This window comes from Telopea speciosissima, chromosome 5 (genome assembly GCF_018873765.1).
Source record: "Telopea speciosissima isolate NSW1024214 ecotype Mountain lineage chromosome 5, Tspe_v1, whole genome shotgun sequence".
In the NCBI taxonomy this organism is placed as follows: Eukaryota; Viridiplantae; Streptophyta; class Magnoliopsida; order Proteales; family Proteaceae; genus Telopea; species Telopea speciosissima.
In genome coordinates, this window is record NC_057920.1 from 42,654,641 (window position 1) to 42,726,729 (window position 72,089).

Below are 72,089 nucleotides of genomic sequence, written 5' to 3' on the forward strand. Positions count from 1 at the left end.
TATGGGTTGAACACGAGGAGATATACGCCACTCTATTTAACTAACTTAAAAGTGATGCAAAGTGAACCAAAATTAATTAAAGCACTAAATTAAACTGATGATGATTAAACTAACACGTCCTAACTCACAAGCATCTAACCTATCAACTAACGCAAATTGGAAGGAATAAAGGAATAAAAGAAACCTATCAAACTAATGCAAATTGGAAGTAATAAAAACGCAGCCATACATCCACATCCACATAAACAAAATAACCACATAAAAGAAAAATAAAAGAAATAGAGGGAGAAGAAGAAGAAGAGAGAGAGAATGAGATAGAAGAGAGGGAGAATTAGATTGAGAGTTTAGAGAATGCAAACCTAGATGTGCTTGAACCGGATTAATTGAAGAAGCTTGAATGAATACTAGCATGAACTTACCATGGCTTCCTCTTCTAAATCTCCAAGTCTTGTCATCAACATAGGGGTTTAGATTAGGAGGCTTTAAACTACAACTATTACAACTATATTGAAGACATTAAAACATGAATTAAACCTATTACAACCATTAAACTAGACTTATGAAATCAAAACTAAGAACTAGAAAGAACTAATCTTATGAAATCAAAACTAAGAACTAGAAAGAACTAATCTTATAACATCAAAACTAAAAACTAGAAAGTCAAAAATCACAATTTAGAAGAAAAAGAAGATAAGAAATTTCACTAAAAATTTTAACACCTTTACAAGAGAGGGGCTAGGGGTATTTATAGGGGGAAGAGAGGAGATGAGAGAAGAGGGAAGTGGTAGGAGAAATATTTCCTAAGAAAAGAGAATATTCTCTTCTCATTCCTCCTTTACATAACTTGGTCTCCAAGAAAAATAAAAGAAATAGAAACTAAGATAAATAAAAAATCCTAATTACATAGACCTTTTATTTCTAGAAAAGTAAATTTCCAATTATAACTTGTGCTTCCTTTTCTTTGTAGATATCTTCTCCAAGCAATGAGATCAAAGCATCTTTGACTTTTCAACCTTCCATAGATGAGAAAATATATTTCAAAATAAATCTATCCCAAGTAGACTTCCAAAAGTGCCCTTGAAAAATTGGAGGAGATAGAGAGAGTGATGACTAGGATTCCACTCAACCAAATAAAAAATCCCCAATGTGTCCTCTAACAATCGTGGGGCATTAAATGCAGCCCAGAAAAATCGTGGACACCTTGTGGGCCTTCAAAACTATGGAATCTAGTGGCAGTGTGGGTCCCTCCATGTGGATAGCAGTCCTTCTCTCTCTGCAAGAATGCAAAATTATCAAAACGGCCCTGTACTTGTAGTAGATCTCCATCATTGCTTAGAAATATCTTCTATAATGTAAAAAATGTCCTTGGGCAGTGGTAGAATGACTATGGGCTTGCACTACAGCTCCTTTCTGACCCATTATTTTTTCTTGGGTTGAAAAGAATAATCAACTGCATGGAGGCCTAAATTGATGCGTACTTGCGTTCCGTCACGTCCATCTTGCTCCAAATTTGATCATCTTTACAGCCATATAAAGAAAAATGATAACTTTATGTGTAAATTGGGACATGCAGCTCCTGATAGTCCAGAATAGCCCAAAACCTGAAAAAGCACAAGAAAGCACCAGAGTAACTCTGTCCAATATGGTAAAATATATGCTATATGCCCTAAGATTTCACACATAAATGTGCTTATCACTAGGCTATGAGGTTTCCCTCTTTACAACATTGAAACTAGTAATGGAAAACAAAGAACTCTCTTGAAACTATCTTGATTTCTTAATTGATCGATCTCCCTACTTGGGGCTCAATGACCTCTATTTATACATGTTTCACCCCAATCCCCTTTACAAAGATCTTCCCCGTAGGTTTCCTTCCTCGTCCAGAGAGTGAGTTGTTCTCGGTTAGGAATATTTTCATGCGTGGATTACGGTTACCATTCAGAACGCCTTTAGGACTTTCCTTAACCGCCTATGCTGATGTGGCTATACTGGTTTAACCTCCCTTCACGTGATACACAAATCTTGGATGGAACGTGTTTCTTGGGCTTCAAACTTCTAGGTGTCACCCTGGGATTGGGTGGACAAAATATGATGTATCAATACCCAACAGCTCGATTATGAGTTTATGCTTTGGGAAGGAAGATGGGCAAGGTGGCACCTCTCCACCCACCCACTTCAAAAAACTGTTATGCACCTAGGTACCAAACATATTTCTTTGCATACAATCTATTCTATGTAGTGGTTACCAAATGATTTTTATGTTTTGACCAAAAATGATTTTCACAAATGATTTTTGTTAAATAGATAAAAATAAAAAATAAAAAACATACCAAGGAGAGCATTAATTTTTAAAGAGCGTGTTTTATGTATCCCGTTGATTGGTATTGCCACTTCACAATTAGGGTCGGGTTACACCGGATTCTGTTAACCGCACGCGTTGACCAATTAAAAGATGAACTGCTTGATTAGAGCTACAGAGTGAGAGAGAATAATGGAGAAGCGGGTGGGATATGCTCCAGTGGCCCACACAAAACCCTACTTCTTGGTCTGTCCAACTCTTCTTCCTTCTTTAATTACAGTCTCATCTTCCATGGAAATGCTTTAGCATGCAGGGAAGAAATATTTGGCACCATTTGATGCCAAACTCTCGTATGCTCTCTCGTCTTCGGGTACCCGCTCTGAGCTTTTCATCAGCGGGAGTCTCGTCTTTTTCCCCTCGTTATCTTCTCGAAACACCGCCGTTAGCCAACAAGGGATTTACAGAGGATCGGCGGTTCACGTTTGGCACGTCTTCTTGTTTGAGAGGACGAGGGTTTGGGACCCCTTCAAATGCATTGCGTGATTTTTTGCCTGTAAATTGTTTGAGTGGAGTCAGTTCGTGTGGTTCCTTTTCGTACGATTCTTACTATCGGCATTCATTCTCTCATTGTAAGCTTTAAAATTCTTCTGCATTGCTCTTGGTTGTTATCTTGGATGGATTAACATTGGTAGCTGAAATTTCTTTAATTCTGTTTGTATTGTAGTTTTTTTTACTCGAGCTTCGGAAATTAAGAAGACGGAGATTGATGAGGTTAAGAAGACAGAAATTGATGATCCGAGGTAAGTGTTTTTGGGTCTCATTCTTCAATCTTTTGTTCAGTGATTCTTATATTCTCCTTTTGTTTCTCCTCTTTTGGTCCCCAACTGCTGGTTAAACTGTTCTGCTAATTATCACTGCTATAGACGATAGAGTCATTATGCCTAGAAACAAATCCTACACTTAGATATTTGTTTTTTTGTTTCATCTTCTTGATAAATTTCTGTATACTTCTAACTAGTAATTTGACGGAACTTCCAAACCATGTGAATAGGACTACTTCAGTACATTCAATTGATTTGAATATGAACAAGTAGATCTTATACTGACGTTTTCTGGGGGACTTTTGGTTATGTGCTTGTGCATTCCTTTTCAGCTTGATGTATCGCACAATATTTTGCCATTATTGCAATGCCAAAGGAACAACAGTAAGAGAATTGGACTCATAGACACCTAATGTTCTAAATTTCGATCAAAATGGTCAAAATTTGGTGAAGTATTTTGGTTTCGATGGACTTCAAAATGAAATCTCATCTGAAATACAAAGAATACAATATTTATTGAAATAAGTGAAAATAAATGATTGAAATGTTTGAAATCTTGGTCGAAATTATCGAAATTGCACATTCCTCATATCGAATAACAAATTTCGAGTCGAAATGAGCTTAAATTGTCGAAATTAGGAAATGAGTTGTAATTGCTGGAACACTAAAAATTTGTTAAAAACTTACAAATCTTTGGGGATTCAAACTTCTACCACACTCATCTAACTTCCCATGACAAGATTGCAAAGAGATATTTGGGTTAAAACTTCAAGAAAGAGGTATGTCCCTAAATATCATCATTTTGTTTCAATTTTTTTCCTAGATTTGAGTAATGTTTTAATGCTTATATTAGCAAAATAGGATGCAAAACCAAACTATCACTTTTAGTGTCTTTTTTTTCTTACATCTAATCATCATACATGTGCATGTATGCTTAAATAAAATCCCCTAAAGTTTCATTTCAAAATTTTAGTATTTCCTTTATTTCCCCTCATTTCCCTTCATTTCCCAAAGATTTACCAAATTTTGACATTTTTGACAGATTTCTCCCATTTCGATGAATATTTTGATTTCATCAGGGGTTGAAATAACCTACCCTGTTGAATTCTCAAACTTTGTTGATACCACTGCGTGTTCGAATTACCCCAATGCTATGTATTTGACTAGGTAACAGAGACACCGACAGTTTTCACCATTTGGCATGGGTTCAGATGTCCAAAATGGCACCCACTTTGCAAATTATATAGGTCTATTATAAAATTGAAGTGTCAGTATTGGTGCCTGACCAAGTCAAATTTTGAAAAATGATTTTTTTTTGGCTGTCGTGTCATTGTTTTTACTTTTTCCAATGTAGTGATCCAAGAGAAAGGGTACCAGAGGTAATAGCTAACGTACTGGCAAAAGACTGGTTGGGGGAAATTCAAAATATGGGTAGCGTTGGTGGATATTTGTAATAAACCCAATGACCTATGGAATATAGCCTTCATGGGTGATGCACAAATATGAACAGCCTCATGGGGGCTTGTGAATTTAAGATCTTCAAACAAGCTATGTTCTAGGTACTGGGAAGAAAAAAAAGAGCAACCCAGTGCATGAGGCTCCCACTACTACAAGGCTTGTTGGGCAAATAATGCAGCCGTACCCCCTGCTTCACAAGAGAGGCTGTTTCCAAGTTTTGAACCCGCAACCAATAGGTTGCAATAGCATAACTTAACCGTTGTGCCAAGGATTGCCCTCTGAACCCATCATTGTCTAGGACTGTTTTTGCATGCTTGATCTGATTAATAAATTTCCGGTTCCAAACCCGATGCTTATCTTTTATTGACAGTCAACCAGAGTAACCTTTTCCTTAGGTTTTGCCTAGGAATTTTCAACCTGAATGGTAAGTGCAGTTGGTATAGGTTGGGTTTTTATCATAGTTGTCAAGGCGGCAAGGCGACCCAAGACGCTAGAGGGGTGTCTAAGCGCTTAGGCGACAAGGTGCCCGTCTAGGTGACGCCTAGACGACCAAGGTTCCCCCAAGTGTTATTTTCCCACCCCTTTTCTAATATTATTTAGTATGCTACAATATTTTAGGGCCTCTTTGGTATCACTTTTCATTTTCATTTTCATTTTCTGACACATAAATGTTTTTACAAGTGTTTGGTGCAATTTATGGACCCTATTTCTATTTACAAAACATCAAAATAATAGAAAACATCCCCAAAATGATAATTATGGATTATGGCCAAAATCTGTTTTTCCTTCATTTTTTCGCTCTTTAATGAGCATGTGCTCATATCACCCAAATATGAGGGGTAAAATAGACATTTGGTTTTAATTTTAGAAAGACAAGGCCCCTCCTTCCCTTCTTCTTTTTCTTCTTCTCCGTCGTTCAACCCACGGTGAAGATGCCCGTGTTGAGACAGCCAGCCAGCCAGCCAGGGTTTTCAAGCCCTAAATGTCCTATTTCCCCTCACCCACACCCACATATACCTTCCTCCCTTAATCTCTTTCATTCTCTCTAACTCTCTCTGGTCCTCTCTGTGCTTCGCTGGTATTTGAGCTTAAACAAATCGATCTGGGTCTATCTCTATCTTTTAGTTCTGTTTTTAAATTGAAGAGACACAGTGAACGTTCTTTTCTTTGTCTGGATGCCTCAACTAAACCCCATGCTTGAAGAGGACATGATTGGTTTTCTGGATTTTTTTAATCCATTAAACACCAGAAACAAAAGAAACCAAAGAGAAAGGAAGAACAGCCACCGTCTGTTATTTTTCTCTGAGATTTGAAAATATAAGCTTTGATTTTTGGTTTATATTTCCATGCTTGAAGTACACAAAACAATTCTTCAAGGTATAGTATAGGCTCAGGTTAGTAATACTCCTTTAGTTTTCTTTCTCTCGCAGGAGGAAAAATTAAATAGGCTTTTCCGATACTGCAGCACTCCTGGAGAAAGCTTTTGGTTTTTCTTTTCTGTTTTGAGTTGGACTGTTTGGGGGTTTTTAGGCTCTTTTAGTTGAGAGATGAAGTGGGGAGGAGAAAACAAGGAAGAAGAAGTACAGCAAGCAGAAGCAAAAGTAGTGGATTTTGTTTGTTAATGGGTCACAAAGATGAGAGCCACCCCATGGTGGCAGTCAAGTTGAAAGAGCAGAAGCCAAAGGACTGGATTCAGGCTCACAGAACGTGGCACCCGAAGCTCCTCTTTTTATGGGTGTGTTTGCTAGGTATTATCTGCTATAACATTATTTACAACTATTTGGACCTTAATGCTCTGGCGAGAAGGGAGGAAGTTTTGGTAACAATGGGTGATCAGCGGGCCAGGATGCTTCAGGATCAATTAAATGTTAGTATCAATTGAATCGGCACTGATTGATGTTATATTACAGGAGATTTTTGGTTTAGAGTTGATTTGGGAAAGAAGATGGGTGATGGGAGAATTTCTTCACCTACCACTTAAATATATATGGGCTTTGGGCCAATTTCTCTAAAAAAAAGTCTGATTTGGGCCCATTTGTTCAAAAGTGTTATAAAAATTAGGGCAAATTTCACGGACACCCCCTGTAACTATTCGAAAAGGCAAGTACACCCTAAATTTTGTCAAAATGTCTCAGATTACCCTTTTTTTGATATTTTTCTTTCAACTTAGTCCACTCCGTTGGGTCTGTGCAGTTAAGTGGCTGTTAACTCTTTTATAATGGCGAAATTACCCTTACCATAGGGTGAACTTCCTATTATACCCTTAAGGTTAAATCCCCAATATCCCACTTTTTAAATGACGAAATTACCCTTACTTGTGAAACCCATTTTCTTCCCTTCTTCTTCTCCTTCTTCTCCTTCTGCTGTTTCTTCTGCCGCCGCCACCCCCTCCAGCCCTCCTTCTCTTGCTCCCCTGCAACCCCTCCACCCCCTCCGACCGTCCTTCTCCTTCTTCTCCTTCTGTTGTTCAAGCTTTGTTCTATTCAAAGCTTGAACAGATCGATTTTTCCAAACCCCAACCTCCGCAATAATCCACCGCTGCAATCGCCGCCCAGACGGTTCAGTAAGAGAGAACCCATCAAGTACAACTACTTTAGAGTCACTGGAAGAGCTAAACGGAGAAGGGATTTTGGGATTGGCTTGTTCTGCTCCTCCTCGTGCGCTTCTGTATTGCCCATTTCATTTCAGGACGAGAAAAAATGGTTGGAAAATCTGTGAAATCGGCATTAATCAGGGAGCGCGAGAGATATTGTATAAAACCAGAATAAAATTCTCTTTCTGGCCAAATTAAATTCCAAAGATTTGACAAAAGAAAAAAGCCAACCAGACAGCGCCCAATATGATCGGTAACTGAAGGATTTTGAAGCGCTCTCTTCTGATTTCTGAATACTCGCAGAGAGGCATTTAAATCTTTTTTTTTTTCTCTCTTTCTCTCTCTCTCTCCTTCTGGATAGCTTTCTCTCTCTCTCTCTCTCTCTCTCTCTCTCGCAGCTCTGCAACCCTCGCTCGCCACCACTGCTATCCAATTCCTTGGGTTGCCCCCCAATTCTGACTCCGCACTAGTTGAAACCAACACTGAACCGAGAGGAGGTTCTAGCCTAACCCAAATCAACCCGACCCCAGACCCTATCGCTGTAACCCTATGCCTGCAGTGGCATTCGTGGCAATGACGTTCGTTAAATATCGTCGAAGAAATGGAAGCTCATCGCAATCAGGGTTTTCGAAAGACAAGAAAAACCTTTCTTCTCGTTGACTTGATCGGCCGGAATCGCTTAACCACCATAGTCATCGTTCTTTTTCCCGTCTGAAAACAACCAAGATGCTTCGAGCTTCCTCTCGGCGACAGATACAGAGAGATATGTTCGTCGATGCCTTGACATTTAAAAATTCGTAATTGGATTCAAATAGAAGAAGGTGGCCGGTGATGAGGAAGTTCGATTTGGGAAGATGATGGAATCTTAGTAATTTTTATTTAAATTACTAAGAGGGTAAAATTGACATTTTATCTTTAGGGGGTAACCTTGCTTAACGTTAGGGGGAAGGTTGACATTTTGACAAAATTTAGGGTGTACTTGCCTTTTCGAATAATTACAGGGGGTGTCTGTGAAATTTGCCCTAAAAATTATTTGCACATAGGTAGTTACCAAATTTATTTTTCATTATACAATCTATTATGTTATGTAGTTACCAAACAGTTTTTCATTTTTGATCAAAATCGATTTTAGTAATGATTTTTTTTTTAAATAGGCAAAATGAAAATGAAAAGTGATATCAAAGAGGCCCTTAGTATTTTACAATATATACCTTATATCATAAAAAATCAACATTAAGCCTCCTCCAATCATCAAAAATCACATTAAGCCACATCAAGTCATAAAAATCAATATTAAGTCACATCAAGTCATCAAAAATCAATATTAAGCCACATCAAGTCATCAAAAATCAACATAGAATTAGAAGACAAGAGAATTGAAGAAGCAAGCTATTGGAAGTTTGAAACAATCAAACATACATTTGGTTTATACTTTTCTTAGAAAATATGATCTTATCTATAAGTAATTAAATTGCTCTCGATTTAGAGAATTGTTTTTGTTCTCTAAGAAGTTTGACTAGTCAGATGATTTTTTTTTACATGAGACTTTTAGTATTCGGTAGAGCACAAAATCAGCTTTCCAATAAACCCAAAATTACTTACATCTGATTTATATTGAAGAAGTTATGTTCCGGTGAAATGCTGTCAAAATTGCTCTGAATGAAAATATTTTTTTAGATATCAATACAAATGAATATTTTACTGCACTTTTGGTTGTTAGCAATGTTTTACCATATTAAGATTTATAGAATTTTTAGATTTGAGAAAACCCCTGCATTAGAAAGTTGAACGCCTACCCTTGAATTTGGGGGTTGACTTTTTATCCTTTTGGAAATTGATTTTTTAACTATTTTTACAACAAGAACAACATTCAAGCTTTATCCCAACTTAATGGGGTTGGCTACATGGATCCAATAAGAGTTAAATGATTAAAACTTTAACATAGTAAAAAAAAGGGGGGGGGGAAACAACATGGATACAACTACATGGGTGTCGATAGATAAATTAAAGAAGTAAAGGGGGGGGGGGGGAGACATTCCACATCGACACAAACTCTAGGGCAATGACCCTTAGCTATGTACCGCTTCTTAACTGCCCAACATTTTGCTCTAGATCCCGAAGAGGTGTGAATACAAAACAACATCACAACAACAAAGCAGCTAAATGGGGTCAACCGCATGGATCTTTGATCTCCAATCAGCTTTATTTGGGATCTTACTAGGAGTAAGGCCTAAGCTAAGCATGTCTTTCTTTACCACTTCTTCTAAGGTTATCTTAGGCCTGCCCTTGGTTCTTTTGGTTCCCTCAATTGGTATCATGTCGCTCTTTCGGACTGGGGCCTCTGAAGGCCTCCGTTGAATATGACCATACTACCTCAATTGATTCTCTCTAAGTTTTTGTATAGGAGCTACTCCCAACCCAGCTCTAATATGATCATTTCTTACTTTATCCTTCCTAGTTTTCCCACTCATCCATCTCAACATCCTCATCTCTGTAACACCAAGTTTATTTATATGACACTTCTTCACAGCCCAACATTCCGACCCGTACATCATGGCTGGTCTAATGACAGTCCTATAAAATTTTCCTTTCAACTTTAAAGGGATACGCCGATCACACAGAACTCCGGTTGCGCCTCTCTACTTCATCCACCCTATTTTAATCCTTTGGGCAACATCGTCATCTATGTTGCCTTTCTTGTTCACGAATGATCCCAGATATCTAAAGTGATCACGTTGTGGGATCTCCTCCTCAATATTCACCACTTCATTTTCCGACTCAGAGTTGCTAAAGTTACACATCATATATTCGGTCTTAGTTCTACTTATCTTCAGACCTTTTGATTCCGAGATTGTTCTACATAGTTCCACTTTGGTGTTAATCCCTGCTTTTGTCTCATCTACCAAAACAATACCATCTGCAAAGATCATACACCATGGGACCTCCCCTTATATGCTTCTGGTTAGTCTTCTATGATAAGCGCAAACAAATAAGGGTTTAAGGCTGATCTTTGGTGTAGCCCAATTGAGATTGGGAATTCACTACCTTGGTCCCCTGCTGTTCTAATGCTAGTCACCACATTAACATAAATATCTTTAATTATGTCTATGTGAGTATATGACACCCTTTTCTTTTCTAAAATATTCCGGATTAGCTCTCTAGGAACTCTATTATAGGCTCTTACCAGATCTATAAAGATCATATGAAGATCTTTCTTGCCCTCTCTCTATATCTTTCCATGAGTCATCTTAATAAGAAAATTGCCTCCACTGATGATCTTCCTGGCATAAATCCAAATTGGTTTTCCGATATAGTAGTCTCCTTTCTCAAGTGAGCTTCAATAACCCTCTCCCAGAACTTCATCGTATGGCTCATTAACTTTATGCCCCTGTAGTTATTACAATTCTAAATATGTCCTTTGTTTTTATAAACTAGGACCACAAAGCTTCTCCTCCATTCATCTGGCATTCTCCTAGTGGTCATAATCTTGTTAAACAACTTGGTTAACTAGGATACTCTACAAAGTCCTACGTTCTGCCAAACCTCAATTGGGATCTCGTTTGGACTTGGAGCTTTGCCTTCTTTCATCCTTCTTATTGCTTCTTTTACTTCATGCATCCTAATTTTATGTACATATCTATGTGAAGAGGAATCCCTATGATTGACGCTTTCTGCGGCCTTGTCACTCGTGGGGTCTTCATTGAGGAGTCTGTGGAAGTACACTTTCCATCTATCTTCAATGTCCTCATCCTTAATCAAGGTACTAAACCTCGGAACTCGGTACCAACTTGGTCCCTTGAAAAACCGAGTCGAGTCGAGTCGAGATCTCGGCGAGATCTCGCTGAGTTGGTGCATTTTTTTTCCCCTGACTCGAAGCCTCAACTCGGTGGGCTTTAGACCTAGTTTGGGTCTGAAACTTGGTATTCAGCCTATTTTAGGCCATTTAAACACAATGGCACTATTAGATTTTGCTAAAACAAAGTCCAAATAGGAGTTATGTACCGGTCAAACTTAATTTGGTGTACACGAATGCTGTCAAAATTGCTCTGAATGAAAATATTTTATTGGACATCAAAACAAATGAATATTTTACCACACTTTTGGTTTTTAGCAATGTTTTACCATATGATGAAATTTTTAGATTTGAGAAAAACCCCATCATTAGAAAGTTGAAAATTGCACCTACTGCCGAAAATCCAGTTTTGTTCTTGAACTGGGGGGTTGACTTTTTTTCCTTTTGGAATTTTATTTTTTAACTATTTTTATTGGATTCAAATAGGGGGTATTTGCTTATTTATGTATAATATCTTAACTCTTAAGTAAATGAAATACAAATGCAAAAACATTTACTTAAATGGTATCAGGCATAAATAAGTGTCTGTCTTAGTTCCTGGCCTAAATAAGTGTCTGTATACCAAGGTTTGCATAGATAGGTGTTTGTATACCAAGATTTTCCACCAAGATCTCGAGATAAAGGAGTTTGGGTCGAGATTCTCGAGATCTCGTTCAAGTTGTTGCACTTTTGCAACTCGTATGCCAATTCGTCTTGGTTTCTCAAAAAACCAAGAAGTTTGCCGAGATCTCGCGAGTTCTCGAACTATGTCCTTAATAAGAACTCTGCCATCCTCGCTTTTAATACATCGAACATGGCCAAAATCTCTTGACATCCGTTCTCTCAGCAATAATATAAGGATACTAATCTGAAACAGAAAATTAAATCTGATCTTAAAATAGAGTAGAACTAAGAACCCAACTTGTGGTAGGACTCTTAGAAAATGGTTACAAGATCAAATTTTGGAACCGTGGTTGCATTTAGAATATGATCCGATTTCCAAATTTGAAGTCTGATTTGAAATCTCAGATGTAAACATATGGAGAAATTGAAATTCCAGCAAGTAGGATATGCACAATAACAGAACAGAAACCTGAAAATACTGACCTGTTTTGATGATGAACAAGATAAAGAAGGAATGTAAGAGAAATAGAATGATATGGCCAAAGCTTCTCTCCTGGAACTTGATTGGAATCCCACCAACCTAACCTTACCATCTCACCAAGGGTTGTTGCATCACACAACAGAATTCTGCATCTCACAAAACATTGGAGCAAAAACCAAGCTTTATTCCCATGAAAATCATGGGGTAAGGTTTAATCCTTTCATCAATATATAGAGTTGATTGTTAAATCTCAAATTCTAACTAGGAAACTTAACAAAGCTAGAAAACCAAAACTACACCTAATCATGGGTTACTTGGAGTGTTCATCTTGAAATGGAAAACCTTAAGACAAGAAACTTAAAGATAAGACAAGGAAATTAAAAAGGGAAGGACTTATAAATCCTAATCCAATCCAACTATCTTGAATTAAGTATAGAAAATAAATTTTAAAAGGATTTTCATATTGACATCCCTCAAGGTGTCTAATAATTTGTAACCTTACTTTTTCCCCTTTTGGTATGACAATTTTTTTTTTCAATGAAGGTAATAGTGTCATTTTATATGCATACTCGAAAAATGTGCATAACAATGACAACTTTTCATAATGACTTAATGATATGTCACTTTGAAGTTATTTTTGAAAACCCTTTATACCCCTAGTTTAAATACTTTAAAGAATAAGATTAGGGGCAATTAAAAGAAGGTTCAAGTTCAAAATGCACCTATAGAGGTATCATTCAGACACTCCCAATTTTAAAACTCTAATAGACCCCCACGATTCTGGTTTTGGATGAATCAGGAAACATCCAAACTATAAAGTTTATATGAACCAGAACTTGTTAAAAAATGAACAGGTGGACCTTGTTTGGCCTTGGGCTGGTTCCTACACTGGTACTTATGTAACTAGCTCCTCTGATCTGCTGTTAGCCTGACTGGTCAGTCATAAGTTAAAAGATATCTCCATATTCTGGTGTACTTGTTTTCTGCAATCTTGTTGAACTAGTCCACTGCTAGATTATTTTGGTATGGGGATTAGTTTACATTAGTTTATGTGGGTAACAGGTTACTCAAACCAAGTTCCTTTTCCAGTAGCTGATACCACCGGTAGTTGCCATTATTTTTATGTAAAGCCTGTAAAGGTTAATTCCATATAAGACTTATTAAATCTTAACTCCAACTATGAGACTATGAGTCTAACATCCTACCATGTACTTGGACTGTTGAGAGCCTAATTCCCTAAAAAATCAGGGGCCTTAACTTATTGGACTCACTTGACCTTAACAATAATTTTAGGGGCCTTAACTAATTGGACTCACATGACCTTAACAATAATTTTACAAGAAAATACAAATCACGCCAAAATTCTTAGAAATGAATTTGAAGTTTTCAGATGTGGTCCCATTTGAAAGGTAACTTGGTGCCCTTCTTAAGGTGCCAAAGTTAAATGAAAGAAGTTATGGCCCTCGAACAACCTTTTGGACGCCCTTTGTTTTGTTTTGTTTTGCTTTTTTTTTTTTTTGTTTTCGAAAACCAATTTTTAATTATAAAACATGTCATTTTTCTTGCCATCTCCCCCCCCCCCCCCCTCCCCCCTCCCCCCTCCCCCTTGATTTTATGATAAGAAAGGTCATTTTGGTAGGGCAGATTGGGGGAAAGAAGCCAGCCATATGATTTCCTTTATGGGTAGCAATTGTATCATTAACTCAGGTACTACCACTTTTTTTTATTTCCAATATGAAGAAATAAAATTGGAACTTGTTTTATAAATATCTTTGTTACACTTCTGTAAAATAATTTCTTCCCTTTGTATACTTATAAATTTTCTTATCTTTTAAGATCATTCCTTTAAAATATTTCCCATCAAAACAAAATGAGCCCTTTGGCAAAAGTTAAGTTGGGATCTGCAGCTGCAAAATGTATAGAATGTGCTCTTAAACCATCGATCAACAGTTTATCAGCCAAAAAGCCCATAACTATCATTATTTATTTCTAAACCTCTAATTTAATATGCATCTAGCCTTGAATCTACAACTGCCAACCTAGTCTGACCAGCTGATAGAATAAGTTTGAAGTTCATCTGCTGTATTCTCTTTGGTTATTCCTTTCAGTTGAGCGTGTCTTAGATTATTAATGCCTGTTCTGTTATGGTGCTGGAACTTTGTAATGGAAAGAGATGACTTTTCTATTTTAATTGCAAGCCAAACTCGATAGTACATATGTAGTTCAATTTGAAATATTTTTTATCCTTTATGTAGGTTTTAGCTTGCCTCTAGTTTTCTATCGTTGCACGAAAGTTTTAGCTCCCTTCTTCCTAATCTGATCCTTTGTCTTGTTTGTCTCTTAACAATGAATGAAATGCATACTCCAGCCAACGAGCAGTTACCACTGCATTATGGTGCAACTTCCTTGTTTTCTCTCTGAAATTTTCGGTATGGTTGGCAACTTCCAGCCACGTCATGTTAGCTGAAGTTGTGCACTCTCTTGCAGATTTTGCAAACCAGGTACTTGATTATCTTGCACTGAGGGCATCACCATGTTGTCCAAATCTGTCAGCCAACTTTTGTTATTTAATCTCTGTATTTTTGTTCTTTTTAGCATGAACTTTGCTTTTCCATCTGCTTTCATTTCCAACTTCTAAGGATTTGTCATGCTGATTTTGTAGGCCCTTCTTGCTTATGGTCTGAGTAGCTCAAGGCGTGGTCCAGATGCTCTGCACCCGTGAGTTCTATATATGCCATTTGATATCTTATAACACTAGGGTCAATATTCTTTTCTTATTCTCTCTTACTTGAACTGCTAATAACTGTTATTTTGATTTTCTTTTATTGTATTTCTGCCATCTGTTTGCTTGCCATTGTCAGATATAAAATTTTGTAATCCAATGAAGTCTTAAATTTTCAAAACTGAACTTACATAAATCTTTGACCCAAGCTAATTCACTGCATAGCATCTTTTGCTAAGCTGTAAGACTAGGTTTTCTAAACTGAAAACTAGGAAGGGCACAGAAGAAAAACATAACGGGCTTAAATGGGATTAGATGGGATCTGTTAGACCATGACTGATGCTACCAGCTCTGCTTTGAGTATATTTTATAGACATGATTTTTTCAAGCTCCAATAGTATAAGTTAAGTCAAAAGAAGCTCACTGGACTTTAAAAAACTTTCTAAACAACAGAACAAATAATCCTAAATCAACTAAGAATTAAAAAAGGAACTGAAACCAAAAAATGAATCTAGTTTTCAGAAGTTGCCGGAGCTCATAGTTAGACATGGAGTTGATCAAAATCTCTTTGACTTGAATTTTTGAGCTTTGATTCTGATCTGGTATAGTAGAGAAGGAAAAACTGAGCCAAATTCTATTCTCAGAAAACAAAGAAGGGTTCAGAAAGCAAGAAAATGGGATAGGTGCAGAGACTCAATGGAGGCTGTTCTAAAATGACCATGGTTGTGCAGGATTCAGATTAAATAACCATCATTGATGATGAACTAAGTCTGCTATTGTTTGGCTACCTCTATGATGTCTGTAACTAACGACGCTTTCTAACTGCATTGGTTAGATCCCTTGAGTCCAAATAGACTGTTGCTAGTGATGCTACAGCTGAGGGTGTGATTGATTGAGATGGCAAAATGCCCAACTTGAACCTAGCCAGTTTATCGTTCTGTTGAGAAATGAGAAAGTGACTGAAACCTGGCTGGGGCCATCTGATTGTTCAATTTGAGACCAGGTGGTTCAGACTTTGTTAACCTTTCTGCTTTCTGTGGAACACTTGACCTGAAACCATTTATTGATCGGATAGGTTATGGTACTGTGCTCCAAAAGAAAGAACTCATCTGGTTTTGGTGGGTTATGCAGAATGGGCTACTTACTTTGTGCTTGTTACAGTGTAGAACGTGTTTCACTTATTTGTATTTTAATAACATGTATTTAGTTTTCCTTTTGTATTTCTGATTTTTCTTTTTGACAAGTAAAATATTTCTGATGTTTAGTTGGTTTTACTCTCTTTTCTTACAGCTATGGCTACTCAAAGGAGAGATTTGTCTGGTCTTTGATATCTGCAGTTGGTATATTTTGCCTTGGTTCTGGTGCAACAATTGTTCATGGATTTCAGAACTTGTGGACCTCACAGGTAATCGATTATCCAAATTATTAGTTTAATGAATGGTTTAACAAGCTCAATACTATCCTAAAATTTGAAAATTTTTTTCCCACCCTGGTTCTGAATGCGTGCCTTGATGCTTGCAAGTGTTGTCTACTGATTTATAAGCATGTGTTGCTCAGCCCCCTGGAAATATCCACTATGCAGCTTTGGTGATCGGTGGTTCTTTCATTATTGAAGGTATGATGATGTGAATTATGGTTTCTTCTCCGTCCTCCCTCTTTTGGTTTGTTTTTGAATCATGTGCACTGGTTCAATTATTAGTTTAACACTCTCTTGGTTTCCGTAGGTGCTTCTCTCGTTGTTGCTATACATGCTGTTAGGAAAGGTGCAGCTGCTGAGGGGATGAAAGTGTGGGACTATGTATGGCGTGGTCATGATCCCACATCTGTTGCCGTTATGACAGAGGTATTCCTTCTTGCGGCATATTCAGCTCAAGTTTCTGTGGTTAATTGTAATGCTGTTTTGCTGGTTTAATTTATTTACTATTAAGGAGTAGAAAAAGAAGAAGAAGAATCTAACAGGAAATTGATTTTCTTGAGAAAACCTACTGTTTGTACTTCCATCCGCGAACGATAATTACTTACGGTGCATATCATTCCTAATGTTGTGCATATAACAGATTTCACTGAATTTCTTCAATTCTTCTTTTTAAATTGGTAGCAGGCTAAGTGTAATATGTTTATTTTATAGAATGGCAAGAAAAAATAAAGGTATTATTTACAAGACAAGAGGATCCATTTCTTGTTGTAGACAATGAGTAATTATCAGAATCCATTCTGGTTAGCCCTGTTTGCTTTTCTAACTTGATATGAAAAATTCATGGCCATTCAAACCAAAAGCTCATTGAATGTATTCTGAAAAGGTTAGGTTTCGGTCTGAAGTGTTGTAGTAGTATAGTACGATCCCTATCAAAAGAATTAAAAACAGGGGTTGTTGTAGTCTGATAGCTTGCTACTTGTCATTGTCCTTCTCATTGTATGCCACTGGAATTCCAATTTTTCTCTGAATTTCTCTTGGTCTGGCCAAGGTGGGCCATGGTTGGCTGAGCATCTACAGTTTTTGGGTGATATTCTCATCTTTTGCAAAGCTCTCAGCCCCCAACACTATCCTCGGTGAGGCGGTGATATTCAGATATGTTTGGAGTTGGTTTATGGTCATCTCATCTATTTTCAGAAGGTGAGGATTATGGGGTTCTTGATGTTTTCTATGCTGGGGACTTGGCTTGATGTCCTGATTGCCTTTCAGAAGTTCTATGTTTATTTCTGGCTACTTTTAGGAGCAGGTCAGAAAGAATTTTCTACTTTGAATCTAGTGTCAGAGTGTGTTGAGAAACTTCTGGCCTTGTGAAAAAGTGGCTGCCTTTGCCCCCATCCTACTTCTTCCTTTCTGTTGTTCTGTGATTCTGGTGGTTATATCTGAAAGAATGGATGTGGGGTTGGAACTTGGAAGGAGCCTAGATGTTCCTCCTGTTGGAATGGGTTGTGGTGTGTAAGATCAAGTTGGAGGAATTGGACTCAGGACTCACACTTTAATGAATAAGGCATTCTTTTGCAAGTGGTTATGGTTCTGTCCTGTAGAGGAGTGCAGCTTGGGCTAAGTATCCTCTACTTGTATGTATATCTGTATGGGACCTAAAATACATATTATAGAGCACCCAGGTAACTTTTAGCTGGGGAAGGGACTGATGAAAGGGATTGTGAAACAACATGACACTTTGAAGTCAAGATATTTCCCTTGAACTGGGTGATGTTGGCATTTTCATTTTTGATGACAAACAGCATCTCAAGGACCCTAAAATGAAGTGTTCCTAGATATATTCAGTGTGACCCACTCATTGTCATGTTGTTTTATTAGAATCATTGTGTTTTATATAAATATTTTCTGCAGATTATTATTTTTTGGATGAACACAGGTAATAACAGATATGTTTTGATGGATTTAGAATTACGGTGTGACTGCTGGTTCTTAAAAGTCCATCGGGATTGAAACATAGCTCTTTTGTTAATAAGATGGTTCTGGTAGAGGGGTCTGTAAATTTTGGAACAGCAGAACTTTATGGCAAAATCTCTAAACAGCTCTGTTGTTTTTTTTTTTGGCCTCTGAGGTGATTGGTTGTCATTTTGTTGAATGTAAGATCAATATTTCTTGTGGACTGTTTACTGAACAATGACTGACAGTGGAACAACTCAGAATCATGGTCAATTTGATCATCTGCCATCTTCCTTGTATCAGTGTATGTGAAATGTCAAACTGCTTGATCATCTGTTAGTTTGTTACCTTGATGCGGTTGAGGTATGATATGAGCTTATGCGAAGCTTTGACATTAGTTTTATGATGCCCAATAGGGCGTGGTATGTGGTGGCTTCCTGGATAAGTAGAACCTGGAGCAAATGTGGTCATATCCTATGGACAAATCTATAGGGTGCAGTATGCTGGTTTCTTTTGCTGGAGCATTACAATGAAACCGTTATTAATGCTTCTAATTACATAACCATATGGGCTTTTGTTTAGATGCTGGCTTCCTGGATAAGCAGAACCTAGATGTGGTTGTATCCGTTGGAGGATACTGTAGGGAGTGCGGTATGTTTGTTCCATCTGCTGGAGTATAAAAGTAGAACCTTCATAACCTCTGAGCAAGATTATCAAGTGGCTTCTGTGTTTGAGGAACTCCTCTGCTTCTGAGCCAGTGTACAAAAGAGTTGAGGGACATATCTCTTGTAGGTCGTAGGATCATGTTGTTATGTAGTTTGCATTGATTCAGTGCCTTGATTCTTTTGGTTTTGCTGTCTTTTCTTATGGTCCAGCCTTGTGAAATACAAAATGGATGTTCTTTTTTGCTTCAGCCTTGTATCACATGGACAGGCTTATTGTGGGATTTTGCACCACTTTTTAATATGATCTTTAGGCATCAAAGTATAGGGCTTCTCCTTGGTTGTCATTAATATAGGTCTATGATCAGCCCTTCCAAGTAGTGGTAGGAATGGATTCAAGTAAGATAGATTCGTTCTCCATGATACCTTCCCGGTCCTTTCCCGGATTCTACTCCCTCTTGTTGATCAGGTCTCTGAATCTCCGTAATTCAAGTTAGATTATGCTGAGCAGTTCTCTGAATGTAGACATGAGACGATCAGCAGATCTTTGACCGCCCTTTTAACCTTATCTAAGGGAAGAAAAGCTGATGCACGAGGTTCCTAGTTTTGCAACATCAAAGTATGAAATCAGGGGCTAGGATGATATAGGTGAGGAGATTCTCAGTCTTATGAATGGAGAATGATGGTTTTATACTTAATCAAACCAGGGTTGAGAGGGAGGAGGAGGAAGCTCTTGAAAATGCCAGGGTTGAGGGAGGAAACCCGTTGGATTGTGGAGACAGGTGACTAGAAAGTTGGGGGTGTTATTTGAGGGATTTGAAAGGCAAACGAGGGAGCTATTTCTGCAATTGAAGCATGTAGTGGGGCTGGAAGCCCAAGAACTGCAGGAGGGGGATTGGATTGTAGGATGGGTTTGCAGCAAAGAAGGTTATAATGGGGGGGGGGGGGTTTGAAATGAGTCAAGAAGAGTGGAAAATGAAGGGGTTGTTCAGTAGAAGGGGGAGGGGATCTATACTTGTGTGATTTGGAAATTAAAATTTATTTGTGGAATGTAATAGGTTTGAGGGAAGGGGAGGGGAGGAAGGAAGTGGTTAAGATGTTTGAGGTGGTGGAGAGCCAATGTTGTCCTTCAGGAAACTAATTTGGAGATTATTGATGAGGGAGTAATGGCAAGGATTTGGGGGGTGGGACCGTGGGAGATGTTGAGTGGGATTTCTTACTGGCTGCGGGTACAGCTTTTATTTATTTATTTTTTTTGGGGGGGGGGGTGTTGTGGTGATGTGGAGGAGGTTGAGTAAAAAAGCAGTAAGTTCTGTTCGGGAATTATTCAGTGGCAATCTGGTAACTGAATGGTGGAGGATGGGTTTGTGTGGGGGCTGGCTGGAGTATATGGTATTAATGATCCACATTGCCAAGGGGAGTCACGGGGGATACATGAAGAATGGGGATTTTCCTTGGGTATTTCAGGAGATTTCATAATCTAGATCGAAGGAGGTGGAAGAGAAGAAAGAGTCAGCCAGATTTAGGCCCATTACTACACTCTTTCTTTTATTTATTTTTGTTTTTAGATTCTCTTATATGTAGTAATAGTTTCTAATTTCATGACTGTTTCTATTTTGAGATGTATCTAGAATTAGATCTTATACTAGGACTACTTTCTACTTTATATGGTTACTATTGGTGCGGTTTGGGAGGACTAGCACACCAGGATCTGTCATTCAATGAGCATTTGATATAAATCTGATTATTGAGGGCTGAAAGAGGATGGAGAATAGGGGTTATGTTGGCTGAAATGCAGATTAACCAAAGGTATAGTTCAGGTTCTGGTTTAGGAGTAGCAAAGGGAAGATGAAGGGTCAAATGAGGAAAGAGCTGGAGTCCCACCTAGGCCAATCCGCAGGAGTCTCACCTGGGTTGCTGAGTCTCACAGCTCTTGTTTCTCACAAGTGTTCTAGAAAGAAGATTTCACAAAATTCTGGAGGTTATGAGAACCCTCCCTACGTTTTGCATTTATAGAGAAAATGTGGAGGCTAAAGCCTCTAGTTACATTAGAGTACAAAAGGACTTTTGAGCTTCCCCACACCTAGAAAATAAACCCAATAAAACATTAAATAAATGAACTACAACTTTCATACTTCTAACTAGGAAATTTAAAAGGCACCCAGGAAGTTAAAACAATCTCATTAACTCTACCTAGGAATATAAAAAGTCAACTGACTACCTAGATAATTGAAACAAACAAGAAACTAAATAAAAAACTGGGCCACACATTGGCCATTACAAAAGCTGCATGAAGGCTAGGCCTGGCCAGCCCACGCTAGATCTGGGCTTGGCTGGTTGGGCTGGGCTGCAGGCTTAGCCAGGGGGCTGATAAGGCCTGGGCCTAGGCCTAAGCTAGTACCTCGTGGGGTGCTTGACTGGGTCTGGCCTGGGCCTGCCGATGGCCCTGCATCAGAGTTGCTCACACAACTATTCTTGAAAAATTCCAAAGTAATCACTCCAATTTCTAATTCAATGATAGATCAAATTCATGCCTTACATTATTGGGTTACATGGTATTTAAAGAGAAAAAAGGACCCTTGAAGTTGTAACTTCCTTATTAAATAACATAAATACTTAGAACTTCTAAAACTCCAAAACAATAAATGACATAGATATTAACTCCTAGAAACATAAATGCTAAGACTTAACTCTTAGACTATAAAAGGTAGAGAACTCCAGAGACCACATTAAAGACACCTTGGAATATGAAAAGACAAAAGAAGAAAAAGGAAAAGACTATCCAATTTAATATTCTAACGAATTTTAAGGGCCACGTGGGTCCCGCTTCATTCCACTACGCAGGGGGGGTGAACCTGGCAAGCATAGAGGCCATAGAGGGGCTGGGCTGGGGCTCTCTTGGCTTGCCCATGGTTTCTAGTCTTGGGCCGAAAATGCCCTGCATCAATTCTCCCTTTCTTAAAAAAAACTCGACCACGTGTTTTGGTCAAGCGAGAAATCAGCTTGATATGATGGATATCCGTCTTCAGCCCATATTAATGCTCTGGCAACTCTCTAAAGTCGGATATATAGTCGTGCAAGCTTGGTTCACGATCTTCGAAATATTTGGGTGGAAAGATAAAATCAATATGTTCCACCTGATGTAGAATCTGGCCAGCATAAGAGACAAAGGACCAGGCCCCTCTTTGGGCCAATGGACCAACTTGAGCCAGCCCAGCTGGGCCAACCTGAGCCAGCAAAGAAGGAATCTGAGAGGCCCTACTATCTGGATAGAGATTCACCTTGACCAGTCAAAGATGCTCCACGATTCTGGTAGGATACTCTTTGACCAGTCAGCTGGGCCTGAGTGCAATTTAGAAGTTTCTATAATTACTAGTTTCTAATTTGTGGCTGAAGTATAAAGCCAAACAATTTTATTTTAGTCAACTTCTTTTTAGATAGGATTTAGTAGTTTCTATCTTATTAAGTTTCTATTTTAGTTTAGTTTTATTTTTGGAAGTTCTATTGTAAGTTTGCCTATTAAAAGGCATCAGATTTTAATGAAAGTCTGATTATTAAAGAAAAGAATATTTTGGCCACTTTAGCCATCTTGTATGGGAGCTCCTCCTATGCTGCAACAGCTGAGATAGCTGTGGGTGAGAGGCCCATTCCCCCTACCCCCTACCTTCTATTTTCCTATCTTCTCTACCTCCTCTGCCTTTCCATCGATTCTTGAGAGCTGCTGTGTATTGTGATTGCTCCAACCATTGAGAAGACCATCCGAGTGCTACTGCTGTTTCTCCAGATCTGCTGCTGCAGCTGTTCTTCAGTTAAGGATCGAGTCACCTTGTTGCTGCCCAGTTTTCTTCCAGGTTTAGTGCTGGGATTTGTGGAGTCTTATCTCTGCAAACAACCATCAGTTTTAGTCGATCTTTGGAGCACACAACTTCCCTACCATCACCTCCACTCGATCTCGATTTCCATCCTCTTCCACTGCCTGCAACCTCCATAGCCTCCATACTTTCTATTTTCATTCCCAGCCATCCGTCTCTATATCCCACCCTGAGAATTGATCCAAACCTGCAGATCAAGCTCCCTACACCAAGTCCTACACTTGGTCACTGCAGAGAGCACCATCTGCCTATTTTGGAAGGTTTTCCTCTAACCTTCTATTTTGGTGAAACCTTGATAACTTCACATCAAGCCATCAGAAGTGACCCGAATTTTGAAGACATTCTCTCCATATCATTATCTTCCTTAATCCAAAGTAGGTGTCCATCAGTTGGTTGGTTTGACAAAAATCCTAACCTTCTAATTTCTTGTTCTGTTCCTATTTTGAGTTTGTGACTGCTGAGTATTCCTGGGTTATTTGGGGCTAAATCTAAGTATCTAACCTAGATTAGCTCTACATTACCACCTCTGGTTCACGGTCTTCGAAAGATTTGGGTGGAAAGATAAAATCAATATGTTCCGCCTCTGGTTCACTTTCAGTAATGGAGGGAGTAACTGGAGGAGTATCTATAGTGACATCATCAACAATTACAGGCTTTGGGTTGGTTTCAATGGTGGCTTCCACAGTAGAACTCCAAGAGTCTTTTTTTTTTCCTCTTTAAATACCATGTAACCCAATCATAGTTGTCAAGGCGTTGCCTAGGTGCCCAAGCGGGAATCCTTGTGATAAGTGATGGTATGCTTTATGAGAGTCACGAAAGGCGGGAGCCTTGACCAACTAGGCATCGCCAAGGCGGTTAAAGCGACGCCTTGGTGTTCCATGTGGTCAAGTCGGCCGCCTCTCTTTTGTGGTTTTTTTTTTTTTTTTTTCATGCATTGTTCCTTTATTCTGTTTCTTTACTTTCTATTTGTTGATGTACAAGTATTTCGTATAATGCTGCTACATGGGATCATACAAAATTGAAAACTCTAAAAAGCTAAAAACCTAAAACTTCTCAAAAAGTAAAAAACCCTCGACCAATTTTTCTCTATGCGAAGTCTAAGACTCTAAGCAAACGAAGGCGGGAAAGCTTCTTCCTAGTTCCTTTTTTCCGGCACTGCTATTCTGGCAACTAGACTCAGATGAAGTCACAAAGGCCGCAAAGCTTCTTCCTAGTCCTATCTTTCCGTCTCGGGCAAGATAAGTAGTTAGTAGCCCCTACTCCATAGTCGTCGTCTTCTTCTACTCTGTTTTTTTTTCTTTTTTTTGGTATCACCTGCTGCTGCTTCTCTTTTTTCTTTTTTGCTTGGATAGCTGCTTTGCTTCTTCTGCTTCTTCTTCTCTTTAACATACTAACCTGCTGCTGCTTCTCTGGTTTTTTTTTTGCTTGAATGATTGGTTAACTGCTCTACTTCTTCTCTGTAGTTTGTAACGCATGCTGCTGCCGCCTGCTATTTCTCTTTTTCTTTTTTGCTTGAATAGCTGCTCTGCTTCTTCTTCTCTTAAACGCATTAACCTGCTGCTGCTTCTCTGTTTTTTTTTGCTTGCATGCTTGATTTACTGCTGGCTGCTTCTTCTCTGTTTTTTTTAAATTGCTGCTTCTTCTCTGTTCTTTTTTTTTTTTTTTTGCTTGGTTAATGACTTAATGCTGCCTGTTTCTTCTCTGTAACGCATTAAACTGCTGCTTCTTCTCTGTTTGTTTTTTTAACTGCTGCTTCTTCTCTATTATTTTTTTTTAACTTCTTCTTCTTCTTCTTTGCCTGCTGCTGCTGCTGCTGCTGCTTCTTCTCTGTTTTATTTGTAATGGAATAATGGTGAATCAATGAATGAATCACTGAATTATGATCACTAATGGGATTATACATGTGCATCTGTAATCTTTTTATTTTTTATTTTTTGGGTAATGAAATTCTTTATAGTTTATTAGTTTATGTACATTATGATGTCTGATTATTTTGAATTTTTATGTATCATGTATGATTTTTCATTTTGATGACTTGAGGTGGGAAATTTAATTTTTAATGATATAAGGTATGATACTATGATGCATCATGCCATCATGTATTGAGTGTATGGAAGGGGGGGGGGGGGAGGGGGAAAACTAACACTAGACCGCCTTTACTGCTTAGGCGGCCGCTTTACCGCCTAAGCGCTTAGACAGGCCTCCACCGCCTTGGACTGCCATGCCGCCGTGACAACTATGAACCCAATGATGTAAAGCATGAATTTGAGTTATCATTGAAAGTGATTCCTTGGAAATTTTCAAGAATAGTTTTGTGAGCAACCCCCTTTTACTTTGAGTCTCTCCCTCCCCTCTCTCTCACGTTTTGGTGAGTTCTTTCTCTCTCTCCCATATTTTCTTCCCCTTTTCTTCTTTAACTTCAAACTATCTTCTCCTTCTCCTCTTCTTCCACCTGACCTGTCATCTTTCCTCATCCCTGCGGCACCCTTTGCTACCCCTAAACCAGAACCTGAACTATACCTTTGGTTAATCTTCATTTCAGCCAACATAACCCTATTCTCCATCCTCTTTACTGCTTAGGCGGCCGCTTACCGCCTAAGCGCTTAGACAGGCCTCCACCGCCTTGGACTGCCATGCCGCCGTGACAACTATGAACCCAATGATGTAAAGCATGAATTTGAGTTATCATTGAAAGTGATTCCTTGGAAATTTTCAAGAATAGTTGTGTGAGCAACCCCCTTTTACTTTGAGTCTCTCCCTCCCCTCTCTCTCACGTTTTGGTGAGTTCTTTCTCTCTCTCCCATATTTTCTTCCCCTTTTCTTCTTTAACTTCAAACTATCTTCTCCTTCTCCTCTTCTTCCACCTGACCTGTCATCTTTCCTCATCCCTGCGGCACCCCTTTGCTACCCCTAAACCAGAACCTGAACTATACCTTTGGTTAATCTTCATTTCAGCCAACATAACCCCTATTCTCCATCCTCTTTCAGTCCTCAATAATCAGATTTAAATAAGCTTCTTTAAAGTTTCAGAGCTAACTATAGCCATTTGCCCACCAAAACATCAAACCGAAAAAAAAGAAGAAATGGGCTGTCTTGCCTTGATCTCGAGATTTCGGTTGTCTCGACCTGGTTGAGACATCAAGTCGAGACGAGTTTTTGAACTATGTTCTTGCTTAATCGGTTCTTATTACTTATGAGTAGGTTTGTTATCGCACTTGTCAATGAAGATTTGAATCACATAGATGCCGTAAAGATAGAAATAGCCTAACATTGGTTGGATATCATTATTGCTTATATATGGTGCACAATACTTAAAAGCACTTGTTTTGCGTGTATCATAAGCTTGTCAATGAGTATTAAAGCGTATCTTAAGCATATGTAGCGTCTTTTAGATCTATCCGGTACATCTCCAAGATGTCTCTTAAAACCAGCTTTCCGATATGCTGCCCGATACCAATACTTGACACTTTCATCATAAGCATATTCATGCGTATCTTACTTAGCGCCTCTCTGAAACGCCTCCAGAACATTTCGTAAAACCTTTTTTGATACGCTGGTTGATAGCGGTACTTCTTTTTTTGGTAAAGCTTGATAGAGATACTTGACACTTCTCATCGACGTATCTACATTAGTTAGATATGGTTTTTAAATGATTAGTGCTTTTCGGGTTTCATATGGTCTTTGAATTGGATGGGGAAAAGCCAAATACATTTTTCAATCAGCGCCATATCCTTTTCCCTACGATGTTTATCTTTTTTTTTTTGCCCTTTTAAATTTTATGGGTATTTGCTCAAATTTTATTTGCCTATGTTATCTAATTCATAATTAAAATGCAGGATGGCGCTGCAGTTACAGGCCTTCTTATTGCTGCAGCATCACTAGTGGCTGTTAATAAGACAGGAAATGCAATTTATGATCCCATCGGTTCTATTATCGTTGGTAATCTACTTGGAATTGTATGTCATGCTTTTCTCCCTAATTTTTCTTTTTTTGCTTTGAATGTTTATAGATCACATTGTATCATGGTTAGTTTATCGATGCGTATGAGAAAACTGTGGTTTTTGCTTATTTCAAAGTTGTTGCGTTGCCTAGGTGGCAAAGTGTTTTCAAGTCCCTAGGCACTCCCAAATGGAAGTAAGCAGGGACATAATGGAGGGGAAAAGGAGGAAAGGGATGTGGAAATGGGGAGGAAAAGGGGATAAATTGGGGGGAAAGTGGAAAAATAGTGAAGGAGGAGGGAGCCACAATGCCATAGTTGTTAAGGCATCACCTAGGTGGGCGCCTTGGTTGCATAAGCTGGTGTCCTGGTCGCCTTGCATCCAGGCCCCCTACACCACATTGGGTTGCCTAGACGCCATGACAACTATGAACAGTGCTGCCACTGGCCACTACCACCACCACTGCCACAGCAAGAGCAGGAGCAGGAGCAGCAGCAGAGGAAGGAGGGAGAGGGAGAAGAATGAAGGAGAAGATGGAAGAGGAGGTGGAGAAAGAAGAAAATGAAGGAGAAGGAAGAGGAGGTAGAGGAGGAAGTAGTAGGAGGCAGAGGAGAGGAAGGAAGAGGAGGTGGACGAGGTGGAGGAAGAAGAAGAAGAAGAAGAAGCAAGGGGGCGGAGAAGGAGGAAGAGGAGGTGGAGGCAGAAGAAGAAGAAGCAGGGAGGATGCAGAGGCAGAAGAATAAGGAAGAGGGGGCAGAGAAGGAGAAGAAGAGGAAGAAGGAAGTCGATGCCAGAGTCTCTTGTCCCAACTACCAAAGCACGGCAATGAAAGCCTGTTTGGCTCTCTCAAACGTAGTATTAGGGATGATATCTTATTTTACCATTGAATTTTGTTTCATTTACATAACAATCCCTTTCTTTATTGTAATTTATAAATGCCCATATTCTTCAAATAACTACCCCTCTTTAGTAAAATAAAACGCCTGCCTTGCCTGCCTAGCCCCCGTCTAAGTGCACCTTGGCATTCAAGCGGGTTCCCAGTGTGTAGGCTCAACCTAGTCCCCATGATAACTGATAGTCTTATTGTCTACTATTATATGTTGCCAGGGGGGGTACATGACCCATATGTATCGTGGGGTACATATGTGTCATGTACACATATTGTGTAACGCCCTCAAAACAATCCTAGGGTTTAAGGACATTGGTGGTCCACAAGGTCGTTTATGTCAAAGGAGATATGAACCGGAGTAGAACCCAAAACACAAACACTTAAACTGAATGCATAAAATTAAAAGAGCTCTAAAATCTCAAAGTTATGACATCACCAAACTTAGAGTTATAATCTGAATTTAATTACAACCTCCCAAATTAAATAAACCAAGTAACATGTTCTCTAAAATAGTAAAATCTAGGCAAATCTCTAGTAGTAGTTATCCTCATCATATCCATATGCTTTGTCCTCCGGAACCTCCACATTAGTCTCATCACAACCATCGTTGCACTCATAAAGCTGCTCATCTGAAAAGTAATGAGGGTTAAGCTTTGGTAAAAGCTTAGTAAGTAAATCAACACAACAGTACAAGTTTAAAAACACACACATGTGAACAAAAGCGAAAGACATACATATGAGTATAATTTGTATAAGACCACGATGAAAAAAACCTGATCATAACCACATCTGCTAAACATTGCCACCACAAGGAAAAGTTTCTTATGGTAATTCTCAATTTCTCATCAATGAAATAAACAAGTAAAGAATAAAGTAAACTAAGACATCACTCCTTGATAGACTAGTATGAGATAGTACCATACACTGACTGTTACGCCCCCCATCCCGATGAAAGATATTTTACGATAAAGGGGGTGACTGGGACGACAAGTGTCATCCTAATACCTACCAGGATCACAGATACAGTGTCCCGAGCCACAGTCCATCCTGTTATCAAGTCATGATAACATCAGAGAACGTATCCAATGGAATAAATCGTACCAATTACAGAGTTAGTGGAAGCGAAATTCATTTAAATCATGTAAATATAGAGCATCGGTTCTCTAATGATAACACATAATACAGTTGCAATATCCCGTATCTATCCATTTATCTCCGTATATTTACACATGAAGTTCATACATGAATGAAGATGAATACAGAAATAAATAATTAAATCACGCCACTAGGGCACCATTCTTGGGTGTACATCGACATCTAAGTCCCATCCACCGAACTCCGCTTGATTCGCATCTATAGGTTCTCATCAAGAGGTGACCAACATATAAACTAAAAAGGGTTACGCAACGGGGTTAGCTCCACAAGTTAGTGAGAGAGCAAAGGGGAATACACATACACACAAACACGCAATTTCAAACAATTCATGATGCATGTAAATGTTAGATTAATTTTTCACCTAGCACACAAATTCTACGTCAAGTGTATGCTACTGTGATTACTCGGGAGATACTGTGGGTCACTTAACTTATCGCCACAATGAAACCTTAGTTATCACGAGGGAGCCTACGCTGGTAGAAGCCATCAGACCACCCAGTGGCAGACCTCGATAGCCATCACTACCCCTGACCTGGCCTCTCTCCCCCATAGGCAACAGGTGCTCAGACTATCCAATACATAAACCCCTGTTGGTAAGGGTCGTAGCATAAGGGAGCAAGAATCCTAGCCACAGATATACTACATGCAAGTCCTATCGTCCCGAGAGGTATTCCGGGTGCATCATCGTCCCATTCCATCTAGTACCCGGGTACCAGCACGGCACGACGCATATAGATCAAGATGACAGATAGCAAATTTCATAATTAACTCTGGGGTTCCGGTATCAGTACACCCATCATCGTAACCCGATACAATTGTGAGAACATTATCACATCAAATTCATAACAGTTCTCGTTCAAGATAAATAATGCAATGTACAAGCTGCTTATTATTCATATAGTAGCATGATAATGACTGTTTAATATGTATACAAGCCCAAACAAATCATCCAAAACCCACTCACCGAACTCGGGTATTACCCGGCGTGGTTGACATGAATCTCATCGGTGCACCAGCTATCCATCGAGTTGGGTAGCCTAAGAATGCAAAAGCAAACTTCAAAAGATGCATAGAGGGGTCCTATGTTATTCCCCCAAAGTTAAAATTAAGTTTCAACCAAGACAGCACAGACGGACTCACGGACGGAAGAAACAGGGTGAGTCTGTCCCTGACTCCATTCAGGCCAAAAGGTCAAAACACGAGGGACGGATCCAAGGACGGAACTTTCACCTGCATTCGTTCCTGCATCCGTTCGAACCTTGAGACATACCCGAGAGCAAACGGAACCACGAACGGAAGAGCCTTATGAATCCGTCCTTGCATCCGTTCGATCCCTGAGACATTCCCGAGAGGGAACGGATCCGCGGACAGAGGAAACAGAGTAAAACCGTTCCTTCATCCGTTCGAATCCAGTAGCTGGGATGCACTGGACGGACTGACGGATGGAACCATGACGGTGACTCCGTTCGTGCGTCCGTCGGAGTTCTTTCTGAGATTTCCTAGGGTTTTCCCCTCCAGCTTGGAACCTGGAGTTCACATCGCACTCAGGGTCATGGAGGGGTGTCCTAGGTCTCCCTAGGGTCACTAGAACCTAGGCTTACCTCATGGATCCAAGATCACATAAGGGTTTGGCTCCATTTGGTCCAAGGCTAGGGTTTGGTGGTTTAAAACCAAGGAATCAGCAACAATGGCTGCAAATGGCTGGTAGGAGCCTACATTAGGGGTTGGTCGTCACTATTAGAGTCCCATTTAAGGGCTAAGCCTTACCTTGAGTCCCAAATGGAACCCTAGGTTAGCTCAAACTCAAGGAATCTACTTCAAATCAAGAATGGAATGTAAAAGAGGGAGGTACCAAGAGATAGAGCATACCTTGGTGAGTGGAGCTCCAATCCCAGCCCTAGCCAGCCTTGAAGATCCACCTTCTCCTTTCTCCTTCTTCTCTTTGTCTTCTTTGCTTCAAGCCTTGATCAAACAACAGGAGGAGGGAAGGTAGGGCAGCCTCTTTGGCATGCCTTCCATCTTCCTTTCCCCTCCCATTCCTCTTCCTACTTCTTCTTCTTCTTCTTCCTTGTCTCTTCTCCTCCACGGTTTGGCTTGGAGGGAAAGAGATAGGAGAATATGAGGCTATGTCTTATCTTTTAAGGACCAAAAGAGGCCTTAGGACCTGTTTGCCTAAGTGTCTGTAAGACACTAGATAGTCTTTTGGGTTTAATTGAACCTTAGGGCCTTTTTGGCCAAGGTCACCACCTAATTAGTCTAACTAGTTAGGACATGTTTGGGTCTGCCCTAAGTCTTATAAAGGACACATTAGTTCTTAAGGTTTGTTTGGTTCATAATAGGACTCATTATTTATTTAAGTTAAGTCTTGTGGGCCCACTTTCATGGCCCAACTAGCCAATTGAAGGTAAGGGTGGGGGTCCATCTTGTCCGAAGATCTAGTTATGGTGTCCAGGACACGGGGACGTGGGTCCCACACAAAAAATACTTCAAAAGAGCAAGAAACAGTACCAACAGATCCATGAACGGAACCAGTCTGGTGAGTCCGTTCGTGACTCCGTTGCTGCTGTTAGGGCCCAAACCTCAAGGAAAGTTGCGGGGCTTTGACCCGTACTCTCAGGACTTCGAGGGGACACTTATAATAGTAATTTTAAGTTCAAGGTCATAGGTGTTGACCATTGCCACCGTGGCATTACCCGTTGATAAAAGTCAAATTGGATCCGGGGTATTAGGATATATTTTGGGTACGGGTGTAACACTGACCATGGCCCTCATGATAGCAACACTTGATTAGAGCTATGATCCACCACTACACAACATAGTTGTCACAGCTTCTTGGCGACCTAAGGTGGTGGAGAGGGTCCAAATGGCAGGTGCCACCAATTAGGCGAACAAGGCTTCCAAGGCAACCTAGGCGCCCAAGTTGGCCTTGACAACTATGCTACATACTGTCCTCATAAATAGAAATCAATGGAATGCTGGTGATCAAGCTTCCCATTGGATCAAGTCATGCCCCCCAAAGGTTTTACCAGCCATGCTCTTCTGAATGGTATTATTAATCGACATAAAAAAAATAAAGCTAGCAACTATATATTTCCGATAAAGTTAAGCTCGTAGTCTTTAAGAAACAAAACCCGTTGGCATTATCCTTACCCTAGTTTAACCCATGTCGGTGAGGTAAAAGAGGCAATAACAATCATGCTTATGCATAAAGCTATACAACAAGTCCAGAACTTAGGGTTTGCAACTCCCCATATTCCAAACACTAACAATGTTTAATAAAAGAATTGTAAAAGAATAAAGGCTTAGAATTAAATAGAGATAAAGGCTTAGAATTAAATAGAGTTTCATCAACATATCATGACATAGAGTGCAATACATAAATAGAGAAGATTTGGAAAAATCTTCGCACAAAGTTGTCAACAAGCACCACCTTCAATTGCAACAGAATATAAACCGGTAAATCTAGTAGAAATCAGATTTAAATGCATCATAAAAAACAAAACATCATGAAAGTGCTTGAGTAGAGAAGGTCATTCATTGAACTTCATCACATTATCAACACATGTATTAGATTCGTTAATTTATAATCATGATACTTAAAGAAAAATTCTGCACACACATATCTTATATAAATTATGAAAAACACAAAGATTCTTCTCATGCTATCGTGAGCATACATAGATTCAAGTTTAGAACAAGTATTTAGGATGATTTGACATGATAAATCAAGAACTAAATCATGGTTTCAGATTTGAAAAGGATAAAACTAAAACAGTTTTTATATTGGAGAAAATAAGCATGTAAAGTTGTGTAGATTCACTCACTTTCTTCAAGCTATGTAAATCTCCAAAAGTATAATATCAAATCTGAAAAAACCTCCACTTTAATGCTCTAATGGTGATGAACTCCAGCTACTAGGGATTAAAATGCTTCAAAGGAGCTCAAGGGTGCAAGGTAAGTTTCCCGCCTTTTCTGCTTCTTCCTTCTCTTTTCCTTCTCCTTCCTCATCTCTTTCTCCCATGATTTTCCTTTGCTCTCTCTTGGCCCATGATTTTTAAATGTGGGGGAAAAGGGTTTAATATAAGTTTATATATGGTCTTTGGGTGGTGAGGTGTCAATCCTTATCATGGTCTAAGAGTGCTTTAATCATCCTATTGGTTAGAAAGGAATCTTAGAGACGTATGTATAATAGAAAAAGGATTTAAATTCTAGACTTACCAAAAATAAAGCATAAAGCTAAGAAAAGAAATAAGAAATAAAATCTAACTTTTAATAGGGTTTCCTAGTCTAGGCAACTTCTAGCGTAGTTACTTGCTACATCATCCACTTCTCTCTCCTTGTTCAAACTCTAACTCACTCGAACAATCTCACCTTCTAACATTGTGGGCTAGGGATTCTAGCCCAAAAATCCTCAAAAATAAAAATACAAAATAATCCCCCTCTCAAGAATGGAACCCTAGACCTCTAACCACTTGAACTAAGGGTCCAACCACTAGGCTAGGTTACTAGTTATGCATTATTTTCTAAATCAATTTATTTATGTTTTTAACAAACCCTAATTCTACACTTAGGAAAGGAATAAATCAAATTAAGGGTGTTACACTAGGGCACATTACTTACCATGAATGCATGTGTACACCTCCAACTAGTCCAAGCTCCTACACTTCAGCTTGCCCTAATCCTGCATTAGGTAAAAAGCCTAAATTACCCCTAGTCCAAAATCAGGGTATTACAATTCCCCGGATCCCAGTGGGGGCAGCCAGTTGCACAGCAGCTGAGGCCGAGGCCATCAATACCAACACAGCCTCCCCGTCAGCCATATCAGGGGCAACATCCACAACAGACCCAACAAGGACCATTGCCGCCTCAGAAGCAGGCATTCCAAGCATCTCAGGCAGCACCAACAGGTCAGGCACAGAATGCTCAGGCTCGAGTATTCGCTCTATTAGCAAAGGAAGCAGAGGAGTCACCTACAGTTGGGACAGATATTCTTTTATCGAAAGGCTTGAATACTCAACTTATAGCATGCATCTAGGGATAATTAAAAAGAGGAGACTAAGCATCCTCTTGAGATACATGCATAAGAATTAAAGAGACTTTTGAAATTCCAAGACAAGTGCAATTCCAACACTTAGAAACCATACCCCATTACATAGAAACTATCCCTAAGAAAATAGAAAATTGTTCCAAGACTTTGGATCTACAAACAAGACCAAAATAAAACAAAACAATAAACCTACCTAAGAATATGAAAAGGCAATTAACTAGAAACTAGGAAAATTAAAAGACATTTTGTTGGAACTGAGGAGTCACTGCTGGGATTGAAAAGTCACTAGACTGTTGTTGACTTGTGGGGCCAGACTTGGCAGTTCCAAGGGTCCACGATTGGATTGGCTGGACCATAAAAATAAATCAGTCCATGTTTGAACCGTGCTTGAACTTGGGACTGTGGGCTTGGACTGGGCCTTTTTTATGGGCCGGCTGTTGGATCTAAAGGATGCTCTGCATCTACACCTTTCATGGCCTTTGTGCAACAAGAAGCTGTTAACGCTGCTGCAGCTACTGCTGGTGTTCAGTATCCACACCCACAGGCACCACAGGCCCCCCGAAGAGATGACATGGAAAGGTTCAAGAAGCTTGGACCACTAGTTTTCAAGGGGTGAGTACTGATCCACTTTGGTCATCAGTATGGATAGAGGAGATAGAGAAGATCTTCATTGTTTTAGAGTGCACTGACAAGCAGAGAGTGGTTTGCGCTACATTCATGCTACAGGGAGAAGCTCATATGTGGTGGAAGGCCCACAAGCAGATTTCGATAGCTGCTGATCTGGTTATCACTTGGGCACGCTTCGTGTCGGCTTTCTTTGACAGCTACTTCCTAGACAGTGTGAGGGAGGCTAAGGAAGTGGAATATTTTCTAAATTTTCCCAAGGCATTGATTCTGTGATGACCTACAGGAAGAAGTTTGAAGATCTAGCCTACTTTGCACAAGAGAACATAAATACTGATGAGAAGAAGGCTAAGAAATTTGTGAGGGGCTGAAGACCGCTAGATAAACGGGCTAACACGCCCATGCAACCAGGCAACGGCTGATCGTAGACCAGCGTTGCCTTGACTCTGTTAGGGGCGCAGTAGTTTGATTGCTGCGCGAAAGCCAACCATTGGATTTGGAATAGCCATCAACAACTGGACCAATCGATCAAGAAAGCAATAGCAACCTCTCCTTTAACAGGCTCAACGCCTCGCCTCCCCCAGGAAAGAGTCCACGATCTCAATAGTGACTTTCGGAGGATGGAACTAACAATGTTAGAATCTTTATGGAGCAGGAGGAGCCACCCTCTCCTGGTGGTCGAGCAGATAAAAGTAACCCGCTTTGCCCTTAGTGACTTACAACCTAAGTAAACTAATATTGTCACGGGTTCGTGTCAAGGCGCTCAGGTGCACATACAGTCTTATAGACTACACCAATACAGAGGATTTGAGAGAGGAGCGATAAAACCAAAGTGCTCCAGCCAGAACCATGTATCAGCCATAGCACTGAAGGCAGCCATTGTGGTACTGAAGCTCACATCATATGCTGATGTACTATAGAGGGCTCTGATGATAGAAGAGAGCTGGAAGGATACTTCACAGAGCACATCTAGCAAAGTGCAAGGGAAGAGGCCGTTAGACAGTCAGAGCACCAAGGAGGTCCTACTGCAGAAGCAGCATAGGACTCAGGACACCTTTAGTGCATGCAGTAATTGTGGCAGGGTTCATACTGGATCATGCTCAACCAGATCCGTTACCTGTCATTGATGTGGGAAGAAGGGGCACGTAATGAAGGATTGTCGTGTGCAATTACCGGCACAGCAAGTGATGCAGCCGCTTTGCCAGCAACCGGTACGGCGGTACAACCTTTTGGGCAACAAAGGATGCAGCCATTTTACACCACAGTGGGGGCGTTACATATTGTTTATTATTTTTTTCTCTAGATTTAAGGATTATTCTAGCGCTTTCTATTTCCCTTTAGTTTCTATTTTATTAGTTACTAATTCTTTGTACCTAGATTTAGAAAGTTTCCTACTTCTGTTAGGTTGTAATCTCTTTCCATCTTAATTATATATATATATATCTACCGAGAGGGGGAGAGACTATCCAACGTGACTGCTTCTTCTGTTGGCAGTCTCTCCCTTAGTTCTTCTCTTCTTCTTCCTCTTCTTTTTCATTGGTTACTGGTTTTTTTGATATTCAACTTGTTACATGGTATCAGAGCACATCTAAATCAGTAATTGAGTTCCTGTTTTCTGGTGGTTTGAAGGTTCTTGAGATAGTTTTCTTCTCGGTTGCAGCAACTGATATGCTGCCTAATCTACTGTTACAACCCTAGTTTTATGGCATAAATGCAAACTAGGGCCTCTTCTAACTACTGCTTGCTGTTTTATTGGCATCTGGCCTATCTACAGCTATCTTCTACAAGTTTTATGAAGAATTCGCTGCTGCTCCTGTTCTAATTTCGATTTTTTGAAGACTCAAGGTTGATTGGTATCGTTCTATTTTTTTATTGGCTTGCTCTCATATTTTGGGGATTTGTTCTACCCTCATCCAAAGCATCTTCGATCTACCTACTGGAGGATTTGCTGTCATATTTTGCTGATACAACTGCACTCCATATTGCTGGGCGATACTCTGTTTTTTTTTTCAAGTTTTTCTCTCCATCGACTTTGGCTGTACATCTTCATTAAACCTGCTGATCAAGAGATCCTTTGGGTTCTTATTTCTCTACTACAGGGGCTTCTCCAGTATATTTTTCAGGTCCATTCGACCTGCAGAATGGTTCTACTTCAACAGATCAATTTTCCCAGGTTTCAGGAATGTACAGGCTTCTCGGTTTTGGGATTTCTCTCAATCAACCATCTGATCTGCATCAACTTTTGGGGGTTACTTCCTCCTTCCTATTATTAGCATTGGTTGTCTTCTCAGGTCAATCAGACCAGCTACTTATTGTCAATTTCCTGCCGCTGCAACTTATTGTCTGCACCTGCTTCCATGACTGATCCTAAGCCTCCTGCTGATAACGTACAAGTCCAGATTACAACTATTAAGCTTAATGGTGTCTCAAACTACCTGCTATGGGCACAACTGCACAAGCTGTCCAGGCCTACATTCATGCGAAGGGTCAGATGAAGTATCTTACTGATGATCCTCCTACCATTGATCCTAAGGATCTGGCTACCATTATTACTCATGATGATTGCATGCGTGAGAACTCTACTATAAGATCTGGTTATGGAACAGTAGTGAACCTGCCATTGCTGCTAATGTGATGTTTCACACAGTTACTAAGGGTGTTTAGGAAGATCTTCGTGAAAGCTACTCCCAGGAGAAAAATATTTCCTGCACCTATGAGCTTTATAAAAAACTGTTCCACTTCTCTTAGGGTGACAAATCTTTGAATGACTACTTCAGTACATACAAGGGTTATCTTGAAGACCTCCAAATACGTCAGCCTCTCACTACTAATCTGGAGCAATTAAAGCAACAACGGGCTGAGTTCCATGTTGCCAAGTTCAAGGCCGGTCTTCACCCTAAGTATCAGACTATCAAGAGTCAGCTCCTTACTGGAGAGAAGGTGCCCTCTCTCAATGAGGTCTTCTCTCGCTTGCATCGTCTTGTTATTACTCCTTCTAGGGTTCCTTCTTCTGCTCCTGCTAAAGACAATTCTGCATTCCTTGCTGATTGCGGCCGAGGTTCTGGTCAGAGCCGTGGTCGTGGTACAGGTGGACAGCCTATTGAAAAATCATCTCGCCAGTGCGCTTATTGTGGGAAGTATTCATACTGTTGACACCTGTTGGAAGAAACATGGTTGACAATACTAGGCTAATGAGTTAGCCAATACTTCCACCACAGATAACATTTGGAATCTGGTTGTGGAGCACAGGGAAAGAAGATTGGGTAGTTGGAGTCATAGGTTCTCATGTAGCTCAGTCGTTGGTGCAATTTCCAGCATCTGTTGGAAAAGAATAGAGGAGCTATTCTGGGATTTCTTATCTGATGGATTTTGAGATGAGAAGAAAGCCAAACAATTCAATCTCTGACACAGAAATGGGTTTTGCTGGCGAAAAAATTTTGATGGGCTGGGAATCATGAACTGGTTAGGCAGTTAAAATTGTAGGTCAGGAAACTTAGCAAAGAATCAATATCACTTGGGAAGTTGGGATACGGTTAAAGGGGTGTACACAGCCTTAACCCTCATTTTGCGGAGAGTCTGTTTCCCAACTTGAACCCTCAACCACTAGGTCACAATGGAGCAACCTTATCATTGTGCCAAGGTCCACCCTCTGGAAGTTGGGATATGGTTATTGCTACTAAATATGAGGTGGGCCTTGGTGGTTGGGGCTGTGGTGAACTTAGGTCTCGTTATGGATTGGTTGTCTGGAAAGGAATAACGAACAACTTATTTAAGTATCTTCAAAGGGTTAAGTTCTATGTAGGGGATGATAAATAGAGTTTGATTCTTGGAGGATAAGTGGTTGGAGGGATGCTAGAAAGATCTTTGCGTAAAGCACTTGACCATAGATAAACAAATACACCATAATTGATCACTTGACTATAGATAAACAAACACACCATAATTGATCAGTTGCTTTTCATCCGAGGGGAGAAACATCGGAAATTCCCTCCTGCAGATTTGTGTGGCTGTTGTGCAATATAAACACCTAGGGTTCTGCCTCCCCTATGAATTAGTTATTCTACATGGGTGGTTGCTCTTGACTTGCTCCCTTCTGTGGAAAAGCTGCAGGATTGAGGCTTTATTCTGGTTGACACTTGACAGGTTGTGCTTTGTAAGAGTGACGAGGAGTCCTCTACATCATTTTATATTCCGTGATGTAGCTTCAGTAATCTGAGCATGTCTATTTTGTCTCTTTGGTGTATACTCAACTATAGATATTTAGATTTTATTTTACTACTAAAATGTAAGTCGATATTTGGTTTTTGGCCTCAAATTAGATTGGAAATAGAACGCCGAACCCTTTGGAGGATATTCTAATGGCCTCCAACCCAAAAGCCCGAGCTTCAGGGTGGAGAGGCCCTTCCAAGGTCATAAGCCAAATTGCCACACATTACCTGACCGATGTGGGACTAAACTCCCCTCCGAGAACTATTTTATGAAAAGAGAGAAGTCCCCACTGGATTTGGCATTTTTATAGGGCAATCTCTTATGTAGTGAGTTGCCACTAAGAAAGAATCATTGGTTTGAAACATGTACAAATTTTCTTTTTTCCTAGTGCGGTTGAACTTATGTCCTAGGTTCCTCATTTTTGACAGAGCTCAGCAGAATAGTCTGTCCAGATGTTGATGCTATATATGCCTGTATAGACTCTTTATTTCAAGTTCGTTTAAGTGGTCTGCTTGATTTTAATGGGAAGGAACTTTTGACTTTATACATGAATATTTGTTCCAGAATATGAGTGAACCGTAATTGTCTTGCAGGTTGCTATTTTTCTCATTCAGAGGAATCGCCATGCTTTGATTGGTAGAGCAATTGATAATAATGATATGGAAAGGGTGCTTCATTTTTTGAAGAATGATCTGGTATATTTCATAAGTATTGTTTTATTGTGATTACTCTTGATATTCATGCCTCTCTGGTTTTATTATCGGCAAGTGTTTTTTACATTTGTAGGTTGTAGATGCTGTATATGATTGCAAAAGTGAGGTGATTGGACCTGGATTCTTTAGATTTAAAGCAGAAATAGGTAACCTTTACACCCTTTCTGTTCTCTTCTTAAGATATGATGCGTGTATTTTAGTAACTAGCATAGTTGTCAAGGCGTCACCTAGGCGTGTAGGTTCTTTCTTGGGTTTAAGGTGATAACGCGCCTTGTTGACACTTCATGCGTCTACATTGCTTTATGTTTATTGTTTTGTTTTTTGATGAATATGCTTATCTTATATTATATGCTTTGTTTATTGTAAGTTGGTTTTCTCATATTAGGTCATTACTACGATAATTATATTATATTGCATTGATATGGCTTCAATTTTATAAAACTATCATTGTTATATTACATATAGTCATATACTGCACACCTAGGGTGCCAAGGTGATGCCTAGGCAGCTGCCTTATCGAATATCGCCTAGGCTTCCTCATCGCCTTGACAACTATGGTAAAAGTCTCCTAAAAGATTGCGACTGGAATAACTATCAAGAGTGCTACTAATTAATACTCAGGTCTCCACAAGAATTACTTGACATCCTAGCCAAGTACTGCTATGGTTTCAACCATCATAGTTAATTCTTGTGAAGAATTTAAGAGCGTTTTAAGTGATTTTCATCTATTAATATTGAGTTGTCCAAAAAAAAAAAAAAGATGTTCTGTTGTGAAGATAATCACTTCATGTATTGCGAGTTGTCAGGTTCAAGCCTCACATACATCATTTTTTTTTTTTGAAATTATTAAAATAATACTTGGGCTACGTTTGGTAAATGTTTGAACAAAGCACGCCCGTTCTTGACTAGAAATGTTCTTTGGCGTTTCTGGTCTGGAACGGTGTTCTGAGACTGAAATTGATCGTTTGGTAACGGTCTCAAGAACACTGTTCAGAACGAAAATGGTGTTTGGTAAAACCTATTCTTCCCTATTTGATATTAATTACAATAATGCCATTTCCTTGTCAATTATACCAAAAAAATACTTGTAAAATCCTTTTCTCTTACCAACCTTAACATAAAATTAAAATTTCTCATTAACATAACCAAAGTAAGTATAAAAATATTTCAAATTTCAAAGATGCCATTAAAATTGGGTTCTTGTGTGGATTAGTGTCATAACTGACTATGCTATGAACAGGTGAATAAAAAGGGCCTTGGTGGATTCGAACCACCATCCCCTTGGAACATGCTCATGTGCCAAATGCTCTACCAATTTGAGCTAAAGACCCATCAAATAGAGATCCAAAACAGAAATATAACAAAAAAAAATTAAAGTAGCATGAATCTCTACATGAGGAATGCAATGAGCAAAGGTCTAAAATAGAAATACATCAAGGTCTAAAACAGAAATACATCATTCCTCCTCCCTTGGCTCGCAACTCAGAACAGATCTTCTTCATCATATCCCTCACTGCTGATACACACCCATGCATCATTCATTCTCTCTCTCTCTCTCTCTCTCTCTCTCTCTGATTCACACTTCACGGTGAGAACTGCTAATGGATGTCAAGAATGGAGAGGGTAGGGTAGGGCATAGTATGCAAGGTACTAAAACTCGGAACTTGGTACCAACTCGGTCCCTTGAAAAACTGAGTCGAGCCGAGATCTCGCCGAGTTGGTGCATTTTTTTTTTTTTTGACTCGAAGCTTCAAGTCGGTGGGTTTTAGACCTAGTTTGGGTCTGAAACTTGGTATTTAGCTTATTTTCGGCCATTTAAACACAATGGCACTATCAGATTGTACAAAAACAAAGTCCAAATAGGAGTTATGTACTGGTCAAACTTAATTTGGTGTGCACGAATGCTGTCAAAATCGCTCTGAATGAAAATATTTTCTTGGACATCAAAACAAATGAATATTTTACTGCACTTTTGGTTTTTAACAATATTTTACCATATTAAGATTTATGGAATTTTTAGATTTGAGAAAAACCCTAGCATTAGAAAGTTGAAAATTGTGCCTACCGCCGAAAATCCAGTTTTTGTTCTTGAACTGGGGGGCTGACTTCTTTTCCTTTTGGAATTTGATATTTTAACTATTTTTATTGGATTCAAATAGGGGGGGTATTTGCTTATTTATGAATAATATCTTAAGTAAATGAAATACAAATACAAAAACATTTACTTAAATGATATTGGGCATAAATAAGTGTCTGTCTTAGTTCCTGGCCTAAATAAGTGTCTGTATACCAAGGTTTGCATAGATAGATGTCTATATATCAAGATTTTCCACCAAGATCTCAAGATCTGGCACTCATATAAAGGAGTTTGAGTCGAGATCTCGAGAACTCGGCGAGATCTCGGTTGAGTTGTTGCACTTTTGCAACTCGTACGCCAACGGTTTCTCAAAAAACCGAGAAACTTGGCGAGATCTCACGAGTTCTCGAACTATAATAGTATGTAATATTGTAATAAAAGGGAGAAGAAGTAGAGAGAATATTGGGAGTTCCAAGAGATTCATTGCCCTAATAGCTTCATTTCCCACCTTTTGTCCCAACTCTTTGAAAGTAAAAAGAAACAAAAGAAGGATATAGATAAACAATAGTGGCCATCATGTCCCCTCTGCTCCAAACCTCTCTGTCCTCCTAAAGTAGGATTAGTTTAAAATATTTTAACGAGGGAGGGGATTGATATTTGATACTTCTCAGAGGCCTTTATCAAGTAGCAATGAAATTTTAAAACATGAATACATGAAAACAACAGAGAACAGTATATTTGTTCTTTATTATCTTCTCTTTCAGACTGAAGTGCTTGATGAACCCTCTATGGCCCTGTTTTTTACCTTTTGGCCTCACAAGTCACACCCAATCAATCTTTTATACAAAGATAGAACAAGAAGTCTGCTAAGCTTTCATAGCGAGAGACCAGTGGGCATAATAGGTACACAAATGCTTGATGTCAGCTAAGCTTTCATGTCCCAGAAAAACAAGTCTTATAGTACACATACTGTGGAAAGATCTCTCTCCGTTAAAATCTTCCGAACTTTTATTAGAATATTACAATTCAAAGGAATAAATTTCACTTTTTATAGCCTATATTTTGCATGATACAATGTGGTTTTTAAAACATTAACAGCTACAATCAATATTACTGCCTTGTTCACTGTTTTCAATTCAAAATTTCAATAAACCTAAATGAAACCCCCAATCAACCTCAGTGTTCCTGATCATCATCTATGTTTGTTTTTTAACTTCTTTGCTTTTTCTTGGTATCTCTTGGTTGGAATCTAGCCTCTGCCTTTTGATTGATTTATTAACATAGCCCAAGCATTGGGTGGTCATATGAACATCCATAGGAGAGATAGAGCAAAGACCAAACAGATTGAACAAATATATACCTAAAACAGAGACAATCATAAAAATCAAATATGCTCGGGCAATCCCTAAAGTCCATACTCTTTCAAAAAATGCAAAATAACATTAAAACTTTATAGTAGCAGATATCACAGTGACTTTTTCACTTGAGAACCTTGCAGATGAGCATAACTTCCGCTTCAAATTAAATAAAATCTAACCCTTACCCACCATTGTGGAAGGACCCAATGCTCCCAGACCATAAGGATCATTAATGGCTTTTCAAGACCTGAAGCCATTTGAAAAATCACACTTCTGTAAAATTGTTATGTGGAAAACTTAAAACTGAACCCAAAGGGGTAGCTGACTAAACTCAGAGCACCCAATAGACTGCTCTGGCGTCATAGAAAAAGTAAATGTAAAGGGTGTTCACAGAACCAACAAGGTTACGCTCCTCAACAATGAAAAATTCTAACAGAAAATAGCCCCGGAACAATAGCAACAGCCCTCTCTGCCCCTTACGATTGCCATGAGGATGCTAAATGATCCTTCAAAGACGACAACAGCGGATTCACCCACCCAATAACGTAACTTTTCGTAACAAAAAAGTATATTTTGGCCCGCCGGATGGAACCCCACTCCATCATCAACATTCGATTGTGAAACAAGAAAACACGAAACCGAATGCTTACCACTCAAAGCCTTATCAGAAAGGGGGGGGGGTTGCAGTAGAAAGTGAGAAATCAGACTGTGAAAGAGAAACACGATCACCAGAGGAATAATATTTACCTCTGAAAGGAGAATGTCAATGAGCCTGAGACTTCCGATGCGAATAATGATGTTCTTTTTGTTCCGACTCAGTAACAGTCCTACACAACTCATGGCGTCCCTTACGGAAACTGGAATCCTTCTTTGATCCCCTAAAAAACCATCTAGAGATTGATGCAACCTATATGAAGAACCCTTGCGAGACAGAGAGAGGAAGCGAGAGAGAGATGAGATCGACCTCGAAGTTCTTTGCCTGCTACTTCTCTTCCCTTTTCTTCCCCAGATCTGTCGCAAGTTTGTCTTCAAGCCCAGCTGCTCACGGGTTTTGATTGTGAATCACGATAAGTCTCGTTCTTGTTCTTTACATCAAATATTCCTCCCCGGTTCGTTCTAAAAGAACAGAAAAACAAACCGTCAAGCCAAACAGAAATTCATGTTTTTTTGTTCTTAAAGAACGAAAAAACAGTTCTGAACTCTGTTCAGACATTTACCAAACGTAGCCTTAGTCGTCTACTGGGTTCCAATCAATCCAAATGGTATAATCATCAAAACTGGAGGTTCAATTGACAAGTGAACAGATTTTAGGAACATCCAACAGATGAAGGGTATGTTGTTCCTCCAAAATGGCTTACGGTCCAAATGGACCAACCACCCAGTCCATAGGTCCTTAAAAGCACTATTCAGAATGTGGGTGGAGGTAAGGGCCAGGTTTCAGAACACTGCTTTATAGTGTTGAACGTTGGGTAGCAAGAAAATAATATATAACAAGTTTCATAAAATGAGTTTAGCTAAGAAGTGGGTGTGGAAACAGATGGGTAGCAAGACTAGGGCAGACCTTGGTGCAACGGTAAGATTTCTCCATTGCAACCGTCTGGCATCTGGAAAATCAATATTTAGATGAGAATTCCCAGTTCTGCTGATCAGGAAAACTCTCCACATTCGGTCAATTATGGCTGCTACTCTTGCTTCTGGAAAGGCAAAGTCCTACTTCTCTTGCTTGATTGGCTGCTTGTTGAGCAAAGAGCTTTCTCTTGTTCTTTTTTTGCTTTGCTAGCAGAATAGCTTTCTTTGTAAGCTTTGACTTTAAACAAACTGAATAGTTCTGGACCCTTATGCAACCGGGTAAACATATCCCTCTCTTGTAGCAGAGGCTACTACTGCCTTAGCTCTTATGTTAGCTAAAGAAGTGGTTCAGACTTCAGAGAGAGTTGATGCAAATGGAGCCACACTTATTTGTATGAAGTGAGGCCAATTTTGCTTATTGTAGGTGGCTCTACTTTGGACAGATTGTATGTGTTTTAATACACATGTACAGCTTGTATAGATATTGTATACTCTTTTTCCCTAATGGCCCATGAAATCTTGTTACTTTATCCCCCCACAACCCCCCCCCCCCCCCCAAAAAAAAGAAGTTGACTGACAGTTATAACTCTACAGATTTCAATGGCGTTATGGTGGTACAGAATTATCTTGAAAGGACTGGACGTGAAGAATGGGCTCGACAGGTAATTCCTTAATCCATAATTAACCAATTTTAGCTGTTTTCTACCATACCAATTATAAGTAACTCATTAATCATAAAAAGAAACCATGAATATGTATTATTATTATTATTATTATTATTATTGTTATTGTTATTATTATTGTTGTGTGTGAAAATCTCTGCCACCTGGTTGGCCCGTGGATGAGCCTGCAAAAACTGAGTTAGCACGAGAGAGCCGGTGTGACTTCGGCCAAAGACTCTCCGACGCCCAAGTCAGGTCTTCAAAATAACAGTGGTTCAACTTAGTGAAAGTGAGATGAGCGTTTGAGCTCTATACCTGGGTATTTATAGACTGAGGCTAGGGCGACGAAGAAGACTCCTAGGTTGGTAGGAGTTTTATTTTTGGTAGGAGTCTGACCAGTAGGGTCGTAGCTGGATGTGGACTATTTACTTGGAAAAGAGTTCTCATTCGAATGTGATACGGTTCCGCTTTTGGAGGGGTGATCCGATCTGGTTGAGCGGGGGTACCACGCGAATGTCGGGATGTTTGACGTGACTTCGTCATCCAAATAACCAGTGTTAGGCTCGGTGTTCAGGCTCGGGAGTTAGTTCCTTCCTAGTCAGTCTCGGCAGATAGGGGGATGTTGACCTCATTGCCTAACTGCGCGGGACTTAGATCCGTTGCCGACCCGGGAGGGCTCGGCCACGATGTTGGCTCTAGGGGATTAGACTGTTGCCGACCCCGGAGGGCTCGCCTAAGTTGTCGACCTTAGAGGGCTCAACCGTGTTGCCAACCCCAGAGGGCTCGGTCAAGTTGTAGGCCTCGGCTTCCCCAATCATGGTGCCGAGCTTGCGGTACTCGGCCTCATCCTCGGTTGCTGAGTACTCGTGGTTCCTGGGACCACCTTTTCCGTGGCCCAATGGTTCGGTTTGGCCTCGACCACACCACGTGTCGGCCGTTGGTTGGCCATAGTTTAGCGACTCATCACTTGGCCCCAACTCATCAAGGCTTGGCTCGACCTTGGTGAGTATGCTTCGATGGTGAGTGTTTTTTCTGGGCTGGCAGAGGCCGAGCTCTCTTGATGTGACATTAAATGTTGTCAGCGACACGTCTGGCGGCGCTTCGTTTTTCATACGACACGTCACTCGACTTCATCATTACACTCGAATCACTTCAATCTGGACCGTTGGTTTTGCGCGGTTTTTTCTAAGCCGTTAGATCTTAACGTTTCGGCTACCTCTCATCACCCACTATAAATAGGGGGTACTGTTCCTCATTTATTCTTGCTTGAATTTTCAGAGCACTCGACTATCTTAGAATTCTCGGTTTTCTCAGCTTCTCGGCTCGTCCTGTGCTTGACGTCATCCACTTTCCTCGTTTTTCGCTTTCTTCGGTGTTGGCGCTCTCCCGTGCCAGGTTTTCTCACATCTCCCACTGACCACTTCCTCCTCAGCCTCGGCTCAAGTAAGTTTTCTTCTCTTCTTAAATTATGTCGACCGGTATTGTGTCCGACGAGGAGGTTCTTGCCGAGCTGCGCAGAGTCGTGAGCCCGAGCAGAGAGTTTTTGGAACTCGCCCCCATTGTTGATCTTTTGGGCTCGGATTTGTATGAGCTCGGGATGGTGGACCCTCGTCCCTCCCGTGGCACCCATCTTCCGCTGCCTCATCAGCCTACCCACTCTGCTCAACCCGCCCCCGAGGACCGCAAAGGGGACGCTAGCTCGTCCTCTAATGAGGATGAGTCTTCAGAAGATGGAGAGGCATCGGTGGAATCGGGTGCCGATGCCCCGACCTCGTCGAAGGCAGTGTTGGAGCCGTGGAGAGTACGGTCTCCGCGTCTGAGCTTGAGGAGCTTCGGGACACTTATGGGATTCCGGACACCATCCGGCTCCGAGCTCCAAGGCCTCGGGAAATGGCATGCTTCATCTGTCCCGACGAGGTGGCCTTCTATGAGATAGCCTTCAAGTACGGCTTTCGCTTCCCGGTCCTTCGTCTGGTGGACGAGTTCTTGGATCACTGGCACCTGTCGTCGGGCCAGCTGACTCCGAATGCGTGGCTGATCATGCTCGGCGTGCACGTGTTCTTTGGCCGACTAGGTCGAGTAGCGTCTGCGGCCCTCTTCTCCCAATTCTATTACCTGAAGCAGTTCTAGGACGGGGGGTGGTATTACTTCTCCTGCCGAACTCAGCGGAACTTGGCGTTGAATGCTTTCAAGTTCTTGGAGCGAGTCCCGACCTCCAATAAGCACTGGAAGCCTCGGTTCTTCTTTGTCTCTATTCCCTTCTTCTTTGTCTCTATTCCCGACACTCCTTTTAGGACCGAGTGGAAGGAGATAAAGTTGAAGTATGTCAACCAAGCGCAGACCATGAACGCGTACGACATGATGTTGACGGGTCGGCCGTTCGATGTCTTACGGCTCAACGAAGCGTTCCTCCGACTCTTGAGGCTGACCCTTGGTAAGTGGTCGAGGCCGAGCTCCTATCTCGGTGATTATCGTTCTCGGTTTTGTGTCTGACTACCCTCTTCTTTTTTGCAGCGGCTGGTGATCTTCCCCAGCTTGACTCCGCTCGGATGAAGGCCGAGCTCATGGAAGAGACGAAGAAGAAGGCCGCGGAGAAGGCCAAATGCAAAGCCGCGGCCGACAAGTCTAAGGGCAAAGGCTTGATGGGGCCGAGCCCGAAAGGCGTGGTGATCGGCATCGGGGGCCGACTTGTCCTAGGCCTCGGTGTCCCTCCCGAAGAAGAGGGATCGGAAGGAGCCCACCTCGTCGCTGGAGAAGCGCCACAAAGGGGGAAAGATCTCGATCAACCTCAAGGGGCACACTTCCCCTGGGGTCCCCCTGGGCGTCACTGGGGGTTCGGTACTCGGGAGGGCCTCGGCCACCAACATTCCCTTTCGCCCCTCCTCACAGCTCTTCTCGGGGGACACAACACTGCAGTTCGAGCCCCACGCTCGGGAGTGGTTGGACGCGGCTTGGCTCCCTGTCGAACGGACCTTCCTCGCCGACCTGAGCAACACCGAGCTCTCGGGTTCGCTATTCCAGGACATGGCCATCATAAGTTACTCATCTCCTAGACTCGGACCTCTTTCGTTTTCATTTTTCTTTTTTTGTATCCTCTGACTTATCAGTTGTTCTTTTCTCTTTGTAGGGTTTCTCCAAGGCTACTGAGGTTGCTCTCCATTTTGCACAATTGTCCACGGACAATGCTTCACTGGAGGAGCAGGCCGAGAATGCTGGAGATGCTGCCGAGCAGGCCATCCGGGAGCGCCGGGAAGAGGGGAAGAGGAAGAGAGTTGAGTTCGACCTGGAGGCGGTGAGGGCCGAGCTGAAGACCTTGAAGGAGAAATCGACCAAGGAAGTCGGAGACCTGAAGGCCGAGCTGAGCGGTTTGAAGGGAAAGGCCGAGGCTGATCTGCAGAATGCTAAGAAGGAGGCCATAGATGCTTATCTTCAGTCAGAGGATTTTCGGGAGGTGCTCCACCAGCTGAGCAAGCCCACCTATGCCTTGGGGTTCAGCGACGGCTGGGTTGAGGTGCTGAACGAGCTGCGGGAGTCGCATCCTAATTTGGATCTATCGCCGTTCGATGAGGACGCCGCTACCGTGGTCGAGACTGCCAAGGCCGAGGACGGGGTCGAGGTGAACCAAACCTCTGATCCTTTCGGACTCGCCCCCGTGATCGTCAACCTTCCTCCTTTCGGACGCCCCCAAGGATGTGATGACCTCTTGAAGTCTGCCTTTTTTTTATATTTTTGTGTTTTTTTATTTTTTTGAATGTATGTTAGACCCGCTGAGATCTCTTTCTTTTATGTGCGCTTCTGCCGATTCTTCGGCTGTTAATTAATGAAAACTTTTCTTCTTTTTTCCTAAGTGTTTGTTGTCGATTTTTTTATCTCGGTATGTAGTATAGGGGGACCCAATCCCCAACATTAATAGGCCAACCCTTCATACTGGCGATTTTCCGCTTTAGAGGTTGTGTTCGGATGTCTAGGTATACAAATGCGCCGGTCCCAAGGCAAGTGGATGAGGCCGACCCGAGGCTGATTCCGAGGCAACAGTGGTGGATGACCCGAGGCCGATCTCTTTGCCTTAGGATTTTTCGTGCTTCCATCCTTAGCCCTTGAGTTCTCGGAATCGGCCAATCTATTTTGATTGGTCTTATGATCTTGGCTCCACCGACCTATGGGGTCGGCCAATCTATAAGGATTGGTCTTATGACCTTGGCTCCACCGACCTACAAGGGTTGGTCTTCGGGGTCGGCCAATCTATGAGAATTGGTGTTATGACCTTGGCTCCGCTGACCTACGAGGGTCGGTCTTCGGGGTCGGCCAATCTATGAGGATTGGTGTTATGACTTTGGCTCCGCCGACCTACGAGGGTCGGTCTTCGGGGTCGGCCAATCTAGGAGGATTGGTCTTATGACCTTAGTTCGCCGACCTATGAGGGTCGGTATTCTGGGTCAACCAATCCATGAGGATTGGTCTTATGACTTCAGCTTTGCCGATCTATGAGGGTCGGTCTTCGGGATTGGCCAATTTATGAGGATTGGTCTTATGACTTCAGCTTTGCCGACCTGTGAGGGTCGATCTTCGGGGTCGGCCAATCTATGAGGATTGGTTTATAACCTTGGCTCCGCCGACCTACGAGGGTCGGTCTTCGGGGTTGGCCAATCTATAAGGATTGGTCTTATGACCTTAGCTTCACTGACCTATGAGGGTTGGTCTTCGAGGTCGGCCAATCCATGAGGATTGGTCTTATGATTTCAGCTTTGCTGACCTATGAGGGTCGGTCTTCAGGGTCGGCCAATTTATGATTGGTCTTATGACTTCAGCTTTGCCGACCTATGAGGGTTGGTCTTCGGGGTCAGCCAATCTATAAGGATTGGTCTTATGACTTCAGCTTTGCCGACCTATGAGGGTCGGTCTTCGGGGTCGGCCAATCTATGGGGTTTGGTCTTATGACCTTGAGATAGCAATTTGAAGTAAGTTAGGAGCTTGGATGAGATCTTCTCTTTATTGTTGTCGAAAATTTTGGAAACAAATTTTGAAACATGAACTCGAACCAAACTCTAACAAAACATGAACTCGAACTAAACTCTAATAATCTTCTATTGGTTAAATTTCTTTAGGTTCTCAGAATTCCAAGGTCGGGGTATCTTCTTGCCCCCTGGAGTCTTTAACCGATACGTCCCTTGTCGGATCTATTTGGAGACTATGTACGGTCCTTCCTAGTTTGGGGCGAGCTTCCCTTTGTCGTGGCTGCGATGCACTAGCCTTCCTAAGGACAAGATCCCCTTGACGAAATAGGCGTTTCTTTACTTTTGAGTTGTAATACTTTGTCGTTGTCTGTTGGTACGCCATGTTTCTTAGTAACGTGTTTTCCCTTACTTCGTCCAGGAAGTCTAGGTTCGCCCTCAGGTCATCCTCATAAGTCTTCTCATTGAAGTTTAGTGTCCTGTACGATGAGGCTTTTGCTTCTATCGGAGTGAGCGCTTCGGTCCTATACACCAATCTAAATGGGCTCTCCCCAGTGGGGGTTCTCACGGTCGTTCTGTACGCCCATAGTATGATCGGCAGCTCTTCTACCCATCTCCCCTTGGCCTCATCCAGCCTTCTCTTTATTCCTGCTAGCAATGTTCTGTTGGACACCTCGACTTGACCATTGGCTTTTGGATTAGCCACTGCTACCGGGCGATAGTCTAAATAGAAGTGCTTGCAAAATTCCCGAAAGTTCGGGTTATCGAACTGCTTGCCGTTGTCGGTGATTAGTACTTTGGGAAGGCCAAACCGGTAGATGACTTTATCTCTGAATTTTTTCTCCATATTTTCTCGTTAATGGTTGCCAATGGCTCGGCCTCAACCCATTTAGTGAAATAGTCAATGGCGACGACCAGATACTTTCTATTCCCCGAGGCCAGGACAAAATCCCCGAGTATGTCCATTCCCCACATGGCGAAGGGGATCGGATTCAGCATAGGTGTCAGATTTGTCACGGCCTTATGTGGTACTAGAGCAAATAATTGGCATTTCTTGCGAGTCTTCACATATTTCATGGCTGCTTCTTGCATTCTCGGCCAATAGAATCCTTTCCGAAGCACCTTGTGTGTTAGTGCTCGGCCTCCCATATGACTACCACATAATCCTTCAGGCACTTCGGCGAAAGCCTACTCGGCACCTTTTGGTCTGAGACATCTAAGCAGTGGAGCTGAGACAGCCCTCTTGTACAGAAATCCGTCGACCATGGTGTACTTTGCGGCTCAGATTTTGACTTTTCTTGCTTCTTCTAGGCTCTTCGAGAGTTGATCATTCTCCAAATAATTGACGATCGGGTCCATCCAGCTTGGACCGTCCTCTTCGATGTGGTTGACCTTCCTGTCGTTTAGCGACGACTCGTCCAAGATTTCAATATAGACCGAATTGTTCAGCCTCGGCCAGCCACGACAGGGAGTCGGCCACGAAATTTTCTTCTCATGGTACTCGTGTCATCTCAAAATGTTCGAACTTGGCAAGTAGTCCTCGGACTCACCCCAGGTAAGCTATCATTCTTTCGTCTTTTGCCTCATACTCATCGTTGACTTGGTTGACCACGAGTTGTGAGTCACTTCTTGCTTTCAATTGTTCAATGCCTATGGCTTTGGTGACCCGGAGCACAGCTAGGAGAGCCTCGTATTTGGCCTCGTTGTTGGAGGCCGAAAATTTGAACCTCAATGCGTATTGGATGCGGAATCCCTCCGGGCTGACCAACATCAGCCCTGCGCTGCTTCCGGCAGCGTTACTCGACCCATCTAACATCCATCACGGTTCTCCATCCTCATAACCACCTATTGTGTATACTTCTTCTGCAGTCTCATCGTCTGAAAAACATCAACTTAAATGGGGTGAGCTTGCACCCAATGAGGTAAACATGTTCCTATACATGCAAGCGTACATGTGAATAATAAACAGAATACTTGCATAATTAATAAACTTGGAAGTTTCTTTTCTTTCCATTTAAATCAAGTTCAGCCATCACCATCATCATTCATGCTCTGATCCTCACCCTAGCTGGTCATTGAAGCGTCAGGGAGAACCGAGTTCCCACCCTAGCCAGACACTAAAGCACCAGAGAGGATTCATTTCTTATAAGTTCGTACTCCCCACCCTGGCCGGTTGTCAAGGCACCGGGGAAGACCTAGTCTCCATCATGGCCGGTTACCTCAACGTCGGCGAGGATCTCATCTCTGTAGATACGTGCTCTCCCCAATTCCCAACTTAGATTTCACCAGCCTAAATCCATTTTAACATATCAACTTAGTATTACCAAACTACAAACACATGCACCATTATCAAATAGAAACCTAAGTTCTTACCTTGGGAAATATCAACTCCATATTTGATTGTAAATCATCAGCTCTCCTTTAATCCCTCCTTCAAATCCTATGATCCAGCACCTCAAATCATCTCCATTTCTATCCTATATCACTCACAAGTTCAACAGAACCTCCTATTTTTCAATTCCTGTCTTAGATTCTCTAATATACCTTTTCAAACTCCAAATCCAGCTACATGCAAGTGCTGAGCTTCTCTCCTCCTTCCTCAGGTTCTCAGCTCAAGAATGCTCTGCAACAATCTCACTAACATGCTGAACTTTTATATACTTGGCTCTAATGTGGGTCAATGGCATTTCTTAAATCTCTGCTGAATTGAGGCCATTACCAACATTGCCCCTCTTTGATTCGTCGTTTCATTCAAAATATGACCACTTAAAACTCATGCAGCCTCACCTAATTTTTTCACTTCCTCAAACATCCTTCATTCTAAACCCAACCACCTTAAAACCCCAAGTGAACCAGGGGCTAACCTTAAACCAAACACATGGGTTGAACCACCCATGAATTAAATCAACCCAAACCAACATTTCGTACCTTATGACATTATAAATATAAAAAAACCATACGTAGTACATACACATGACCGTAGGATATAATACTTCATTAAATTCTTATAAATAATAGGAATTGTATATAAAATAAATAATGGGATAAGGCTGAGTTTTGTTGTTGTTGTATATAAAATAAATAAACGGTATTCTTACATTATTATAATATTAAACACCATGATACCTTATAAAATACTTTAGAAAGAGATTAAAACAGAATATTGAACATCAAATGTCTTACATACTTACACCATAGGCCAAGCTCGAAATTTACAAATCTACCACTGCTCATAGAATTATATAATCACCATAAAATAATAATAAAACAGTAACACACATACAGTACACGTCAAAACATTATTAAAATAATCCCAAAGGCGTTAAAATAATCATGGATATCAAATATAATAATAAAATAATTATGTCAGGCATGCAGGGTGTTGCACCATAAAAAAACGAAAAGAGCGTCCAGTGCATGAGGCTCCCGCTACTGCAGGGTTTGGGAGGGGCAAATGTACGCAACCTTACCCCCTGGTTCACAGGAGAGGTTGTTTCCAAGTTTTGAACCGCAGCCAACAGGTTGCAACAGCTCTATTTAACCCTTGCGCCAAGGCTCACAACAGATTGGGCCTTGGCCCTCCCAAAATATGTGAGCAGATACGAGAAAGAGCCACTTGCAATATCAATGGGATTAGATGGCCCTAGTATAATTTTAGGTTTGATCACCCCGTGTGGCTGTCAAATCTGCCATATCATTTGCAGACTAGAGCTTCCATTGGAATACAGATGCCATGTGTTAAATGTGGTTGATGATATGCAGAAATCTCCAGGGCACATCCTCTTTGTGGTTAATCCATGCTATTTCTGAACAAGATATGAGGCACCGTCTACAATAAAATTTAAGGAATGTTGGAAATTCCTATCTCGAGCCCTAAACTTCAATGTTTCTGTAGGTATCTTGAAATTAGAGGTAGAACGGGAAAATCTTGGGTTTTCACGTCACTGCCTCTTTCTCATTTGCTGTACTCTTTCTAGGTAGAGATGTGGCATTCAAGTGCATAATTAGGGATGTTGAGAAAACCTTACCTCACCACATTTTTCTATGAGATAGTTGGATGGTGAGAAAGGTTTTGTCTTGCAATTGAAGTTGCTAGGGGGGTTTCTGTGTTCCAAACCTATGACAGCTTGGGCCAGTTTTGGATTTGTAGTTAATATCAAGTTATCAGCATAGGATTATACATAAATGTAACCTTAGCCCATCCTGTTACTGTCTCTACTCTTTCCAGATTTTTTCTAGCTTATCGACTGTCGGGCTATATCTTTGGACTGAAACAGTGAAAAGAATTGCTCCTTTTGTGGTCAATAATTAGTTTAAAATCAATGTTTAGATTTATCTGGTCTAATGTTGAAAGTGTTTGAGAACCAAGAGATTTTGTAATTCAATTAGTGCAGAAACCTTGAGTTTTCTGTTTGTGGTGGGTTCCTGGGAGCTGAAAAGGAGGTCTAGTCCCATTAAAAGTTTTGTTACTCTAATTTTCTGTTTATATGAAGTTATTGGCATGCATACAATAAGTAATAGGCATTGATGGTGTGGACAGTTTCGAGAAGCCACAAAGCATAAAGATGACACTATGCTTCTGAAGACCATGTCAAACTATGGTATGTTTGGACTGTGGACTTCGAATATTTACATTTACTAACATTCACATGTAGTTAAATACTAATGACATGGATTCTCCTTATGGCAGGTGAGGAAGTGGTAACAGCTTTAGGAAGTGAAGTTGATAGACTAGAGAAAGAAATCCAGAAGATTGTTCCTGGGATCCGTCATGTTGATATTGAAGCCCACAATCCAATAGGTCCTTCCCCTTAATCATGATTTCTTAGAGTACATCATCTGTGCAGTTCTTTACTTGTTTAACTCAGTGGCAACTTGTATTTTATTTGAAGCCAATGTAGAGTTTTGTATACAAAGATGTAGAGAAACCCCAATTATATTAAGATTGTTGGAAGTTTTTGAATAAAGGTTGCATCTGAAGTTAATGGACTTGTGAGAATTCTATGTTTGATCTGGATAGAGCAGAAATTTAGCATTTGCTCTATCGAATTTTTCGGCTAGGGAGGACCATCCTTACGGATCAACTATGCTTTACTTGGTGAAGCTCGCTCCTTTGGCCTTCTTGTACATCCTTTCCTTTCTGAATCCATTAAGCTTTGCCACGGAGAAAGTTGTATGGGGATGAGTCGCATGTTTTTAAGAATTGCGTGCATGCAGCAAACAGAAACCTCCCTCCAGAATTTGTACTTATTTAAGCAGTAGAGTTTCCAAGGAGCTCATTGTGGTCGGTCTTTCTTTCCAGCCAGTCGGGCTCATTGTGAGTGTTCTTCTCCATCTGTTGTGAAGTCTGACAAAAAGTCATAAAAGGATCCTAATTTTACCTGATTCTGAAAAGGGTGATCCGAGTGTTATCGGTGCTTATACCAATCCAAGACCAATCAGGATCGGCCAGTATCGGTCTGGATACTGGCCGATCTGGATTATCAATTTTACCACTATTTTTTTATTATTAAAATATGAGTTTTTTTACTATTCTACCCTTGATCCGATACCTATACCTGATCCAGGATCGGCTTTGACTGATACTGATACCTCAAGCATGGTTCTAGGTCATTCCTTGATTCAAATTTTAATCGAATTGAAAACGATAAATTAATTGGAAGGAAATTGGAGGAGATAATTTTTTGGTATTTTGCGACACGATTCAAGTCACGTGAACTTCAAATATTTTCATAATCTTTTTTTTTTTGAACAAAGAGTGATTTTATTCAATGAAGCTCAGACAACTACACTACAGTATTCTAAGCACATTTGGCAGGCAGGACCTTTGGGGCTTAGGTCTGAACTCTTTCAAGCTGAATCCATTCTTCAGTTGTGCCGATCGATCACCTCTCACTCCCCATGGCCCTCCTTCGATGTCAAGCTATTTCTCTCCATTTTTGCCACTACTACATAGTTCATATGGTTAGAGCGGAACAAATGTTGGACTAACCATCCCACCCCCAATCCTCTTAGCATTATCCACAATGTGAACCGCTGGATAAATGACTCGTAACTATTAAATTTGTCCCCACCAATGTACTAGCCCACTTTCACTCCAACCCTAAACAACTTTACCATGTCTGATTTGCTCCCTCTTTCTCCGGTTCACTGCCTAACCATTGTGTGTGATGGTAGCTTTCAAGAAGAAACCAATGCAGCAGAATGGTCAGCTATTATTATTCATAACAATCAACTCTTATGTGCATGTTCAAAATTTGGATCTGCAGAGTCGGTACAAGAGGCAGAAGCTCAAGGGGTATTGCTCGGACTACATCAACTAACCGGCTGGCGAGACGTCGATCTTACCATCTGGACTGATTGTCAACAACCATGCCACTGGATAACTCAACCTTCTAAGCAATGGCCATGGGAGTTGTTTTCTATTTTGAGGGATATTAAGTGCCTATTGGGTAACTTTGCTCATTTTGAAATCTGTGAAAAAACAGATCTTTTATTTTCCCTGCTCATGAACTTGCTAATCAAGCCAGATGTAATAGCTCTAGTTTTTGTACCTCAGACATTCACTCTATTTAAGTTATGGGAAGCAGTTTTCTGAACGGAAGTGAGGCCTACGCCAGCAGTCCCATTAGTCTATCTCTCTCCTCCTTAAAACAAGGAGGCAGATGTGTCTTTTCACATGGGGAGGAGAGAGATAGACCCATGGGAGTGCTGGCGTAGGCCACACTCCCAGACATAGAACTTTTTCCCAATATTAACTGTTTCTTTATCCAAAAAAAAAAAAAAAAAAAAAAAAACTACACTACAAAATAACTTGAGGAACTCAAAAGGACATCACACAAATTCGCAGGACTCAATATTATAGTTGGAGAGTGTGCAGTTAGACCTTGGATTCCACTTATCCAGAATCTTTAGCAACTCGTAGCATACCGATTGGCAATGGACTTGGTTCCCAAGTTATGAACTTAGAAACAGGAACGACTGACAAGGACTCACTAGAAGATAGAGAATACTTGATATCTAGGTGTTAAATTGTGTCAATCAAACCCGTTTAATTTGGAATAAATAAATTTAATATTATTTTATTACATGAATTTATTTATAGGCTTAAAAGTTTGTTCCATGGGTTTTCAACCAAAACGGTTCTCGACTAGAGGTAGGATTGGACATCCTATTCATATGGTCGTTATATTGTATGTCACTAGAAAAGTTATTTTCAGAGCATAAATATAAGTACACGTAACGTGTGTATAGAAAAGAATCTGGTACATATTCTCACATTTGTTATTGCTTGTTGTATTATGGAGAGATGCGTACCCATCACCTGTGACCCTTTGACCTGATAGATCCTTATCGTTACAATTACATTGCGGATTTTGATACATTAATGGTTGATGTCACATGGACTAAATATTGATATGTTGGATTCGTGATTGCGCATCGTGAACGAAAGAGATGCTCAACATAGAATCCACTAACCTTGATTGGGGAATATCAAGTAGAGAGAATGCATGTGATTAATCGGACAGAAATCTAGATCCAGTGGCATTTTTGTAAATGGTTTATAAAATTTATTTTTTATTTATTATATATATAATATGTATATTATTTCAAATAATGTCTAATCGCATTTTTTATCGTCCAATTATGATCACATGATCTCTATTTAAAGGCATGTCTAATGGATTGGGGTTTGACAGTATTAAATTACATGTCCTTAGTCTAACATTAGATATTGTATAGTGGAGGGTCCTATATGCAAATTAAAGAGTTTAATTATGCATGCCATTTAATTGAAAAATAAAAAATAGATTGGTGATATTTTATTTATGGTTATTAATTTTATTTGACAAAAATAATAGACTATAATTAAAATATCACAAAGATGGGATCAGTTTCTCGGTTTATACTTAGATTGATAACCGGGATGGTGGTGATAGTACGTGAATGAATGAATGGTGATGTTGTTTGAATCTTAAGCTGGAATTTACAAAAGGAGACCGAGCGAGTAGTGACAATGACATCGTATTTCGGTCAATAGACCGAACTTAAGACTACAAAAGCATATTCACAATCCCATTCAAACTCGTGTGGCCTCGTTCAAATGGGATTGTGAGGGGCATTGTTACACCCCATTTCTGCCTACAAAAGTTGTTTCGGTTATGGATGCCTTAAGACCGTGCATTGCATGTTGCCATCAAAGAGATTCCCTTTTTTTAATGACAAAGTGGGAAGGTGGTACAAGAGATGGAAGGTAGTTACTCAACCACCTGGACACATCATGGAAGTGGCTGGAATTACCACAACCGCCAATGGAGCAATTATAAAAGAAGAGAGTACGAAGAAGAATAGGGGACAATCAACAACACAACACTCTACAACAGAGTTTTTATTTTTTCTTTTTTATCTTTCATGATGTAGATCTCTCATCTTGTCTTGTAATTTTCGCTAGAGTTGGATTCCAGCGACCGATGTCTCATTGGCTCATGTTTCAAGGGGCATTCAAGTAGGTCTTGCTTGGAGAATAGCTCCAGGAGTCTTGTCTTTTGGCTCGTGTTTTAGAAGATAACCATCATCATCAAGTTGAACGCTTCATCAGTCCGTGGTTGGCAGAGTTGTGAAAGCTTCATCAAAACCATTTTTGGGAGATACTTGGAGAATAACTCTAGCAATCTTGTCTTTTGGCCTGTGTTTTAGAAGATGACCATTAACATCAAGTTGCAAGCTCCATCAATCCATGGCTGACAGAGTTGGAAAGCTTCATCAAATCCGTTTTTAGGAGATTATCCGATTTGGTCGTAGAATAGTTGCAGTGTAAATACCAAGTTATAAACCTCATCAATGTCGAATTTCACAAGTTGTACCCACTCCAATCGGATACAGACTGCAAGTAAGCAACTTTGATTTTCAATCTTCTTCCTTTGCTTCGTCCATCGTGATTTTCTTTCGCCCAAAAGACCTTAGAGCTACTCAGGCATGAAAAGATCCCCTTTTCATCCTGATTAGAAGTTAGAACAGGCCATTTCTGGCCTCTTAGAATAGGTTATTTCGTCAGTTAGAACAGGCCATTTCGGCCTAGTTGAAAGTTAGAACAGGCCGTTTCGTCCTGGTCGAAAGTTAGAACAGGCCGATTCGTCAATTAGAGCAAGTCGTTTCGTCCCGATTGGAAGTCAGGACAGGCCATTTCCAGCTCTGTTTGGGCCTGCGTCAAAGGCTCTGGCACGCCTGCGTTACCGCTACGACCTGCATTGTGCCCCTGTGTGTAGGTGTTGGATTTTTCACCAACAGTCTCCAAGAATGTCCATCCCCACATGCGAATGGTATAGGACTAAGGATGGAAATCAATTGTGTTACTGGCTGATGAGGTACCGGGGCGAATAGCTGACATTTCTCGTAGGCCTTAACATAGTTTATGGCCTCTTCTTGCATCTTTGGCCAATAAAATCCTTGACTTAGGATTTTATAGGCTAGGTTTCGCCCTCCCATGTGGCTTCTGCATATTCCTTCATGCACCTTTGCTAAGGCGTACTTAGCTCCCTCGGGTCCTAGGCACCTAAGTAGCGGTGTCGTGACCGCTCTCTTGTATAGCACTCTATCAATCATCGTATACTTGGCTGCCCGGATCTTTACTTTTCTAGCTTCGAGCTTATCCTCTGGCAATGCATCATTCTGTATATAATTGATGATGGGGTCCATCAAGCTTGGCCCTTCTTCGATCTCATTGACTTGTTTCTCCTTGTATGTCGGTTTATGAAGTACTTCGATGTATACCGCGCTGGCTAAGTTTAGGAATTCACTATTTGCTAGCCTTGATAAGGCGTCTGTTGCAGCGTTTTCACTCTGCGGGACTCAAACCATCTCGAACTTCTCGAACTCAGCCACTAAATCATGAGCTCGCGTCAAGTAGGACGCCATGCATTCATCCTTTGCCTCGTACTCTCCGTTTATTTGGTTTACCACGAGTTGGGAATCACTTCGGACGGTTAGATGGGAGATCTGGATTGCTCTTGGGACTCGTAGTCCGACAAGCAATGCCTCGTATTCTGCCTTGTTGTTTGAGGCTTGGAACGTGAACCGAAATACGTATTGAATCCAAAAACCTTCAAGGCTGGTGATCATGAACCCTGCCCCGCTCCCTGTCGCATTACTTGATTGGTCCACGAACATCTCCCATGATCCTCGATCATGCTCCTCATATCCCACCTCTTCCGGCTCGGTCTCTGAGAAAGTGCATTCAACTATAAAGTCCGCCAGTGCTTGACCATTGATTACCGTTTGAGGTTAGAACTTGATGTCATACTTGCTTAACTCCACCGCCTAGGTGATCAGTCTGCCCAATATGTCCAGCTTGTGTAGCACTTTCTTTAATGGTAGGTCTGTGAGTACTACAACCGTATGGGCTTGGAAGTATGACCTTAGCTTCTTTACCGCGATCACGAGTGCATAGGCTATCTTCTCGATCTTGGTGTACCTGGTCTCTGCATCGATCAACGTGGCTGATGTAGTAGATGGGCTTCTGCTGCTTTCCTTCCTCCTTCAGTAACACTACACTTACCGCTACTCGAGTTGCTGCCAAGTAGAGTTGCAATTCTTTGTTAGCTTCTGGTCGCCCCAGCAATGACAGACTTTCCAGGTACTTTTTTAACTCCTCGAAGGCTCTCTGGCATTCTTCTGTCCATGTGAAGTCTTTAGGACTTCTCAGGTTCTTCAATGTTTTGAAGAACGGCAGACACTTGTCCCTAGTTCGCGACATTAACCTTGTCAAGGCCGCTATCCTTCCATTCAATCTTTGCACCTCTCTTACTGTTTGGGGGTGGTGACATCTCTTGGATGGCCTTGATCTTCGCCGGATTAGCTTCTATGCCTCGAGCCGAAACCATGAAGCCTAGAAATTTTTCTCACGTTACGCCGAAGGCGCACTTTCCTGGGTTCAACTTCATCTGGTTCTTTCTCAATATCTTGAGCACTTCCTTGAGATTGGCTAAATGGTTTTTGGCCTTGACGCTTTTCACGAGCATGTCATCCACGTACACTTCTATATTGCACCCGATCTGTGCCTCAAACATCTTGTTGACCATCCTCTGGTAGGTTGCTCCTGCGTTCTTTAGCCCAAACGACATGACGTAATAGCAGTAGTTTTCCTGATCTATTCTGAAGGCAGTGTAGGTCTCATCCTCCTCATTCATAAGGATCTGGTTATAGCCTGAGTATGCGTCCATGAAGCTCAGTATCTCATGACCTACAATCGCGTCGATTAATAGATCAATCCTTGGCAGGGGGTATTCATCCTTCGGGCACGCCTTGTTTAGGTAAGTATAGTCCACGCACATTCTCCACTTTCCGTTTGGTTTAGGAACCATCACGACGTTCGCGAGCCAAGTAGGGAATTTCTCCTCCCTGATGAACCCCAATCGATTTAGCTTCTCAACCTCTTCTTTGATTGCCACTTGTCTGTCAATGGCAAAATTACTCCGCTTATGTTGTACTAGCTTCCTAGCTGGATCTACGTGCAACTTGTGTTCGGGAATGTGCCGAGGTATGCCTGGAATGTCTGAGGCCGACCATGCAAAGACATCCGAGTTCTGGAATCGCCCCAGTTTATCTTTCTGTTCTTCGTTTAGCAATGACCCGACCTATATTGTCTTGGTGGGTTCATCCTCGCTAAGAGGGAACGAGATGAGATCTTCTACCGGCTTTCCCCTTCGTTCTATGAGCTCATCTCTCAGGTCGCTAATGAGGTTCTCTACACATAAAGCCATCCCCCTAGTGTTGCCATTATTCTTCTTGACAAACAATGCATAACACTCTCTGGCTTTCTTTTGGTCACCCTTGATCTCGCCAACGCCATTCTCTATTGGGAACTTTATCTTCAGATGTATGGGTGATACTATCCCCTTGAGGGCAGTTAGGGCTGGTCGCCCTAGAATGTCGTTAAAGGATATGATTGACCTTACAACCATAAAGATAACCATGATCGTGGCTTGCCGAGGGTGGTCTTTGAAGGTGATTGGTAATTCGATTGTTCCTCTAATGGAGGAGGAGGCGCCCGAAAACCCGTATAGATAGGTTGCCTCAGGCTTGAGCTTATCATCGCTGAACTCGAACTGTCTGTAGGCTTCTAGTGAGATTACATCCACGCACACTCCAGTGTCAACCAACATCCTATGTACAACTCGATTGGCTATCCCCACTTGCACAACTAGGGCGTCTTCATGTGGTAAGCTTATTCCTTCTGGGTCAGCATCCGAGAAGAAGATTATCATTTTTGTCTTGGCTACTTTGTTTGGCATCTCCATCACCCCAATGAACTGAGCATGGGCTTTTGTCTTTCTTGTGGACTCTTGCCCTGGTCCTCCTAATATAGTAAGGATTGGGGCTCCTCTGGTGTTGCTAAGTCCTAAACCATCCCTTCTTTGTTCTGGGCGGCCTTTATCTCTGTCGCGATATGTTCGCCTTTCTTCGCGCCATAGCTCCTCTCTTCCTCAATCCTGGTCTCTGCCTCCTCAACCCGAACGACCGTCTCGGCCTCCTTTCACGTACCCGTTCAGGTTCCTCGCCCTTATAAGTTGTTCTATTTCTCTCTTTAGTTGGATGCATTCTTTTGTGTTATGCTCTGTGTCTTTGTGGAAGAGACAGAATTTGTTGGGATTTTGCTTCTCGGGTCCCGCAAACATGGGTCGAGGCCAGTGAAGTAAGTCACAATTTTGAATTTGCATGAGGATCTGCGACCTTGTGGTGTTCAAGGGAGTGTAGTCGGGGCTTCCAGCTTGATCAGTCTTCTCTAGGCGACGCCCACTTTTTTTAGATCAACGATCACCTTTCTCCTGTCGGCACTCAGTTTTAGGTCGTTTGCTTTCTCTACGATCATCCTGCGCCAATCTTTTGTTCTCCTGGGGCTTTGCTTCGATCACCTTCTTCCGGGCTTGTAATACTTCTGCCATGTTAGCGAACTCATTGCATCTCTCCAATAGCTCTTTCATTGTCTTGGTCTCATGCCGTGCCAGGTCCTTGATGAGGTCTAGGTCACTGATGCCTCTAGCCAGGGCTGCATGCTGAGTTTAGTCGTCCAGGTCTCTGACCTCCAAGGATTCCTTCATAAATCTGGTGACATACTCCCTGAGGGACTCCCTTGAATTTTGTATCACGTTCAATAAGTTGATCATGATTTTCTTCTGATTGATGCTACTTTGGAAGCAGGCAATAAACTGCTAGCAGAGTTCTGCGAAGGTACTTATAGATCGAGGCTTAAACCTTGAAAACCACGAAGTGGCTACACCCTTGAGGGATGTCGGGAATGCTCGGCATGAGACAATGTCTAATCCCCCGTATAGGGTCATCATCCCGTTGAAGTAGTTGATGTGATCATTGGGGTTTGTGGTACGGTTGTAAAGTTCAAAGGTAGGTAGCCTGAACCGGGAGGGGAGAGATGCACTCATGATTTCTACCAAGAATGGGTGTTAGCCTGGTATGGAGTGTGTTTCACCCTTTATCTGCTTCTTCAATCCTTCCAACTTCTCGTCCAACTCTCAGAGTCTTTTATCTAACTCTTCACCATGTGACCGTCCATCATGCCTGGTCGCACGCTCACTGTGAACCCGTTCTCAACCTCTTCTTGATGTTTCTTCCCATGATGAGTTTTGACGTGATGGTGAGAGTTTACGACGTGATGAGCCTTGATGAGAACGTGAGAGACTCTCTTCCCGATGTGTCTGACTTGGCCTTGGTGTATGACTTCCTCCTAATCGCCCCTGGAATACCGATCTTCTAATCGAACCATCCTGATTAGGTTTCACCGATCTATGCGTCTGTGATGCCCCACCTTCCGATCGGATCGGCAAATCCACAGTTCTCATGGGATGATGTGAAGGATTTCCTTACGAATGGGCCGAACCCGTGCGTCTCACGGGTCTCTCTGATCTTTCACCTTCAGGGAGTGACCTCTTAGGGTTTTACTCCTGCCCAGGGATTGGTTCTGTCCTCGGCAGTGGCACCACCCTCTTGCGGGAAGTGGTCCGCTGCCTCAGATAATCCCGAAAAAGGCTTTGGTCCTAGAGAATTTGTCTCTGCAAGTCATTAATCTAACCCACTATCGCGAGCGCGTTTGGGTTAGCTATTGTTTCCCTGGGTATCTCCTTATTGAGGTTTATCTCTCCTGCGTCAACGTGCTCGTTCTCGAAATTCCCCGTCTCTTGAAGTTCATGATGATCAGCTCTCTGTCGAGAGCTCTCCGGTGATGGTGTCTGGTTCCTCTCCCTCGTAGTATTGGTAGAGGGAGCGACCTTCCATGGTGTCATTGAGCACTTACGGAAGCGAGCTAGTAGATACGTTGGCTAGCGTCATTCCCACAGACGGCGCCAATCTGTTGAGTCAAAAAATCACTGATTGGTCCTTCGGGTGCGGCAACCTACAAAAGGACATCAGTGACAAAGGAAAACCGGTGTGGTTACGGCCTCTCCGATGCCTTAGTTAGATCTCTCTTAGCAACAGATGAATTACTGGAATTCAAGATGAATAATGAGTTAGAATACCTGAGTATTTATAGTTGAGTATGGCGGTGTGTAGAGTCCCTATTGGTGATAAGTATTCTTCATGGAAAGTCTATCACGTAGTAAGGTGTCTCCTTATGAGACATAGAGTCTTGGTAGGGAAGAGGTTCCCTAACAGATAGATATGCGTGTTCTTCACGTGTTGGATAACTATCCTTGATGTATGAGTCCAGATAGGATCACATCTCTTTGGGATAACATCCTTCTAATGATAAGATGACGTAGACTTTGGCGGTGATGTCATGGTTGGACCTCGTTGGCTTGCATGGAAGACTTGGTCTCTGGATGACTTCTTGGGTCTATTCCTCTTGGATTTGCCGAATGGGTTCTGTCATGGTTCGGCTTGAGCCAACCTCTCCTTTGGGTCAGGACACGTGGCATCTCGGGACTGGCCTATGTATTTTTGGTTTATCAGGAGATGAGGTTCAGTTTGAAACCGAAAATCCTAAAGACTTTAACGAAAGGAGAAATTGGAGGTTAGTTACCTCTTTACTATCTAGGTTTTGTTTTAAATCTATTTTTCTTTGATGGGTTCATTAGAACTTTTAAAACTTACAACGTGAGGTGGGAAAATCTGTTTTAGACATTTGACTCTGATCTGGTTTTGCGATGTTTCCTAGACTTGATTTTGGAGAAAATAGAGGGACGACGGAAGAACCCACATTCTTTTTCGTTGTTTTGTTGATTTATCTAATTGGTTTTTTTATTTGCAGGTTCTTGGGTTGTTTGCAAAGTTGCATTTCAGTTTCTCATCTTCCTTAGAGAAAAGCTTCAAGGGACAACTACCATTCTCTTGAAAGAGTTCTTAGCTAAGTAAGTCAGAGGTTCAAGTATTTCGAAGTATGGAAGACCGGAGGAAGTGGGTAGCTTCCAATTACAGCAACAGAAGAGGTATTTGGATGGCAGAAAAAGTTATTCTGCTTAAATCGAGGCCTTCAATGGGTCATCAAAACTTAAAAGTTTAATTTTGATCTTCTGATTCTACTCTGGGGAAAAAAGACCTTTTTTTTTTTTAATAATTCGTGTGATTGGATTGTTCATTGAGGAAATTTAGTTGCTCCCTCCAACTGATTTTAAAGATTACTATTTGCAACAATTCTTCTTATACTCTAGGTGTGCTATGCTTGGATGTTCTCTCTATTAGTTACTTTGTTGATGTTGGTACTTTTTTCTAAAGTTCAATCTAGATTTTTATTGCATGAAAACGGTTTTGAAGGGGAAGATCGTTGTTATTCTGCACAACTTTGGCAAATTTCCTTCCTTTTCTCTTAAATTTTGTAATCTTATCTTATCTTGGAAGAGAAGGGTACCCAAACAGTTTTACAGATGGATTCAGAAGGATTCCATTTGACAGACTCAAGGTAACCAAATAGTTTTTGTTCTCAACTACGAATCCACATGAACCAAATTCGTATGAACCAGATCCAAAATCAAAATCTGACTCCTAAGAAATCTTCAACCAAACACGCCCTAAAAGACATGTCCAGTCAAAAAACCCTGGTTTTCCAACTGTCATCAAAGAACAACTTTCAAAAATATAGAATTTTTTCTTTTCTTTTGTTAGATCATCATTTTTAATTCCTTTCTATCTTGTCTTCACTTTTTTCTGACTTCTAAAATTGCAGAAAGATAAGCACAACCTCAATGACAAATGACAACAGCTTCCAAGTGAATGCAATTAAATTCAACAACTCTCACAATATCAAATTCTCAATTGCAAGAGGCCTTTAGGTAAAATCAAGGAACTAAATGTGGAAATCGGGTCGATTCCAATTCAACTCGGATGATCCAAAGAGGAGAAACAAAATTTCCTTAGATCTAATATTTTTTAAATTGTAAATCCAACTACCAGAGGTAGCTTTCCTCACCTTTCGCACTTTTGGTGAACTTAAAAAAATGAAGGGTTTATTTCACATACCTCCCCTAAGGTTGGCATTAATTATAAAAACATCCCTCAGTTTTGAAAAATTCTACGTGCCCCCAAGTTCTTAAAAGTTAATCTACACACCCATTCTGTTAGTTTAGGTATAACAGTGTTAACAAGAAGGGGCGAACTAATAAAAATGCCCTTATAAAAAAGAAAACAAAAACCTGCAACTCATCTTCCCCAAATCATGGAAGATGACTTGCAAGTTTTGTAGGAAGAGAAAATGTCAAAAGTTGTGAGATTAGATTGAGAAAACGTCGCCACCTCTCTCATCATCTTCTTATCATGTGACTTCTCTGCTACTCTCTTTCTCTGTCCCACTTAGTCTCTTTAAACTTTTCACTTTCACTGCACTTACCTTTTCGCCATCTCTGTTTCTCTCTTCACACGCACACGCTCTCTCTCTCTACTCTTCGCTTACATTGCTTGGCTGAGCTGAGCTGCTATTCGTAGAGGAAGCTAAGTAGAGAAATTCAAGCTTAAGAGAATCGAATCTTAGTTTGGTTTTTTGTTACATAGAGCTTGTAAATCGTTACGTGTGAATGGAAGTTTAGGGTTTTAGGGTGTTTTTTTAGTTTCTATGCAGCTAAAAATGGGTTGCTTTCAGTCCAAGACCACCAATGTTCAATCTCTAGATGAAGAGTCTTTACAAGCTGAGAAGCCAAATCTAGGTTTTTCCTTGTGAAGATTCATTTGTTCTGTTAGAGTTTTGTAGTTGATTTTTGTTAAAAGCTAATGCAGATCAGGTGGACCAAGATCAAGTTCCTGGATTCAAGGAGTACGGCTTGGCTGAGCTTCGGACGGCAACGAATGGTTTCAACAGCCATTTTATCCCTCTTAGCTGATAAGAGGTTTGAGGTTCATGATTCTGATTCCCATGGATAAGTTCATCAGATTGTTTTTTCCTTGCAAAATTGTTGGAATCCAGGCCCAAAACCTCAAGAACCCAATGGTGTTCATACCTACAACTCATCTTCCCCAAATTGTTTGGGGAAGATGAGTTGCAGGTTTTTTATTTTTTATTTTTCTTGTAAGGACATTTTATCAATTCACCCCTTGATTTTAACACTGTTAGACCTAACCAAACGGTATGGGAGTATCTGTTAACTGTTACGAACCTCAGGGGGTACGCAGAATTTTTCAGAACTGCAGGATATTTTCATAATTACGTCAAACCTCAAAGGGTACATGAAAAAAACCTAAAAATAAAAGGAGGGAGGGGGAGATACTGGCCAAGAAATGAGATATATGCATATTTTTGGACGATTCCATTTACCTTGCTGAGAATTGGAAATAATTGCACTTGGGGACCGCCAAGGCCAATTCCTCTGATCTAATCGGTCTTTGAAACCTCGGGTGAATTAATTGCCCAATTCTAAATACTTTTCCAGCCTTAGAATCCACAACATCTCGTTCCAGAGGCCTCGAAAACCTTTGCTGGCTTGCTTGGAAATTCATAACAACCCAGTCTTCCACACACACACACATGGAGCCCATAAAAATCTTGGCATCTACTTTATTGGCTACCCTACTAATTTTCCAGAACCCATTCTTCTGCAAGCTCCCAAGAGCAATTAATTAGGAACAAAACAGGTAGACTGTACCGTTAGATAATTCAGTTTTCAGACATCTATGTTCCATTTCAAAATTTCAAATCACAGATAACAAAACAAACAATCAATTAAGTGAATAGATTTAAGGGGAAAATTCATCAAACACCCAATTAATTGAATGAATAAGAAGTAAAGGTCATGGGAAAGGCAAACTACATATTCAATTCTGAACATACCCATTTGATGGCATAGATTCATATCAATCTCAAAGCTGCCTTTCTGCAGCTTCAGCAACAAAGGGCAAGTAAGGAGTCCTACCCAGAATACAAAAACCTATGCTATACAAGAAGCAAGCCACAATGAACAGAAAGATCGCATTATAACCCATTACCAGAAATCGAAACCCTAGTCCTTTACCCGGATTAATGATTCTTTGGACCAGCAAAGGAAGCACCAAAAGCACATCCAACACGACTGCCTGCATCGAATTGAACCTTACGTAACTGCTAAACCTAGGGTTTCTCACGACCCCCAGGTACAGAGCAAAGAATGCCACAAAGCTCCCGTAAGGGATCGATTTGTAGAAGCTCAACAAAGGCAAGATCGGTTCCAGAAGAAGCCCTAGGTTAGGGTACCTTGCGAAGAGGTAACGTCCGTACTGTAAACCGTTGAAGAACGGGAGAAAGTAAGCGACGACTGAGATTAACCTCTCGGTGGCTGGAACCGTCCGATAGGACATGCAAACAATCTTCGACGGTAGTTTGACACTGCGGGGAGAAATCTTGATTGTTGATCGAAGGGAATGTGGGAATCTGATGGCTAGTGAGGGACATGAGAAATAGGGTTTCTTTAGGGTTTGAGGAGAGGGATGAAGGGAGAGACGAAGCAGAGGAAGAGAAGCCATTTTTCGCTTTCTGTGCCTGCGGGAGTTCGGAATTTATTTAAGTTGAGGTCGAATCTTGTTTAGGCAAAGGTATGTTGTTGTAGACACAGTAAATGGTCTTAATCGGTTCGGTTTAAATAGTTTAACTAAATAGCATCAATTTTGAAATTTAAAGTCGAACCATTTATTAAACAGTTTCGTGGTTTTGGTTTTAAACGGTTTGATTCGGTAAACGGTTTTTATTTGCTTTTGGCATATTTTTGTACATTTAAGAGTGTTAAACGGTTCGGATTTGTTCGGTTCAAACTATTTAACTAAACGGCCTCAATTTTGAAACCATAACAGAACCATATTAAATGTTTTCACAGTTTCGGTAAACGGTTTTGGTTTGATTTTGACACCCTTACTTGTACTACTAGTATAGCTAGAAACGGTAGCGAAGTTCCATCCTTCCTACAGTTAAAAGCAATTATGTATTGACCACCAAAAAAAAAAAAACAGTTATGTATGCCCTAGCAAGTGCAAAGTATATGAATGCTCTCAAATATCTTAACAAAACAAAAAAGAATGCTCTCAAATATTTTTGTGAAAAATGATCATTTTGCCAGCGCAATGGTTCATAGTACTTTACCAAATTACTTACCCAATCTTTTGTTTAATTAAAATTTTAAAATAAAAATAGGAAAAAAAAATACTAACATGTCGCGTGGTTAGCATGATTCCTATGTCTAGACACAAACCAACAATTTTGTACATGAAAAGACCATTCAACACCAATGAAATCGAAATCACACCCAAACCCATGCCTTTATATGCATTTTCATTAGCTGTAAAAGGGCTACACGACCGATTAGCATTCTCTTGCCCATAAAAATATATGTTATTGAAATGCCATAAAGAGGGGTTAATTGTGACCTTGTGGATGTGAGGGCGTCTATTTACTACCAAACAAAGAAAAAAATTGTTGGTAAAGAGCCAATTTATTGGATAGAAAGGCATGAGGAGCTCAAGGCTTCCTGATTACATAAATCCTGAAGCCAGGGAGTGGAAAGAGGCCAGTCTGTCTTACATGCCAGAGACAGTGCCTTCCGAGTTAGGGAATGGGATCCTACGCAGAGGCCAGAATGGTCTACAGGTTTGATTGACTTTGGGTTTGAACCCTAGACCCCTCTCACTTATAGCATCTATGAAATGTGACTTTTAGGATAAATTACACTTGTGATCGGAGCGTATAGGTGCACGGAACTTGAGGATATACAATACGACAATTGTGAGTGGATTGAACATTTGAACTATTTTATGGAATTTCTCTCATTAGGCTTATGACTAGGTTATGCATAATGATGTGGTGTAATTATTATGCATGTTATGTCACCTCCTATTTCTTATTATTTTGGAATAATGCAAAGACGATGAGATGTAACCATGTTGTATGCTAGATGTTCTAGGACTGAAATTCTATTTTGGAATTTATATAATTGTTGGTATGAATGAAATAAAATATGAATATGTGATAAGACTGAGTGATGAAATCCAAGTGCTGTGAGTGGGTGCCGGATTTGTGATTGCCATGAGAGTATTGTGAAAAAGAAGAATGATATGTATAATGAATGATTGTGACGTGTATATGGTGGATTGGACTCAGGTTGTGACCGGCCGATCGATATATAGGTATCACACCCGACGTATTATTATATTACGTATGTGTGTAAGCTAGGGGGCGAGAGGATAGCCGGGCCACTGTGTTTGGCACTATGGACTAGACCTCTAGGCTACACATGCATGTACATTTGCATTATAGTAGTTGTTTGTTGGCTAGGATATGACTTACCTAGTACTACAACCCTTTCCGACAGGGCTTTAGGTGTCTGGCAAGCCAATGGGTCCCGACCGTATTTTTTGGGTAGCTCACCGTGAAGTTCAGGCACCGACAATAGTTCAAGCTGGACACCAGGATGAGGTTTGTATCAGGAGTTTACGGACAACCCGGTGAGGGGGGCTGATGTTGCAAGCTCCCATTGTAGCATGGCTTTGACATTGTCGGAATGTCATCCGGTTTATGGCACTGTTTGCCGATGATGCTACCTATGTTATAGTAATGCTTGACTCGACTTAGAAATTCGCTATTAAGAGGAAAATTAATAAATGCATTCATGCATCATTTGTGATGAGCATACTTTAGCATGCATTATTATTGTATTGGTTGTGTGTTTGATCACTCACTAGGCTTATGGAAGCTCATCCCTCAGGAATATTTTTTTTAAGATATGGATATAGGAGCGACGGATCCAGTGGAGATTGATCCGGTGTGTTATTTTGGAGATGGCTATGAAGCCTGGGGTACCCAGCTTGAGCAAGAGCATGGACCCGACTGTGCCTGCGAGGCGTGTACTTACAGAGCACAATAGATCGGGCTAAAGGCTCGTGTGGTTATGTAATTAAGGATGGATGGTACCTTGTGATTCTCTTTTATATCATATACTTGCTATTATGGTATTATGGAATTTATACACATCATGGATATTTGGAATAAAATGCCGCTTATGCATATTTATATTATATCATTTTAGAATCCTAAACTAGGTACTATTATTATTCTTGAATGTTTTCGTTGTGACTCTGAAATTACGCTTAGTCTTTAATTGTACAAATTGTGGTGAACTTGACACAACAAAGTGTCGATCCTGTGGTTAGGTGTGGAATACATGGGTATTCCTATCACATTACCCTTGTCTTGGGTTTGGGGTATGACAGTCTGCCAATGAATAGTTGATTGAAGAAGCAGGAAGGATGGACTTAGAGTTACTGATTGAGGATGCTACTGTGTCATTTGCAGCCCTATCAGTGCAACCATCTCTTGTTGGGAATATCCAGCTAGCTCAATCATCCAAAGAAGATTTTCAAAAGATCTTTGTCACACCCCGGTCCCTACACCTAGGTACATGTGACTGGAATACCATCATATTCCACACTAACCCCAAGGATCTACACTTTACAATACCAGGATCACCGACTCCACATAACAAATCAAATCAGAGTATGTGCGAAAGCTATATAACATATATAAATTATCAGAATGCGGAAACTACGTAGGTGATGTCATATAGTAAGTGACATCTTATTCCAACATTTCAAGGTTTGTAAAACATTAACTAGCAATATGTATAAACACAAGTAAATAAATTCCAAAAGTTAAAATTGTATTTAATACATCAACCTTCGATAATCATTCCAAAATTCATATGGGCCTCAAGCC

General features: G+C 40.9%; 2 protein-coding genes across 2 annotated transcripts; one reads left to right on the top strand and one right to left on the bottom strand.

Annotated features, from left to right (window-relative positions):
• Positions 1-2,552: 2,552 nt before the first annotated feature.
• Positions 2,553-54,913, top strand: LOC122662536 (metal tolerance protein C4). The gene is made up of 13 exons (XM_043858192.1): positions 2,553-2,928; positions 3,024-3,099; positions 14,477-14,609; positions 14,771-14,826; positions 16,121-16,235; positions 16,388-16,445; positions 16,555-16,673; positions 26,568-26,687; positions 39,187-39,288; positions 39,380-39,452; positions 44,905-44,972; positions 54,465-54,525; positions 54,615-54,913. The coding sequence occupies exons 1-13, from the start codon at positions 2,607-2,609 to the stop codon at positions 54,737-54,739; spliced, it is 1,428 nt and encodes a 475-aa protein (XP_043714127.1). The 5' UTR covers positions 2,553-2,606; the 3' UTR covers positions 54,740-54,913.
• A 13,298-nt stretch (positions 54,914-68,211) lies between these two features.
• Positions 68,212-68,888, bottom strand: LOC122660841 (protein TIC 20-II, chloroplastic). Its single transcript, XM_043856087.1, has one exon. The coding sequence runs from the start codon at positions 68,852-68,854 to the stop codon at positions 68,216-68,218; it is 639 nt and encodes a 212-aa protein (XP_043712022.1). The 5' UTR covers positions 68,855-68,888; the 3' UTR covers positions 68,212-68,215.
• Between the last annotated feature and the right edge of the window lie 3,201 nt (positions 68,889-72,089).

What these genes read in the sequence shown, in the direction of transcription:
- LOC122662536 (XM_043858192.1), top strand. Translation starts at nt 2,607, where the DNA reads ATGCAGGGAAGAAATATTTGGCACCATTTGATGCCAAACTCTCGTATG. An exon ending in ATTTTTTGAAGAATGATCTG is followed by an intron (nt 39,289 to 39,379) that starts GTATATTTCATA and finishes TTACATTTGTAG; the next exon opens with GTTGTAGATGCTGTATATGA. An exon ending in GAAGACCATGTCAAACTATG is followed by an intron (nt 54,526 to 54,614) that starts GTATGTTTGGAC and finishes TCCTTATGGCAG; the next exon opens with GTGAGGAAGTGGTAACAGCT.
- LOC122660841 (XM_043856087.1), bottom strand. Translation starts at nt 68,854, where the DNA reads ATGGCTTCTCTTCCTCTGCTTCGTCTCTCCCTTCATCCCTCTCCTCAA.